General features: G+C 39.7%; 3 protein-coding genes across 8 annotated transcripts in view; 2 read left to right on the forward strand and 1 right to left on the reverse strand.

The window, feature by feature from the left end:
* Positions 1-15,076: 15,076 nt before the first annotated feature.
* THNSL1 (threonine synthase like 1) lies at positions 15,077-36,157 on the reverse strand. Of its 3 annotated transcripts, XM_027695578.1 has the most exons (7): positions 35,912-36,157; positions 34,590-34,682; positions 20,785-34,148; positions 18,606-18,671; positions 17,200-17,366; positions 16,908-17,039; positions 15,077-16,283 (listed from the first exon to the last, which is right to left on the reverse strand). In XM_027695578.1, the coding sequence occupies exons 1-3, from the start codon at positions 36,128-36,130 to the stop codon at positions 31,869-31,871; spliced, it is 2,592 nt and encodes an 863-aa protein (XP_027551379.1). In that variant the 5' UTR covers positions 36,131-36,157; the 3' UTR covers positions 15,077-16,283; positions 16,908-17,039; positions 17,200-17,366; positions 18,606-18,671; positions 20,785-31,868. The 3 variants fall into 3 exon arrangements, with proteins under 3 accessions (XP_027551379.1, XP_027551378.1, XP_027551380.1); XM_027695577.1 differs by lacking the exon at positions 17,200-17,366 and having other exon boundaries at positions 16,891-17,039; XM_027695579.1 differs by lacking the exons at positions 16,908-17,039; positions 17,200-17,366.
* A 257-nt stretch (positions 36,158-36,414) lies between these two features.
* ENKUR (enkurin, TRPC channel interacting protein) lies at positions 36,415-48,152 on the forward strand. Its single transcript, XM_027695580.1, is given in 6 exon segments — positions 36,415-36,487; positions 36,490-36,532; positions 40,797-40,942; positions 42,091-42,311; positions 44,103-44,249; positions 47,762-48,152. Coding segments are annotated over 6 exon segments (789 nt in total). The 5' UTR covers positions 36,415-36,429; the 3' UTR covers positions 47,936-48,152.
* A 9,272-nt stretch (positions 48,153-57,424) lies between these two features.
* PRTFDC1 (phosphoribosyl transferase domain containing 1) overlaps positions 57,425-72,089 on the forward strand; it is a 45,625-nt gene continuing 30,960 nt past the window's right edge. For all 4 annotated transcript variants that reach the window (XM_027695652.1, XM_027695653.1, XM_027695654.1 and 1 more), the window contains exons 1-3: positions 57,425-57,481; positions 61,150-61,256; positions 64,709-64,892. In XM_027695652.1, the coding sequence (XP_027551453.1) occupies positions 57,437-57,481; positions 61,150-61,256; positions 64,709-64,892 (336 nt within the window). In that variant the 5' untranslated portion in view covers positions 57,425-57,436. The remainder of the gene's footprint in view (positions 57,482-61,149; positions 61,257-64,708; positions 64,893-72,089) is intronic.

Raw genomic sequence — 72,089 nt, forward strand, 5'->3', positions numbered from 1 at the left:
CCGTCTCTCTGAAGCACTGTCCACAGGTTCACTGAATTTTGAACAGTTGGACAAACTCAGACAGGCATGGTGCTTGCAGCTGTCGTCCTTGTTGTTGCAGGGGAAAAACTTAAGCATATGAATCGGGTGAATCCACAAACAAAAAGGAATACAAATATATTTCATAGAAAATCTTGTGATCTTAAGTCAATCTGTCCCCTGGAGATCAAGGCCAGTGGTATAAATACAGCTAAATGAAGTCTACGCAGTGTTTACCCACTTTTCACTGCATGACCTAAAAATTTAAGAAGATTTTCCCCACCTGTTAGCAATGGTGCCACTGCTTTGTCCACAGTCACTGCTCATGGCAACATCCTCCAGGGATTTTACCTTTTTTCTTTTGTTGTCTTTTGCAATCTCACCTCTCTTGCTCATCAGGCCTGTCACACTGGCATGAACCATCTTACCATCTTGCTTGATTACAAACCATTTTGGTTGGGTTATATGAAGAGTATCATACAATGTAGAGCCTCAAAAAACAGGCTTTCCTTCTCCCAGAGTCTGCCTATATACAACGCCAAGCATCCATCTTCCAGGCCCAATGTGCAGCTGGGTGTCCCATCAGCTGCTGATAGTCACATTTCCTTCAGTTGAAGTGGGGCTAGTTCCTGGCAAAGTTGGAGCTGATTAATTGAGACAACAGAAACATTGATCAGCAGGAACCAGCACATAATGAATATTCAGGAGGCCCTAAAGTAAAATTTCTTTAATAAATAACACCCTCTCTTTCATGATGTCTGGAAGTGTCTCATTCATGACTACTGAGCCAGCAGCTTCCCCTCCAGCCTCCTTGCACAGGAGAATCTGTTCACTATCAAGCTTAGGAAATACGCTGAAAACATTCAGAACAAGTGACAGAGATTTGCCATAAACACTAGAGAAAGCAATAACCTAACCTTACTAGAATAAAGATATTTTTTACAGTGGAATAACCTTCCTAAGGATATGGTAGAGTCCTCATCTCTGGAGGTTTTCAAGGTGAGCTAGTCTCAGGGTGCTAGATAGCAGGCTCCTTTTCCCACAAAAGGCTGGACCAGATGATCTTTCAAGGCTGCTTCCAACCAGGGCTCTCCTATGATTCTGTCATAAAAGTGAGTGTGAGCTCCTGAAAATATAAAGCAGGTTCTCAGGCTCTGCAGGTCTCTGTTTCTCTGTTGGCCTTGGCCAACTGTACCTCTGAACCCACTGCTGCCCTGTGAAGTGAGCAAGGGCAGTTCAGTCCCCTCAGCTGCAGTGCGTCTCCTTTCCAGGCAGCTGCAGCAGCTGCCAGGACTGGTCAGGAGCTGAGAGTTTTGCAGTGTACCAGCACCCCAGTTCTTTGCAGAGCAGCTCCAGTAGCAGAGACAGGCGTGATCTCTTCAATGCTGAAGTCCTCTTCTCTCCCCTTATCGTGATATTAGATACAGGTAGTCTGGCATATTTCTGTATACAGAGAAATCTAATTGGATTCATTATAGCAGTATTTGCATACATTAGCATCACTGACACAGAGTGGAGTTATTATTATATAACTGTCCCAGTTTGGAAGGAGCTGTCCATCAGCCACCTACGGCGCTGGCAGGAGGCATTTTGTTGGCGAAGAGACTACTGCAACCTGCTCTCCTTGCCATTTGTTTGACAAACAGTATTGTATCAGCCAGGGGACTTAGCTAGCTGCCACCATGATGACACATATCTGGTCTATCATTAAAAGGGAAATCTCTTTAAATTTATATGTGTATAAATTAAAAAGGTATTTTTAAAGCAACTTCTTAACCTAACTAAATTCTGAGAAAAGAAAATCTAAATTTTCCATTAGATATTTTGTCCTGTTTTACAAACCATAACAGAAGCCGTGAGCCCTTTCACATATTACTGTAACCAGAAGTAAATGCTGAAGCAAAATTTCTTACATTATCAGTTATTCACAACCTTTTGTAATGTATAGAAAATTAAAACCTCTATAGAAAAATCAATAAGTAGGTGGTGTATTCTGAATTAGAAGACTTTCCACAGAATCACAGAATCATTTAGGTTGGAGAAGACCTTTAAGTTCATCAAGTCCAACCATTAACCCAGCACTGCCAAACTCACGACTAAACCATGTCTCTAAGTGCCATATCTACACGTCATTTAAACATGTCCTGAGAAGGTGACTCCACAGCCTTCCTGGGCAGCCTGTTCCAATGCTTGACAACCCTTTTAGTGAAGAAATTTTTCCTAATATTCAATCTAAACCTCACGTGAAACAACTTGAGGCTGTTTCCTCTTGTATCGCTCATTAGTTGGGAGAAGAGACTGACCCCCAGCTTGCTACAACCTCCTTTCAGGCAGTTGTAGAGAGCAATAAGGTCCCCTCTGAGCCTCTTTTTCTACAGTATAAACAATTCCAGCTTCCTCAGCTGCTCCTCATCACACTTGGGCTCCAGTCTCTTCACCAGCTTTGTTGCTGTACTCTGGACACGCTCCAGCACCTCAATGTCTTTCTTGTAATGAGGGGCTTGATGGGATTGGATTAGATACTCTGATTTCTAAAATGTTTTAATGCTTTTTTTCTGGTTTTCTTCCAGTGGAAAATGAACATACAGGTTAACAGCCTTACGAACCTTGTGTTAATCTCAGCCCCTGACAACTACGTCATCCCCTCTGTGTGCCCAGATGAGGTCAATTCTGCTGATGGAAAAAGAAAAAAAAAATTTCTGAAATAGAAATCATGAATCCCTTTGATTCAGTTTGCTTGGAATGTTTTAAAAACAAGACAGATACTAAATTTAAAATTATTTTTATTTTTGCAAGTAAAACTATGTATTCGGTATGCAAATACATGTCTCATGAAAAACAAACCATGCCAGCAACCTGGGAGGTGCACTCTTTTATCACACAAGTGCCCTAACAAACAGGACTGAAGGTTACAGATAAGGAGCAAAACCTGAGCCATTAATGCCTGTGTGGATAGCACAGCTAATGAAAACAACAGATCAGCTCTTCAACCTGCAGAAGCCAGAGACACATCTTCCTGCTGCACCAGAGGAATTTGCTGATTAGAGTCCCAGGGTCTAATCGGTAAACTGGGTGCTGATGGGTCCTTCCAAGAAGCTGGGGACAATATATTTGTGACAATCTCTGTGATAAGAGCAAAGCAGTCTCTGTTCTCAGCCTCATTACAGACAAAACTTGTAATGGGAAAATAATGGGAAAGGTGGTGAGGTGCTGTCAAACCCCTGTCAAGGCAAAAGCCAAATGTCGTTTCCTAGACAATGCTGCTGTATTATACAGGCACTGTATCTGAGTGCATTATGCAAAGGAGGAGCAGGATAGACAGTTTGGCAGCAATTCAGTTACTCAGGACAGGCAGATCACTACCAGTTTTTCTGGAGAACAAGTATTTTGCTAATTGACAGGAAATGCCAATGAATGAACTTCTGAACCACAGACAAACCCCAAAACTTTGATTGAAGACACCTACCAGTTACGCTGAACGGCTGTGGTGGGCAGTGTTCTCTGGGGGTTCCTTGGGGCTGCTGTGGGAGGGAGAGAACAAGGGGGCATAAGCTAAGACAGCTTTGAAGCAAGGCTGTTTTCTTATTACTCAAGACATATGAGGATTAAAAAGAGAAGACACAGTGATGTTTTCATGTTTTCGTATTTCCATTTAGGACAAGACCGGTTTGGTACTGCCCTAGCCATTTCCCAACAATGGACTGTGTAACATATAACATGTTCAATACGCTCTCTGGAGACTTCCTCATAACCACATAAAAGGAGCCACAACACAGTCAAGTTTGGAAAGTATGTGAGAAACCATATTAAAACCTGAGAAGAAGGATGTCAGAGGGCATACCAAAGTGAATTCAACCATGGCATTCTTCAAAATGTCATGGGCTCTGTTGTGCCCGCAAACAGAGAGGATCACACTTTTGCAGAGCGAGAATATCCCCAGCCAGACATTTGGAGTCTGTTACAAAGCTCTCTCAGACACAGAGCTGGGTCATCCATCAGGGGAAACACTGAGCTTCATCTATTTCCAAAAAAACTCCAAAAAACCATCTGTGTCAGACATCAGCAGAAAAAATACAGGGGGGGTTATCAGGTACAACCTGTTAAAAATAAACATCCTTAAAAACAAAGCCATGATTTGCAGAGTGCAGAGGTAGCCCTTTAGAAACAAATTGTTCTGCCCTCTGCTCTCCTTGAAGGAAGGTGGCTGGCCACTCCCCACACCTGACATCCCTGCAGACCCCTCTCCAGAGAACACGGTGCTGCAGAGATAAGCTGTTACAGCAGCCATCACTTCCCTCCTAGATAAGGGTGACTAATAATTCACTCAGCAGGCCCCTCTTTTTTGGAAGTGCCATTTTCAAAGTCATACAATTAGTCGTCTGATTGAGGAAAATATCATTTCCCTGGGAGTGGTGCCCAGCTGAGAAAGCTGGTGGTCCTAGGTGAATCAATCAATCCTCATCAGCCAGTCCCCAGAGCAGTAGATTGGCAGAGGTCAACAGGCTCTGCATGAAAGCCCACTTCTACAAGAGAGTGAACCACCACGCACTGGTACCCCTGGCACTTTCAGAGAATGGATCCTCATCCATCCACCGGTGTAAAACCCTGGCATGACTAACCTGCCTGCTAGAGACCACCCAGCCTGCTGAGTCCTAATGTGAGATTGTTTTAATGAGTGCCTTGGTCACATTTTTGCTAAAAGTTAAACCTACCATCCGGTTGGATGGGCAGGGCTTGACTGGAGGAATGTCGGCTGTCAGCAGCTGGAGCCAGCATGCTTTTGGCAAAAGGGAAGGCAAAAGCATCCTCACTCCAGGTCCTGCTGCCTGCAGCCTGATAATGAAGAGAGACAGGATCTGAGCTGCTGTCTCTGATGTTTCCCCAAAGGTGTGCTCCATACAGCAACACAGCCGCACATTTTAACCCCTCGGTGCCTTCAGCTGCTGTTCCCCAGCTCTGCTGCTGATGCACATAATAGAGGAGATTTGAGCATCTGGAGAAATCCCAGCAGCAAAGGCCGAGGCTGGGGATGCCTGTCAGGAGGAAAGCAGTGCTTTTCCTGTCGCTGCAGAGAGCTTTCTGCAAGCAAATCCCTCAGGGAAGCGATGCCAAAATCTAAAGGCACAAAAGCAAAGAGGGTTTGTGTAACAAGCATCGAGTGAAGGAAGCAGGATGGTACAGCTGCAGACGTGCTACCGAGGGGCCTCGGCTCTCCCACTGCACTGATCCGGGAACAGTCACTGCCGAACAAGGAGAGACAGGAGCAAGCACACAGTTCCCGGCGTGTCAGCAAAGGGAAACAACAGCCGGATTAAACCCTGCAGACTTCAGTCAGTGCCCGCTGCTTACGCCAAGAATTTCAGGCAGCAGATAGCGGTCACGCAGATGTTTACATGCAGCATTTTAAATCAGTTCCTGTGACTCATCATAATACAAATATTTTCCTAACTGAATGTAGGCATATAAAGATTACCTGCAGAATGGCAGCCACATTTAAGTACTGCCGTGTTGTAAATATCAATAATTAAATAGTAACCATTCTGAAGATCACAGGAGAAGACAGCAGACTAAACTTGTGATGCTGTGAGAAAAGGGTATTTTTCTCTAATAGCTCTGAGAATGTCTTAGAAACACATCTTGAGAGAGTGTGTTTTCCATAATCTATGTAGCAACTCTTCAGCTTTTGAGAGAAAGCAATATAAAGGATTAAACCAACTGTGATTTTAAACATTCTATTAAGATAAAAATCCTCATGGAATGGCACTTTCATTCTGCACTCTCATGCTCTCTCCTGCTTTACCCAGCTACATTTCCTATCCAAAAAATTTGATCTGCCAACCCCACAAAGGCAGTAGCAAAAGAGGAGAGCAGCAGAGTCTGTCTGCCCTTTGCATCGTCTGGAAAACTGAATGCTGCCTTTTACCTTTCATCTACTTATGTGCACACACAGTAGAAAGCCAGCCTGGCTTTCGAGAATATAGGTTATATTTAAAAGGATTGTGATGAAAAAATGTCAGTTGTAAGCTGAGCAAATATTCCATGGTGTTTATTAAAAAGATAACAAGATACCCCACAACTGGTAGCTTCAGTTACAGCTCTAATACTGCTTGTTAAACAGGACAGAAGGAGGATTGGGGAATGGTACTGAAACACAAAACTGGGCAGGCCACCATTTCAAGGCAGATTAGGTAGCTAGGTTATGATCTGTATGAAATAAGCTGCTAACATTACCCTGCTTTTGGAGGCAGTAGATACTCAAATTAGAAAAATCTGCATCAAAGCTATCGTCTTTCTTACCGGAGGCAATCCAGTCCCAAGCCTCCATCTGTTCTCAGAAATGGTGCTTCTGTACAGCCCATGGACAGACAGGAATGTGGATGCCCAGTCTACTCTTCTCAGGTGCTGCACCCATGCCACTCCACAGGCAGGCACAGGAACTTGCCTTCCTGGACTCTCAGGAGCAGCAGTTCTAATCATGCAGCAGCTCTTTTTGGTGGAAGAGCTGCACCAGCATGTGCTGATCTGGCACTGCAAACCATTACAGCCGTGGTGGTAATACTCCTCTAGACATGGTCTTATTCCAGGATCAAGGTATTTTTTCTTAATTTTATCACTGTGGACTAAAAATCAAAAATATCCTGTTATTCCAGAAGTGGGGTTTCCCCCTGGGGATTTATACTTGTGCATCCATATTGGTTTATTGTACCAGAATAAAAATATTGATGACTAGTAAACATCCCTAAGCTGGTTAGAAGTATAATAGAAACAAAAAAAAATCCTTGGTAAAGGGCTGGAGGGAGAAGGAAAGGAGGCAAAGGGCTGGTCTGTTTAACTGCTCTCCAAACTAAGAAATCTTGGAGCTACGTCTTTAAGGTTCTCAGGCGATGCAGTCTTCCCTTTCACATGTGCTTTATCAATTCCAGGAAAACTGATGACACTCTCCGTCTGAGAAAGCAGGTGGCTCTGCTCCATCCAGCTCTTTGAAATCACCTAATGAGATCATTTCATCCAGGAGACAACTGAAGAGCCCACATTGCACAGCAGCCGCTGCACAGCAGAGCAGTCAGAGTGAAGGGCGTTCAAGGTTTCAAAACCACATCCTCCCTCATCTCAACATGATCAAATCAGTGATGAGATGGTGTCTGCAACAGCCCTTGTCAGCTATGAAGACAGAGCGACCAGCCTATTGGTTGGTGACCAGTGGGGGAAATAGAGAGCACCATGGTCCTGGAGAGAAAGTAATGAACCTTCATTTCCACTGCCATCTGCTCTGTGACAGATAAAAACTAGACTTCACTGCCGAGTTTGTCAGGTGATAAATTCAGGTTAGTTTAAGGCAGGAAATCTGGGAAATGCTTATGAATGCTGTCAGCTGTGAGTGCAGAGTGGGGACCCTGGCAATGCCCCTCCTGTCCAACAGGAACAACCTGAGCAAGCATACAATCATGGAATAATTTAGGTTGGAAAAGACCTTTAAGATCATTAAGTCCAACCATTAAACCCTAACACTGCCAAACCCACCACTAAACCATGTCCCTAAGTGCCACATCTACACGTTTTTTAAATACCTCACTGTGCTGTAGAAGTGTAAAAGCCAAGCAGAGACCTCACACTTAATTACCTTAAAATTCATGTAATGTCATACAGCAAATGTCATCCTTATAGTGTCAGGAGATCTGTTCTTTCAGACACTGATCTTTTTATGCACTTAAAGTAACAGCCTGCCTGTTTCCTCAGTCTTGCAGGATTTCCCAGACGTCTCTGCATCAAAAGCAGCATGGCCAGAAGTTGAGGAACCCCCCCTGCCGTGCTGCATCCAGCTCTGGGGTCCCCAGCACAGGAGGACATTGACTTGTTGGAGCAACTCCGGAGGAGGCCACAAAGATGATTAGAGGGATAGAGCATCTCTCCTACGAGGAAAGGCTGAGAGATTTGGGTTTGTTCAGCCTGGAGAAGAGAAGGCTTTGGGGTGACCTAATTGTGGCCCTCCAGTACCCGAAGGAAGTCTACAAGAAAGATGGAGACAGACTTTTTTCAAGGGCATGTAGTGACAGGACAAGGGACAATAGTTTCAAACTGAAAGATAATAGGTTTAGATTAGATATTAGGAAGAAATTCTTGACTGTAATGTTTGTGAGGCACTAGAACAGGTTGCCCAGAGAAGTTGTGGGTGTCCTATCCTTGGAAGTGTTCAAAGCCAGGTTGAATGAAGCTCTGAGGAACCTGGTCTAGTGGAAGGTGTCCCTGCCCACAGCAGGGGGGTTGGAACTAGATGATCCATAGGATCCCTTCCAAGACAAGCCATGCTATGATTCTATGATCTCCCTGGCTCATGGGAAGCCAGTTGGAGTTCAAATTCTTTTTCTAGTTCATCACATCCTGCTCAGAGAGGAAAGAGTGCCATTGCCGGTAAATCAAACTCAAAATTCAGGTGCTGGATTTACAGTCTTTCCGTGGCATCCGGCTTTGGCCAGGCAGGAGATGGGAGAAAGATTTTCTGTTGTTATTCTTTAGTAGATGAGTTATGGCATAAGTAGAGCTCCTGACATAGTCCTCTGTTATCTCCTCGGCTTTACAGCAAGACTTCAGGGGTTTGAAAGCTGATTTCTACCGTCAGCTACTGCTTTTCCTGGCTGTCCACCAGTGATTATCCAGGACACAGAGGAGTTTGAGGTGGGAAGTGCACCCCTGAGGCACTGCTGAACATCTTTAAAGCATGGATTCAATAGAAGTGGCTTAGTACAGTAGCTGTTTCCCCCTGAGCCACAAAACACCAGGATAACACGAATACCAACTGTCTAAGTCAGAGGTTGGTTTGCTGTGCTGAAGTGAAAACCTAATTTACTTGGTTTTGATGAGGATAATGCTTTTACTTGCAATACAGACAGTGTGGGATTTACACCTCACTTGAGGATAAGCAAGTTTAGAAATGCTGATTTACTGGGGGAGCAGAGAGAGAAGTTCTTGAAGGCAGAGAAGAACAGAGACCTAGAGCAGCTAGGTTACTAAGTCCCATCCCCTGCTGAACCATAACCCAGACTGTGTCATCCCCTCCAGCCACAGATGCCAGCCACTTTTCTTTGGCAAAAAAACAAAGCATTTGCTCTGTGAATAGCTTGGAGAGCTTAATGCTAAACCTCAGTGTCTAGGGGGTAGAACCTTTCTGAGATGTACTCTATGCATGTCCTGTCTGAATGCCAGTTTGTAGGCTGGTACTGCCCTTTCAATAGATGCATTTCCTCTTTCTCAATGTTTCCCTGGTGTATCAGCAGGCAGGGAAAGTGGTTTGTTGGACTTGTCCTCCAGCCCTGCAGGACACTGACAACCCCCAGGCAGGCTTGACACTTCCCTGAGATTTGCTAACAGAGCTCTGCAAGGAGTCCATGCAGCCAGCTCTCAAATGGCAAAGTATCCTTGCTCTCCTGTCCATGATGATAGGACAAAATCTTCTGAGTCTCCCTGATGAAATTGCCTTGATGGGGGAAGAGAGCAGGCGCCAGAAGAGGGTCAGGATGAGGCATATGAATGAGCCTGCACTGTGGCTGAGGCAGCCTTCCTTCTGCTCATTGCTCAAGTTCATGGTGAGAAAATAAGTTTTCTATTATGATTTCTTCTTGTTGTCATCTACAAAATATGCTGTGTTTAAAAGAGATTCATAAAATATTTCATTAACATGCTTTAAACACAACTGCATATTGTCCCAGGATGAAGAAATAATGTCAGGGCTCTGTTTAGATAAGGCTTTTTTTTCTCTTGTGGGAACACCTTCTATTGTTCATTTGAGTCCTACATAGAATCCACCCCACCTAAAACCTCCCTTCCCCTTCAAGAGCAGCACCTGAGCTATCTTTAAAGGGATATAGTGACTCCATTCCTGAACTTTGTCCCCATGTCATTGTGGGGAGGATCCCACTGTGGCAGCAGGTAGCGTGGCTGGAGAGGCACTAAGGGTTGGTACAAGTTTTTGTTGTTCCTGTTCTGCTAAGCTTCAAGGACATTCTTCAAATTCCTTTCTCCCAGCTCATTTTTTTGATAACCCATAAATAGCTTCTTTTCAAACACAATGCTGAAAGTCCCAAGTAATGAGCCAAGAGTGAAAATGTTTCAGTATTTAAGCATTTCATTGAACTTGTGGAGGCCAAAAGCTTCAGTCCTCTATTCAGACTTAAAATAAAAAACAAAACCAAAAACATATTCAAGAAATGCTATTTCCTTCCCTCGATTCCCATAAAACAGGGCTGTTTTCCTTCAGTCATCGTAAATATACCTATGGAGCACAAAAGATCACGAAAATAGCAAGAATGAGCTGAGCTGCAGCAGCTCTGTGTTCTTTCATGAAGTCAGCTTGGAGATCATGGCCAGGGTTCTCACATTCAGATACCTAAATACGGATAGAGCTGTGCATACTCACCATGGCTGAATTGCCAGGAGCCTTTATGTTCAGAGCTGGAATTGATCAACAATTTCTAAAAAATTCTCTGTGATGTCTAATTTTGGGCACCAAAAGGAAATCTATTTCAGAACACAAGTTCCTTATGGAAATATTGAGATTTAACTTCTTTCATTGGATTGCTTTGTTCCATGACTGTGAAGGCAAAGACCAGGGAGCAGTGACACTGAGCTTTCTGAGTATTAATATTGTATCCTGTTCATTCAGCACATCCTCCTAGCAACATGAAGTCAATTTTTTGGCTTTAAGGCAAAGCCGTGTTTTCAGAGAAAGCAATTTCCAAAAGGAAAGAAAAATGTTTTGCCTTCCTGAAGACTTTCCACCTGTGCCCACATGTGTCATGTTAACTGCCCCACTCAACACAAGTCTTGCTGTAGTCTCTGGGATGCCCTCCTGCTGAACCCTGTGCCACTGGTTAGCATTATTATCAGCAATTTAATGTCACTAGATGATAATCCATGGATAATAACAGAGTAAAATACCTGTTATCAACTTGGCTGTGGGATCTAGAAATGTCAGCTGGTCTTTTTTATCCTATCAAACTAAGCCCTCTGTACCGTAACTAACATTTTTGCATTAAATGGCCCTGAGTATCAGGAATATTTATTCACCCCCTAACCTAGCCTTACTCTGAAGCATGTGTTTACCTTTCTACCTGGGAGTATTCCTTTTAAATGATACAACCTGTATGATTAGTTTTAGCTTAGGTTAAATTGCCGCAGTAGATGAGGGTCTCCAGGAGAAACACCCTCTCTTTCCCTGCTCTCTGCACCCCATCCATTCTGGAGGAGACTAAGAGACTGAAGACATATTGCACTCATTTTGGTGATAGCTGCTACAAATGTTAAGTGGCCTGTGAGGCTGGGAATATCCTGCAGAAAGCAGCCATGATAATAAGTCGTGACAAAAGTATTAGAAATGCCTCACAGCTTGTCAGCTAATGTGTCTTTGCTGAGGAAATAAGCACAAGGAGCAGAAAACTCACTTCCAATCTGGTCACTCTCACATAACTTTCTTTCACTGACTAGGAGGTAGTTGAAGTTGCAATTAGATCTTGTGATTGTTTGGCTCCCTGTCTCCGGGCATGGTACTACCCTCTGCAGTCCACCGAAGCGCAGCCTAGGAATTCAGTGGTGGGACATTCCCATCCCTGCTTTGCAGAAAAAATACCATCTGTCACCCCTGCTCAGGATGCTGCCATCACTTCTGCTTCCCAGCCAGGGAGAGGCTTGTCCCTCCCTGAGGTCTCCACTCCCACTTGCCCCAGCAGTGCTGTGATGTCATGGACTGACACCAGGAAGAGCTTGTTTTCCCGGACTGGCTCTGTCTCCTGGTTCTCCTCTAATAAAATGACTTGTTGGTTTAAGATGGTGTCTCTCAAGTTTTCTTCCAACTTTAGGAAATTAGATTTGTTTTTCAACTTGATCTGTATCTCTGAGGGTTTGACCAGTTTCTCAACGAAATGCAAGACCAAACATTATGACATTTTTTCTTCCTTCTGTGGGATGTAGATCAGACCTTTTCCAAACATCTACTACTTTTAGTAGTAGAATTTTAATCATTCACTCACACATCATTAAGGATATAAAAATGGGCAGGAGTTGTGAAAGATGTGACCACTAAATACTTGACGAAGACCTTCAGCTGGTACAAATGGCATTTCTCCAGCTGTACAGAGAGTGCTGCAGCTGTAGAGCAGCTGAGCAACCAACCCTTGTGGTGCCTGGGCCACAGAGACCTGGCACAGTGTGTGTGTCACAGTGGCTGGAGAGTGCCTGTGTGTCACAGCGACAAGCTGGAAAGGGAGGCAGTAGAGGCATCCTCAGCCACACCAGCCTGGAGTCGAGGCAAACACAGGTTCATCCTGTTTGAAGGAATGCCAAGAACTACTCCTAACACAGAAAAATGGGTGCACCTTTATGCACTTTGCAACATCAGGCTGACAAACACGAGAAAACTGCAAGAGGACAGACTAACTCTAAAAAGACTACCAGGTGCTTCCCTGTTGCTGAGCTGTGTTACTTGAGGAGGTGCCCTATGGTTGCAGTGATGGGATCTCTGAAGTAGCTCATCACAGTTTCACATGTTACTGAGCAAGGCAAATGAGAGGGGTTTTGGTTTAGCATGTGTAACTACTTCTGCCTCCTGCTCCCAGATGGTATCTCATGATATCTAAATTTAAGAGCCGAATAAGAATTCAGATTAATTATTAATTAATAGTTGGAGATAAAATATATATTTTTCCTTTCTTTTGAGATAAAAACTAATATAAAACAGTCTCACCTTCAGAAGTAAGACTGGCTCTAGTATAGCACTCAGCAGTAGATTAGGCTTACAGACAGAAAGTCCCAGCTGTAATGAAAGGAGAAAGTGATGCTGGCAACTGTTTGACTATCAGTCAGGAAAAGCAATCCCCTCCAGGCCAACGTGGGTACGATGGTGAAGAGAGTATCTTTGCAGTGATGATATTAATAGCTCATTTGCAAATTTCTACCCAAATCTATTCACTTCAAAAGCTCAGCTTGGGGACCAAGAGAGATATTTTTCAACAAAACATTAGTCTCAACTAACTAAATGTAACCAAGATAAATGAGCTGAAAAATCAGCAGCAGATAAAACTGGTGAGGCCATTAAATCTATAAAGGGAAGATGCTGAAACTTGGAAGGCACCCGAATACAATCCTGCAAGTATTCCAAGGCAGGGTCAGAAAGGGATAACGAGGCCCTGCCAGGCCGGAGATGCTGAGAGGCCAGACGGTATTGACACAGACAGTCAAACAACAGTGCAGCCCACAGCAAACACTGTGCACTAAGGTGGGAAAGAATTTTAATGAGCAATTTCAATCTCATACATGCTATGCAAAAAGGACTTGGCATTGTTCCCAATGACAGTGCCCTCCAGATTAGAAACTAAATCACAGCATCCTCAGGGGAGGATGAAAAGAGATAGCAATAGAGTGTCTTTCTTTTTTCCTTTGATCCTGATATACTAACAGTAACGTGTTTATAAGGGCTACATGGGAGTAAAAAGAGCAAGCTGAAGAATACAAATAAAATAAAATAAAATAAAATAAAGGAATGTAGTAGAATAGAACAGATCAACAAGAAAGTAATTTTAGCTGATTTTAAGGCATTACTCCAAAGTTTTATGAACACTCTTAGGTAAAGCGTAACTTATTTAGTAAATAGGGCCCCTTTAAAAAACTATTATGTGATGTCTTCAGAAGGACCAACACCTCAGTTCTCTCAGAGGAGGCAGATGTACAGATGCAAGTAATAACTTGTGGGATGACAGGTTCTGCCCTCAAAAACACCATGGAGGAACCGGCATGTACATTGGAGGCAAAAGGAACAAAACTCTCTTTAAGGCATCAGGAGGCATCAAAAAGATCAGCTGCCGCCTGCAAAATATGTGCAATATGTTATCAGCCCAGGGCAAATGAGTCAGATGCTTCCCCCAGGAGCCATTACACCCCAGGCGGGCTGGGAGCGGGGCCCGGCAGATGGCTGCTGGGGAAGCCTTTCTGCCCGGAAAACTGGGAATGAAAAGAGCGTGTCCCCGAGCGCAGCCGATCTCTCAATGACTGACTCGCGGCTGCTCCGTCCCCAGGCCCGTGTGCCGGGAGCGCTCCCACCCCGGGCGGTGACAGCACCAGAGCTGTCTTTGCTCTCCCGAGCAGAGCACAGGCTGCCACGGTCTTCCCGGCTTTGACCCGCTTTAGGCTACGAAAGTATGATGTGGGAAGTCGGCAAAACTCCTGAAAAAGCCTACTATCACCATCGAAAGGCTGAATGAGAAATGCGCACGTTATTTCCCCAGCTCTGCACAACGATGTGCCACGTAAGCCCTCCAGGAGAGCAACATTTCTAGTTTTATGAGCGATTGTGCTTCCGCACTATTGTGGGCTCGGCCCCCTCGTGAGAGCAATTCCCCAGCCAAGCTGAGGAGCCAGGGAAGGCCAGTTTGCTTCATCTGTTACTGCCACGGCTTGTTAAAAGGACAGATCCTCTCCCTGCTGCGCCGTTCATTTCCATTTGATCCTGTTCATTATTTCTAACCAGCTTTTTATAAATCAGTGTCCGGCAAGAAACCTCGAAACTGAACGTAATGGAGACCTAGGCATGTACAGTGCTCATATCCAGACAAAGAAATTCCTGTTAAACTGCAGATGCCTCTGTGTGGCACTGAATGTGCAACCTCACTGCTGTTCACGTGGCTTCAAACACAGGTCTTCAGCAACCCTGAGCCAGTGCATGCAGCAAGGATCATCTTGAGTGTCATTTAGCATCGAACAGACACATTCATCCTTTCAAACTTTCCTACTGAAATAATCACCAACTGGAACACTTGAAAGCAACTAAGTCTTTGGAAGAAAAGCTATGCAAGCTCTTTGTTCCCCCACAAACTTGGGATTACTGATATTTTTCTACCTATTTGGAGAGGTTACCATCATTTTTGAAAACATAAGGTAAATCTTTTAGAGAAAGGCTGTCAACTATTTAGAGTTTTTATTTTTCCCCAGGTAGAGCCAAAAACCTTCAGTGTTTTCTACATCAGTGTCTTCCCTTGGGTTTTTCACTTAAAAATCAAAAAGATCAAATTTTGCCTTGGTAGATTATTTCTATTATTTATTTGTGCATTTTCCTGTAAACAAGAGTGACTGCTTAATGGAAAGTTGTCTCCGGTGTTTCTCAAAGTAGAAAGTAGCTGCTGTCCCAGAGGCAGCAATAATTGCTTGAATGGCAATGAATAATTGCTTGGTAACAGCCAGTGCAGGGCTTTGCTTTTCACCAGAAACCCGTTCCTTACACAGAGACTAATTAGCTACTGCCGAAAGGAAAATGAAAATTGCAGAGCTGCTGTCCGCTCTTACTCCCAGTGTTTTGCAAGGTGTTTCCTGACACCTCCCAGTCTCAGACCAGCCATGGCCTGAGTCCAAAGTCCTCCTTAGCGTGTTTGGCCACCTGCTCTATACCGTTTCTCTGTGAAAGGATTTAAAACCACACTGCCGTTTTCCTTTCTCTAGAGCAAAATAAAATCTTCAATCCTCAGCTAGCACAGATGGGCTCTTCCAACTGGGCAAGGGGCTTTTGGTTAATCAGAAAGTGGTGGGGCTGAATTGCTGGGGAAGCACTGGGCCATCACTTTGGTCACTGTACTTCTAGCAAAATGTAAGGGAGAAGTGGATGGGATAGACAGACACATAGCTCCACTTTGTACTTTGTGGGCCAAGCCTCCAGCTCTCCTCACTAAGGGCTGTCATGCCAGGTTGACTTTGCCTCTGAGACTTTAGGAAATCAAGAGTTTAGATCAAATCTCTCTCTGCTGGGTTCTAACACAATGCTCTCTGGGAAAAATAAAGGCCCTGCTCTAAGGGCTACATAGATACACAAATGCTCAGAGAAGTTATTAGGAGGAAATTTCAGGAGTAACTTATCTGTGACGACATAATTAAATACTATATTATAATGTGCATAAATAGGAAAATTGAGCTAAGGAAGCTCAATTCCAAGCTGCCTTGGAAGATATGACTTGGTTATTTCATAGTAACTGAATGTTTGACTTTGGAACTGTAGCACTTCTTTACCCAAGTTTTCACGTGGCACATTAGTAGAGAACATCAGTAGCTTCAGTCACAGGCTTGACAAGTATCTCCAGTGACCATGTCCCTTGTTGTCTTTCAGCTTCATTACACACAGCAAGCGTGAGGGAGATGGAAAAGAGTGAATGAGAATTGTAATTGCTTTGGAAAGCATGATGTTCTGTTCATGTTCACATTTGGACAGAGTCACTTCTTGGGGTAGCTCTTTTACCCTGTGTAAAACAATAATGAAAAGGTTAAGAGGGAATGTAATGGATAATTGTTTTAAAGGTAATAAATATATAATTGATTTCAAGCCTGCATTTTGCAGTAATCCAATCTTGCTCCCACTGGACTCCACAACACTTTTGAAATGAATCAGGTTGCAGTTTCCACAAAGTAAAATCCAACACTTAAATAAACTCTTTATTCTGAAATTCCAGGGTTGTCTTCAAAGATGCATAGTGCTATTACTTCCATTATACAGATGTAGATGCTAATGTTACACAGAGTCAGCCAGATAGTCAGGTGATGAAAAAACCCAGAATAATTCATAGCTTGCTTAAATAAATGAATTTCCATGAACCTACAGATTGTAGGTATAATAATCGAGTATTACTTTATCTATACACACTGTTAGTATACCTGTTATTGCCTTCCCTAAATCTCCAAATTAGCTCAAGGGCTCTTGGCAGTGCAGGTAAACCACTCACTGCAGGGAAGGACAGTGGTTGAGGCAGCTGTGGTACTGCAGCAAGGGGAGAGGGTGAAGGAGGCCAGGATGGGATGGGGCAGCCACAACTGGTAGTTCTGGAAAGCAGGACCCAGCCCTGTGCTCACCCTGGGCATGAACCCACCTGCTCCCCATGGCAGGGCAGCAAAATTCTCCAATTTCTGCACTCGGGAGGATGCATTAGTACTGCTGTAGCAACAATCACACAGGTGATTCTGGACAGGCCTCTCCTGGACCTCAAACTCAGGCTTGGCATCTGCAGATTTGCAAAAATCTTTCATGAGTTGGGACTGAATTTTCCCAGTTTTCTCTAAAAGTGTCTGGCAAACACAGAAAGTGCATTTACAGCTTGCATCTTCCAACACAGCCTCCAAGCTACTGTATGTTTGGTCCGCTTCCCATCAGGGCACCCATACCTGCAGTTTGGTTTTAGGGATCTTCCCAGCCCTCTAACACACTCTCATTCCCCTGAGACAGGTTGTATATGTCAACAGGCATTTGCTTTGCATTATTATTCCGGGTCCTGGTTCACAGCTGAACATTGTTTAAACTTCTTGTGGCATAAAGGCACCTGGACTCCTTCCTAGGGCACGATGAAGATTTCTAGCAGTTACTTTATACTGATGATTTTGTCTCACAGCAATTAATTATTTCTCTTCTGACAATTCAATGTGTTTCAGTTGGAAATTATGTATTAAAAGACTCAGCAAACTGAAAATTAGCAGTGATTTTCTTTCCCTTTTTTTAATAATAAAATGAACCAGCGTTTCCAAAAATACTCTTCCTTTTCATGCGTCAATCACAAGCCAGAAACTGCTCTTGAATTATCGCTGCTTGTAGGAAACTGCCTTAACTTTACAGATACCAGAACAAAGTGCTTATTTTTGTTATCATGAAAGAAAAACTCACACGTCCTTCAGCCTGCCTATATTTCAAAGCCCATCTGAAGCAGAGCAGCAGGTGTAGCAGTTTCTCACATTCAGTTGGAAACAGTGATGATGAATTGCATATATGCCCCCAGATCTTTGCCCCTCCTCCAAAAGCCAATCTCTCCGATTAGGCTGAACACAAACAGGGCTGCACAGGACCACCTGCTCTCCCTTGTGCTACATTATATGTTCTCTAAGTCCAGATGTGCCTGGAAATGTAGTGAATCCAAGTTCAGAGCAGGCAACTAAGGGCAGTGGGGTATAATGGAGTGGGCTGCAGAAAAAGATAATTTATTTTCCAGTTGATAGACTGCTGTGAGTCTCTTTCCAAAATGTATCTTTTGCCTGTTTAGTAAATGCCCAAAAGTAAATGCTACTGCACACTGTGCAACAACATTTCTGCCATCAGCTTACAACAGAGACTGGTTTTCTTAGAGGAGTTTGGGCAGCAGCAGCTGCTACAGAGCAGGAGCTCACGGTGTGACTAGAAAGCCTTTCTTCCTGTGCACCTTCATCTCTTCCTTCTGTATGGAATCGTACTTGTACAGGTTCCTGAGTGATTTAATCAAGGGGTTGGTTAGTTCATGGAATACATTTTTCCACCTTTTGTCTATATCTAGTTCACACTTTGTAGCTTTGGAGACCTCGCACTAACATAATTTCTCACTGTAACTTTCACTATATGCCAAAATGGATACTCTAACAAAATCAGAGATAAATCTCATTCCAAATCTGTTTCTCAGACCTGACATTTCAAGGACAGCTAAACTGCCAACCATTTTATGTTTGCATCTTAATTTATTAAAAAAAAAACAAATAAAACAATCAACAAATAACAAATCCAACCAACCACAAATCCCCCCCCAATTAAAATGGATGGAACCAATGTATACTTGCACTCCAGCTTAAATTGTCCAGGTAGTCCCTTTTGTCCAATGTCCTTCTGCTTTCTTAACTACCTGGTAGCAGAAATGAGATGAGGAGATTGGCAACAAGAAATATGGTGCTGGTAGGAAGGAGACTTATGAAAAACATGAGAGACAAGGAAACACAGCTTCTCCAGTTCGGTCTGAGGAGCTGCAGAGCACATCCCAGATGGCACACTAGACACTCCCAGAACAAGGTGATTTCTTTAATCAGAGGGATCTGAAGGCAGCTGAGAGTCTGCCATATATGAAACATACTGTGCTTATGGAGACAGCCGCTGGCTTTGGCTCTGACAGCAAGGGGGAACCTCTGCCAGGGCCTAGCAGCCCCAGTGCCTGCTGTGATTAGAAACAAAGTTATTTTCACCTGGGTGCCTGTGTAAGCGATAGCACAAAGCCTCTCGGGCCCTTAGTCCCTACCCCAGATACTCACATTGGGGCTGGGAATATTGCCAAGCTGGGCACCTGCATGGCAGTGCAGAGGGCTCGCTGGTCACTGCAGTGCCCCAGGGCCACACAACCATCCCAGTGTGGACACTGGAGACAACAGTACCACATGCCAAGTGTGCCTTGGGGGTTTATATGATTCACGTGATTTCATGGAGTGAAACGACAGCAAAGCAGTAAAAGGTATCAAGAGGCACTTTTGACCAGAGGCTGATCAGAGAAGCGTATTTCAGATGGATCAGAGGGAGCTGACGAGATGAGGGTCAGTGCAGAAAAAATGTGGAAAAGGAAAAGGGGGAAAGAAGAGAGAAGCATATGAGGTGATTGCTTTTACTTTTTATTGGTGTTGCAGACTTTATATTTAATAAGAAAAGCATTTCAGTCATGTCAAAATACCCCAGTACTTCAGTACAAGTCCTCATAGTTGCAGAGATGCCATCTTCTACGTCTCTGATCTCTCCCTCAGGTTTTATAGATTCCACATCAGTGTTTGTCCCCAGTCCCCAAGACAGTCTTCCCAGCTCAGCACATTCAGTTCTGCCTGTTTTTACTTTTCTTATCTTACACGGTTTCAGTTTACAGACTCTCAGAGCTCAGTGACAGCCTTCTCAGTGACAGTGAGCCAAGGTCAGGCAATGGTGCTGCACAAAACCAGCCAAGGGCCAAGGCCAGCTGGGGCCCTGGGCTGTGGACCACGCTGTGTTCCTGACCCTGAGAGCATGATATTCTGTGCACACAATAAACTGAAATACATATACAATCTGTATGCATGTACATTATATATACATGTGCATATACATAAATTCTTTCACGTTTTCTGTCTCTCAAAACACACAATAAACTAAACAAGATGTCCTGGGAACCTTCACAGTCAGGAGGAAGTCATACAGCTTCAGATAAACAGACTGCTAAACTATAAATGCCCATCCCACGTTAAATACAATTTCTGACGTTTAAATAAAATTTTCAATGTTTTCTTATTCCTTTAGATCAGAATTATTGCCAGACAAAAAGTAGAACCACCCCTCTCAGCTCCCCCTAGAAAGCTGTTTCCCTGCTACCTAGCCTCCCTGCAGCAAGAATTTACACAAATCTCTCAAGAAAACCACAGGTCTGCTTTTATAGTAAGATTTTAAGGCTAGAAATAGCCTGCTTTAGTCATGGCTATGTTTAAAGGAACTGTTTAAGGTGTCAGTATTTCAGTCTTGGGCATTAATTCACACACATTTGGCAGAATTGTGTCCAGCTTCTCACTATTCACTGGATCTGACTTTTGCTACCACTTTCCCCCCATTTATTACTTTCTACATATCAAAGTCCGATTTTAAAAATAGCTCTTAATTTTTGTGTCATTCCTTCATGAATCTGGGTAGGAAGAAAACCCCAACATCCCCTAATCAATTTGAAATGTTGCAAAAATCACCACTTTCAAGCTTTCTGGGAAAGATATCAACTTATCAAATATCTGCATGCTCATACATATGCACCTCTTCTCCTCTTAGGTCAAGTTATAATAACAAAATAATGTCTCCTGGTTTTCCGATTCACTGAAAATTGTTGCATACATACACTTTTCCTTTTGTTCAGAACTCATGACAGTTTGTAAAATCCTGCTGTCAGAATTAGTGACAACACAGTGTCACAACACAAAATGACAACACAGTTCACAGAACTTAAGTCTGAACATTTCAGAGGATACCAGAGGCCAAAAGGGAAATAAAACTCTTGATTTGCAGTCCAAGTATCACCCTGGAAGAAACTTAATTAAATTAATTACAAAATGCTTATTACAAGAATATTTTTTCTAAATTTTATGATTCTGGTATTTTGAGTTGTAATATAGAGTTAAATTTATCCTACAAAGACTGATTTTAAATTATTCCATGAAAAGGCTTAGAGAATTAAAAAATAGTTATGCTGAAATGACTTTGACAATGGGTGACGGTGAAGAATTTGAGTGCATTACAGAGACATCTGCTTTGCAAACCAAAAAAAAATTACCAAGGTGGTCTCAATGACACTCCAAATGTTGCTTAATTCTTCCGTCTAACCTCTAAAACCAGATCTACAAACAGCATCATCACTAACAACATCTATTACAGCTATCAAAAAAAATAGTAAGGCAGCGTACAGGAGGGAATTTAGGAACACAGGACTGGATAATTGTTTCTGGGGAATTGGAGACAAATGTATCATATAATTGATTTCATAAGTTGATCAAAATACATCCTAAATTAAAGTGACAGAAAACTCATTGGGGAGATAGAAGGGACACTGGAGGTTAAAGAGACCAATTTTTGTCTTTTTTGTGCTTACCCACACAGCCACAGCAGCCATAAGGCACAATAACTCATCAGTTGCTCAGCTGCACAATTACTTTTAAGCTGTTTCATTTATATGTAATTTGATTTATGAAACAGATCATGCATTAATACAAGGAAAAAAATCTCATCACTGAAGATGATTCTTCTGCTGCCCTGGAACTGACAAAAGAGCCACCACCTTGGGAGGTGGGAGACCCACTCTTCACCCCAAGGCTTAGCACAAGTAGCTAAGTGCTCACAGAAGGCAAATTTTATTTTGGACAGATTTAAAAAGAAAAGTAATTTATATTTCTTCATTTCCCCCATCAGCTGTCAGCTGTGCCTTGCGGAAATGAGTAACAATTTGTGGTATTGGGCACTACACAGATCTTAGTAGTTTGTGAAGTAGTTTTCAACTGGCTTTTATACTGGCTCTATACAGCTCTATACAGCAAAGTTCACTTTGCACTTGGTATCTTCCAGCTCAGCTTTGCCACTGTGCATTTGAACAGAGGTTGACTGGGTATTAGGTTTGATTTGCCTTTAGTAAAGTAATTGTCATGTCAGGCCAAAGTACCACAGTGGATAACTGTGCCTGTTTTGCATTCAGATGCCTCTGAGAAGGAAGGTACCTGTACTTATAACTATTTCTTTTTACAACAATATAAATGCATAAGAAAGTAAGAGCTTTACCATCAATGATCCAGGAGCACAAGGAACAGAGACTCTGGCAATGCAGGTGCTGCACAATTTGAAAATGTAACATCTTTTTGAAAAGGAAATGAGGACTGTTTGAGGATGTATCTTCAGCATCTAATATAAATTCAGAGAATCCAGCATATTCTTTTGATAATAGATGAAGTGAAATCATATAATTTGGAAGTATATGAAATATTTAAGTATCTGATGATTTTCTAAAATCTGTAGTTCTAGATTTCTGAGACCAAGGAAGTGAAAGGGAGAGAGAGAAAGAGATTATGTTACTAACTTGGGGAAGCAAACCCCCATGTTGCATAATGGCCCATTGTATCCCACCAATTAAAAACCCTCACAAAAGTCCTTTAAAAATGTAACTTATTTTCAATGGACAGACCTGGTTGTCTGTTGAAGGTAAACAACTCATTTCCTTTTGAGTACAATTATTCCAGAAAAGTCTTTCATCAAAAAACATAATCCACAGTGATAAATCACTTAGAGCAATAAAATCACTTGCATGAACAAACACAGCTTCTGTCAGTAATTGTGCTTCCTTGCCCTAGGCAAAAGTTTGTTACATATGGGAAGTGATAATACTTGTGGTTACAGTTCCCAGTATCATTTTCCTTTCCCAGTTCACACTTACTCATACCTATGCCTACCCAGCAGCAGTTACATAAGATGCAATTCCCAACATTTATAATCCACCTCTTGCAAACAATAAACCGCATCAAATTAGCCCCTGACGTGCTTTGTACTAATAAAGTAATTTGCAGATCCATCATAAAGTATCAGGACTATTATTTGTCTGCAGTCATTATGGATGTTTTTTTTCTGACAGTGTTACCTGCAAGCTCTTGGTTATATGAACTCTTAGTTGCTGTCATATAACTAAGGCAAAAGGACAAATTCAGTGCAATCTCTTTCCCACATTTCTGGGAGTTGGAGTGCATATCCATCTGATCCTACATCATGAGATGCCCCAGAAGCAACATCAGCAATGCTCAAGACCACTGATTTCTACTGGTGGTGTCCATCGCACCCTACACATTATGGCTTTTTGGGGGACCCTGAACCCTGCCATTACCTTGACTAACCTCTTCACTTGTTTAGCTGTGTATAGTTCTGTTTACAGACTATCCTTCACTACAAGCCCTTTCCACATGGCAGTCATCAAAGCAGAGAATGTTTCTTTCCTCAGTACATTTGTTTTTCCTATTTTTAAACCTCCTCCCTAGGACTGGCTTGTTGCTCTTCTCAGAGGAACCTTGTCCCCATCTACTCACCTAGTGCTATGCCTAACTACTACAAAGAAAATTCAATGTGTAACTTGAAAAGTAACAGCCACAAATTATTTACTTCCTCATCAACATTTCCTAATTATTATGTATAACTTTCTTTGTCCAGCCATTTCCACACCCTTGAAATAGACATTTTCACCACATTTCTTTAAAATTTGCAGTATATGGGACATGTTCAGGCCCTCAAATTTTACTGGTAGTCATCATGAGACAATAATAACTCAGAAGGTTTGTCTCTGCAGTCCTTGAGCCAGATTCATCCAGCAGGTAGGTTCTACCTGCCCGATCATTCTGAAAGTGGGGGTTTTTTTGACTGTTGTTTTCAGTGAACAAGAATTCATATTCTGCTTTGCATAGCCATCTTTGAGAAATGAGAGAGGTACAACAGCATGTTAGGAAAAAGAATATCTGCTTAATGTCAAAGTAGTACCCTGTCACTCAGCAAAGACTGTCATTAGTGTCAGCAGTGGATGTAGCTGCTACTCCATCCTCTCAGCTGTGTTAAATGATAGGAAGCAAAACCAGAGGGCTCTGGCATCAGTGGGGGGCAGCACGTGGAGCAGAAGGATTAACAGGAAATGTACACATGCATTAGAAAAGACACCACAGAATTTTTGCTACCACAAAACAATAAGGCAAACAAACAAATAAACAACTACTCTATCGTATCCCTTTCTGTTGACTTGAAACAGACTTGAAAAAAAAAATCCACAGTTTACACTGGATTCCAGTTTAAGCATAAACTTTAGATTATAGCTTTTTTTCGAAACAAAATGCAACTAGGGCACTAGCTAAAATGGAAACAGAAATGATTACTTAGCTCAGGTCTGATCTTACAGAGTCAGCAAAAGAAGCAAAAGTAAGATCAGGACCTTACCCATGGGGGAGAAAAGCATAATATGCATGTCCCTGTTATATAAAACCTAGTACACTTGGATTGGTTTAGCAGGTTGTATTATACTCCCTTCATGCTTGTATAAAATGAATAACAAGCAATGTATTCTTTTTATACATATATATAGCATGCAAAGATTACAAGAAAGTGAAGAAGATATAAAGCCTGAAAGAAAGCAGGGCTGCCTGTGGGCTCAGTGACCAACCTGGATGGCAGGCATCTGAAAATATGCTTCTTGGTCATTGTAACATTAAGCTATGAAAAATCCTCCCCTGTGAATACTGTCATGTGCTCTTCTTTAACCCAGCATTCACTAAAAGCTGCACCATAACCAAAACCCCAAACACTGGGGTTTTGCATATAAGACCATGATATTATTTGTGCTCTTGATTTAAATAATTGATTTTTTAATTATTTTATATTCTTTTATTAAAGCAAAATTCATTCCAGATTTACCGTTGGAAAGTGTCCATAGTAGCATATAATGCCATGAATTAATATATGCTGTTTTGCTGACCTGGAACCATTACATATTTCTGGGTACTCCACATATCAATCAGTATTAAACTAATTATCATTAATGTTTCTGACTTACTGTTAATTACATTTTATAAAAATTAAAACATATAAATCTCATATAACATTACAAATGCTCATGACTGCCTTTCGCTTAGAGCTCTTCAAAAACTGCAAGAAATTACCATGTCTTGTAAACTCCTGTTAGGAATGCCACCTTGTGGATAAAAGCTGTATGGACCAATGATTCCAGGTAAACTTCACTAAAATTTTTACTTGCAAAAAAATACCCGTTTTGGAGAAATGAGCTATTCACGTGTGACCTTTCAGAACTGTGAAGAATTCTTTTATTAACTATTCTGGTTAAAAATGACTGTGAATATGGCTTTCCTGTCCTCATCTGTATTAAATGCTAATTAATTATGCAGGGAGCACTAGTTTCATTAGAGATGGGATGCATTTATTAGCATTTTAAACAGAATCAGATTGCCACATGTACTGAGTAAAAAAGTCCATTAAATGCTTAATCTATTTAGATATAATTTAGTGAATTATTCTAAAATGTATAGAAAATACATTTTTCTCATAATATGTTGCTAGAGCAGAACCCTATGAGCACACTTTAAATTCTCTAAGCTTTATGGGGCATCTTTGGTTGGTATATACAAGGTCGAGTTTAACTATAAATAAGGAAACACTGGATTTTTTATTTTGTCTTATATAGATCCTGTTATGAGCTGAAAATGAATTGAAAATAGCCACTGTATTGCAACTTGCTTGTGAAAGTACAGAGAAATGCCAGGTAAACGAGAATGGAAAAAAGGGGTCCAAGAGCATCTAATAAACCTTAAAAGATCTCTAACTTTTAAAAGCTTGGAAAAATAAATAAGTTAGCTACATTCAATAAAGCTGACATTTACACAGGCACTTTCCTTCTGTGTCTGTTCACCTCATTTTCATAATGAAAGTATATATAGCCCAAACCATCACAGGACTTATTGTATAATGAAATTTAAAACTAATGAGCCATATCCTAATAGCCATGAGTCAAGTCAGAGTGTGCATTAGTAGACCATTTGCAATTCTCTAGAGACAGAAAGAACAAGGCTAAACGTATCCAGTAGCCTATTTAGCACACAACTTGTTCTGTGTACTGATTACACTACAGCAGAACTGAAATGAGTTCACAATCTCTGGCTCCCAAACCCCTGTGAAATTCTATCAGCAGACAAGTTACTCCTGGGGTAGCCAAATATGACTTGTGATTATTTGCTTTGACCTGTTGTGTAACATGGATCTGACTTGCCTGAATTGGTCCTCTTTCTATCAAATCACATTTTTTCATGAAATCATCTAACATGTCCAGACAGGGAAGTCTTTACCATTCTGTTATGTACCTTTATCCCTTCTTGTAACATGTCCAACTTCTACTTAGAATTGCTGGATCACTCTTTCACTGCTAGATGGAACAGTTCCTTATTATACTTTTTTTTTTGTCCAAAGACGTTTTGTCTAGGCTAATTCTTTCACTAAACTAAGCAAATTCTGTTTGTTGAGACTCTCATGCCAGTGCTTTTTTTTAATCCTCTTATTGCTCTCATGGCTTTTTCTGTCCAACTTCCCAGCACTACTGAAAATTATGACTCCTGGAATTGGGCATAGCATTCTTTCAAAAGGTTACACCAGAGTCAAATACAGTCCGCAATATTACTTCCCTGACAGTATTCCCATTTCTAAACCTCAGGATCTCACCGGCCCTTTTGGCTGCAAGGCATGCTGAAAATTCATGTTCACTTGAGAATTGCACATTGTCTCCACACATTGTTCCAAGTCAGCATTTCCTACCACAAATTGTTCTACTTGCTAAGTATGTTCTCAAACCTCCATGCTAGTACAAACACAGGTCCATTTTAGGCCACAGTGAAATGCAAGTTGCTTACAGCTCCCTACCAAGCAATTCATCTTACTCTCTTTAAGTAGTTCCTTAGTATTTAAGTTTTGTGGCATCTGTAGATTTTTTACTTTTATTTTATTCCCTCCGGTGTTCTTAACAAACTCATGGTCAAGAGCCAAATCCTGTGTGAACTCACATAACAAATCTGCTCAATCTTTCCAGTTTGACTCAATTATTGTCATGATGAATTTTACATTTTTGGGTGATACCCTGCATGTTTCCCAGTTCTGATAAGCATGCTGAGTACATTTATAACTCCTGTGGAAAAACACAGTAACATTTAAATCCTCCTTAAGCTGCTAATACATGTTCAGAATCAACTGGCCATTCACTTTAATTCACTCACATTAACCACTCATCGCTGTTTCAACTATTCAAGTGATTTTTAAGCCCATGATCCTGAAATAATATTCCAAGTGAATGAAGGTTGGTCCACAGTTGTTAAGACAACCAGCTCATGTCTCTACTGAACTAAGTGTGAATAAGAAAGATTAAACAGTCAGAGATTTCCTTTTCCATACTAATTCCTCAAAATACAGTAGGCTTTCCATGCAGTACCAGGTAAGTCTGTGTGCAACATAAACAGTGTTTAGACATTTGCTATTTTGGATGTGGGATTCTTTTCTATACATACTTTCCTTCCAGAACGATGCAAATTATCTCACTAACCATCTCAGTCTCAGCAAAGTGAATTACCAGATTATCGGTTACTATACATCTAGCTTTCAAGGAAACGCAGGATGGAACACATCTTTCAAGAGTTAAGAATATCAAACTCTAAAACCCACTTCTTTTAGTGGATTTTCTTTATATCAGATTGATAAGGATTTACAAACATATTTACAAAGAAAGTGCTACAGCGTGGATCCTGCAGTTTTATTTGGAAAAAAATATGGTGGATACAAATGAGTAATGCATATTTCAGGAATGCCAAACATTATATACTTAATAGCATTGTGTGTTCTTGATGTCCTTGAAGAGCAAAGCTGACAGCATGAAAAACAAGAATCTTCCCTGTAGGGTTCCACCAGCTAAAATATTCCATTGCCTCAAAAACATAAATAGCGATTATTTTTGAATTGTAAGATACTAAGAAAACAGAATTATCTTCTCAAGTTGTCCCTATGTGCTCTATTCACCCTTTACCTCACATCGCTCTTTGTCACCCTGAGAAAGGTTGTAACTAAAGGCAAGTAATGAGCAGCTGGTACATGTATAAGCAAAACAGTATTTTACACATAAACAGTCCTGTAATAAAAAGTGTAAGTATAGACATTACGTTTGTCCTTACATTTGTTACATTCATCCTTAAGGTTTTTCATGTAGTAGCAAGTGTTCAGCAAACATTTATCTATACAGACGAATAACAGCTTAACTAAAGCTATGCTTTTACTCCAGGTCAACAAAGCTAGTGAAAATGTGTATCTAGTGGAAATGTGTATCTATGCACACTCACACTCTGTCAATCTGGCTTTTATTGATTGAGACTGAAACATCCTATCGCTAGACAAACAGGAGCAAACTGTGTATTCAGCAAGCCTAAATGGCTTAAGGAATCCTCCTAACCAGCACCATATAGATTTGCCCTTGTGTATCATTGGCACACCATTTTTACCTTAAGAAGTTAATAGAAAATACTGTACGACAGCATTCAGTGTGCACAATGTCTGCACACTGAACACACAAGGCAAAAAAAGGTCACTTGTGTCCACTCTTTAATGTCTTTTGAATATTTCATAATACTGATAGTGGGGGAGAAAAAAAGACAGTAACAGTAGCACAATGTTTGTTGAATCACAGTATATTGTTAACACTAAAAATATCCAGGCTGGGAAGACAGGAGAGTTGCTTCCCTCTCTATCCTATGTCCCCACAGCCAGCTACACTGAGTACACTGGAAATTTTTTCTCTTCTATTTCCCCAGGCCCAGAAGAACAAAGCAAGCCAGGAGATTGTACATGACAGCTGCCAGAACACGGCATCAGCACCAGGTCACAAATACTGTGCATATCCAGGATCACAACACTACTGCAGCATTTTATAGTGCCCATTATGAGGATCCACAAGTAGATGTAGCGCACAAAAATGGTTCACTGAAATTAATTATTTTTTGAAAATGAGCAAATACTGTAACGTAAAAGCGTTTAGGCATTCTGAGAAATGTATTAATACCTTATGTGCTCTTTAACCACTGCCTTTAAAGATCTTAAGTCCACACTGAAAACCCTTAACTAGGTACAACTGCTCATTTTTTTACTTATTCAATTTTTATCAACTGCTATTATGGCTCATGCAATATGAAAACAGCAACTGGAAGTTTTACTAATACTTTCTACTTCAAGCTTGAGTTACTGCCATAAACTTTGAAATACTGACTGAGTCATGCCAAAATAAATCCCCTGCTAGTTTAGTTCTGACTGGTTTACCTAGCAGTGAGTTATCTCAGGGTAGGATGTTGGCTTCTAGTCTAATCTTAGAACCTCAGCCTTCTCTTTCAGATACTTTCTATGAAAACAAGCTCTTTTCTGAAGACATTTCTTTAAAGTATTGTAACTGTATGACAAATTGACCCATGATGTCAAATGGCATTAAGCCCCATGGAACCAATTACTGCAGGATTTCCACTGAGTTCTGAAGCTGAAACCAATTCCCGTTCCAGTAATTCAGTCCAGGCAACTGGGTTTGTTTGGGTTTGGATTTGTTTGGGTCTTTTAAGATTTAGAATTCTGGTCTTGTACTGAGCACATCCAGAGAAAGCATTACATTTTTTTTCCACTTGGAAGTACTGTAAGAATCAGACTGAAACATACAGAAATACAAGGTGGATGTGCCTTATCACTGACACAAGCAATGCTTCCTTTTTGGCAATATGCTTATGCAATTCTTTCTTACAGAACTTGGATTTTTTTTAAAAATTACATATTTATGGTCTTTCCCATGTTGTGTCTGGAAAATGACAATTCCCCTGCCACATGAGGAAACTGAATGAGTCAGGTCTTTTCACCCTAGAGGAGGTTCGGGGGCACCTCATCAGCTTTCCAGTACTTCAGTGGCGGCTAGAAAGAGGACAGAGGCTCTCTCTTCACAAGGAGACACATGGAGACAAAGGGGAAGTTGCACCAAGAGAAGGTTCATCTTGATATAAGAAAAAAATTTTTCCCAGTGAGGACACTCAATCAGTGGAACAACCTCCAGAGGGATGTGAAGAGCCCCACTGCTGGAGGTTTTTAAGACGTGCCTGGGCAGGGTGCTAGATAATCTCATCTAGGCTCCCTTTCCCACAAAAGGTTGGACTGGGTGACGTTTTGAGGTCCCTTCCAACTTGGGATGCTCACGATTCTGTGAAAACAAAAACTTATTTTTCAAAGTTACTGCAGGAATAGTGAACAAGGATTGAGCAGAGAAAAGAACTACAAAAGTTCTAAAAAGGTATCCAAGAATGGCATTACCTAGAAAGCTATTGTGTTACACCTATGTTATAAGCTACATTTAATTATACTGTATAATGCAGCCACTGTGGCAAAGTGCTTGGGTCTTTTACCTTAGGCCGGAAGAAATTCTTTAAACAACAATTCTTTACAATAGTTTACTAGGCGATGTCTTCTTCACCTCCAATGTGGCAAGAAGGTGCCTCTAATGCGGCAAGCAGGCACACAGAGGAAGCTGTCAGATATGATAACAGTTCAAAGTCCCAAGTGAATCTTGACATCTAGCGAATGTTGCCTATCAAAGAGGCAAAAAATATTAACAATTACCAGATTATTCGAATCTTGGTGGGAAAGTCGACCTCCCATCTGATGATAGGCAGCTCTTTACCTGTAACTGCATGCCACTCAAAACTAGCCAAGACATCATTTCGCCATATATCTTAGTGTGAAATGTAGTTTATTTTATGTCATTGCCAAATATATCCCCAGGTACCAGAATACATTTCTCCATAACCACATGATCTCCTAGGACAACCTACTCTATCTTTTTTCTTCAGAAAAAAACAATAAAGAGCCTGTCATTAGCAAAACCACACAGATCTATTTTAGGTTACATAATGAATACCTCTGATGCTATCACACTGGAATTCATCCTTCGCTTTCCTTGAAGAGATGCCAAGCAATTTGGGAAGCTTCTTTCTTACACTAATTCATGCAAAGTAAGAACCGAATAGAACATCAAGGACGTTAACTTAAGAAAATAGGAAAATAGAAGTAATTAGAACAAGAAAGCTCTATGATGTCAAAGATAAAACTTGTAATGCAAAAAAATAAATGTAAATAAAAGGCAAGGTCTGGTTCTTATTTAAGAAGACCGCTGATACTACTAGCAGATTCCTCTATGGGATTAAAAAAAGAATTCTAAAGTTGAAAGTTCAAACAGAAAACATATAGGAGAGAGACCACAACACATTGGAGGAAGAGTCACATCTCGAATATATTAAAAATATTGAATCAAGTATTCTATTTGACACAGGAAAATATCTGGAAGAAAAAAGTGTGAAAAACAAAAAGACCAGATTTTTTTACATAAACACTGGCCTCATGATACATAAAAAAACATTATACAAAAAGATATCACAAAAGTCAATGGTTCTTCAACAGTTCAGGGATTAACAACACAAGTACACTTCAATCTTTGTAGTGAAATCCATTCTCATTAGTAACATATGAACATTATTATAGTATCTTATTATGTTTCAGTGCCCTAAGTGAAATGAGTTAAAGTTTAATTAATCACCCACAGACCAAAGGACCACATCATTGTTGCAACAAAACCAGAGCTATTAGTTTCAGAAAGGTCAGACTTCATTATCTGCCTCCTTCCATGGAGGACACTTCAGGCTTCTGAAGGAGACAGCACTGCCAAGGAAAGCCGGTAGTGCCGGCATCTCTACTGTGTCTGACCTTCAAAAAGGTATTCCAGTCTTTTACGCTCTCAATTCACAGCCTTTCACCACCACTAGAAATCTCACACACATTACTTACAAATACTGTTGAAAGCTTGACAACTGAGTATAAAACTGTGTGCTGTGGACTGGACACAGCCCAGGTGAATGATGGCTCTAGTAAAACATGCAGCTTGTTAAGAAGGTATTGCAATTGACACTGGGGACATTGGATCAGTTGCTCAAAAAACTTTCATGAAATGATTCTGAATTAAGGTTTCTATATGGTGCATCAGCACACTTATATCAGCAGCACAGACCTGATGATCCCCATTCCCTGTCTTTTTCAGGGTCTCTAATAGGCCCCAGTGGATTGGAGGCAGAGCGCTGTAAGAACTCAGCAAGTGAAGCTGACTTAATGGATTCTGGTTTATTTCTGCAATCCTCAAGGCCCTCAAAATAGCAGGTGCAAACTTAGAATAATGAGCTGTAGATGAAATAATAATTGGGCAAGTTCTATCCTGCAATCGATCTGCAACTACTTTAGCAACAGCTGTGTGCGTATCCAAAATATATCCTGTAGTACTGTACACAGAGTGAATGGCAGCTAGACAGTCCTCCTCAGAGCACCAGCCAGCCACTAAGTCCTGCTGAAGTTTCTCAAGTAGATCCTTCTGTAGCTGGAAGTGGCCCTGATTTTCCAGCTGGTTAAATAATTGTGTTACCAGTTGTCCATCCTCATTAGCAATCAGGTGCAAGTATCGCTCAAGATTGGAGGACTTCAAAATATCTACTGCTGATGAAAAAGTAGAAATTAATTTTCTTCCCCTCAAATCATAAACACCTGTTCTTATGAAGTCAGTCAAAACATTGTTTTCATTGGAAGCACAAATACATTTTCTGATAGGAATTCCCATCATTTTAGCATAGAAAGCCGCTAATATGTTGCCAAAGTTTCCTGTAGGAATGCAAATATCCACAGGGTTTCCAAAAGGAATAATACCTTGATGAACAAGATCAAGGTACGCAGAAGCATGATAAACTATCTGAGGAAGCAGTCGTGCCCAGTTTATGGAGTTTGCTGCAGCTAAAGCAGTTCCATATTCTACTGTAAGAAAGCCAGTAAAATCAGAATTAGTAAAGATTTGCTTTATAGCTGTCTGGCAAAAATCAAAATCAGATTTGACACCCACTGACCATGCATTTTCTTTCTGGCAGCCAATCATCTGTGATTTTTGAATTGGGCTTACTCCATCCTCAGGAAAAAAATTCATCACAGCAATTCTCTGTTTGTCAGTGTCATGGAGACGACTAAAGCCATCTAGGACAGCACTCCCTGTGTCCCCAGAAGTAGCTACCAGAATCAAGTAATTGCAGCTTCTGGGAATGCAGGAGGCAAATAAATGTGGCATCAACTGTAATGCAAAATCTTTAAATGATGCTGTTGGTCCATGAAATAACTCCAGAAGAAACTGATTGCCTGCCAAATGCCTAACTGGGGCAACTTTAGAACAACTAAAGTTTTCACCATAAGCAGTTCCAATAATTTCTGCCAGCTTAGAAGCAGGAATATCAGCAGGATGTATGCATCTTTCTAGTATGACCTCAGCTCTTTCAATGTAAGTTGCTTCTATCAGACCTTGCCATTCTCCAGCAGTGAATTTTGGAAGTCGTCTCTCAGGAACAAAGAGTCCTCCATCAGGGGCTAAGCCCTGAATAACGATGTCACTGAAATACTTATGAGAGTCTTTTTCCATATTCCTTCCAGACCTACTAGACCGAGTTGAAATGAAAGTTTCCAGTTCTGAGTCTTGGTATCTCTTCACAGCATCAAGTACCTTTTCTGCTACAACCTCTGCTGCAACATCCTCTCCACAAAAAACACGGATGTCGTACCACCTTTTGTAAAATGGCTTCCTAAACTGAAGAATGTCCTTGAGAGAATTACCAGCAGACAGGCCCACGATGCGATCCACTGCCATTGATTTCAGCCTGCTCATAATGACTGTTGTGGGCACATCCAGATACACAACTACTCCATTTTTCTTCACGTGCTGCATGCCAGCAGCATGCATTGGATTGGACCCACTAAGGGAAATGACACTTCCAGATGCTGAAAAATTCAACAGGGCTTTTCCTTCCTCCTCTAGAAATTCCTCATAACCAACGTCCTGCAGTTTTTCTGACACACTCATATTCCAGGATGTTTCAAGGACATCGTCGTCTATGTCTATGACAGGGCAATCTAGTTTCTGGCCTACTATTCTCCCAATCGTTGTTTTCCCAGCACCTGGAGGTCCCATCAAGATAATATTTTTGTTTCCAAGAAGAGAATGGCTTGAGAACCATGACTTCCATATCTGTGCAAATGCAACAGGTCTTGAAAGCATCAGTTTTAAACACATGCTAGAAAGACTGTTTTGGGTTATTAGTCTCAAAGGCCGATATTGAAAAATGTGAAACATCTTCTGACGAGTTATCGTGGGGGTTTTTCCAAGGCAACTTGGCAATCCACTTAACTGCTTCAGAAAGAGAAAAAAAAAACAGACAAAAAACCAGTAACCAGTCCTTCAGCAAACATCTAGGAAAAAACCCTAAAGGACATAAAATTCAGAACAAAACTTCAAACATAAATCCAGCTATGACTTCATCAGTGCCAGGGAGGTATTTTTCAGAGAAAGACTCATTCCACTCTCCTGCATAGTTCCAGCTCATTTCCACTGACAAATCCAACTGTTTGCAAATAATATTGTTCACAGAAATTCAAAACCAATTAGTTTTTCCTCTATTAGACTTGCTTTTAACTACACATTTACAAATCACAATTAACTTGATTACCTTCTTGTAATCAAAATGTTAACAAAATACACATTTGTCCCACCTCCCAAGTTAAATTTGATTTTTTTATACTTTCTTTCTGAAAAAACAAATGCAAGACCCACCTAAATACACAGATAACTCACAGTGTTGTGCAACAGCAAGGCTGAATGAGTTGTGTTCAAATCTCTTCTGAAGGGATGGCAAACCGAGCGAGGGATTTGTGAAGAACTCCTATACTGGAATTGTATTGAGTGTAATTTGAGGGGGGAGAGGAAAGGGGGGGGAAAGAGAGAGAACACATCATGAAGACACTCTACCTTCCAAAAAAAGTCACTAAGAAAGATGGATTTCCAAAAAAGATTAAGCAAGAAACTCCTGACATTATGCTTTTTTTGCTTAGAGGAACATCAGTATCAGCACTAATTGCAGCACATGATGTTTAGGGAGGTCAAAGGGGGCAAAACTCTCAAAATCTCCCTAAAACTGAGGTGGGGGTGGGAAGAGCATTTGTTCAATTCTGTGCAAAAGATGAGCTTGCAAACAGTAAGTCTGTGTTTGCATCCAGTGCTGTGACCTGGTAGACATGCTGTAATTACAAGACATAGGGCGAAGATGGGCATATCATACTGTATACTTTTTTTTCCTCAATCCTTAGCGAGTCATCCTGTGTAGATACAAGTTTTTTGTAACAGTCATTAAAAAGGAAAAGCAAACTCCAAAGTGTAATATCCAGTATCAATATAAAGCTGCAGTGCAACAGTAATGCACTCTAGTGCCTTATGTATGCCTATATTCACAATAGGGACAGAAAGAGATTTCTGTATTAAGCTTGCAGATGTAAAAGAGTTATATTCGGGATTAAAAACCCCCAAGAATGTAGAGACAGTATTTTAGTGACTTTATTTCTTGAACTTAAGAATCACTTCAAGCATTATGTGTGAACCAAGGGAGTGCAAACCACACCAAGCACAGTGTCCTGCCTGCCACGTCCAGCTTCACTAAAGATTCACTTGCAGCTGCAGTCACTTGGTTTGCACTACCCAGCTGCTGGGTGTAACATCTGGGCTGCTCTACGAATTTAGGCCATAGGTATTGTTTGAAATCAACTTAGTTAACCTGCTGCAAAATCTTGCAGAGAATTCTTTATCCAGCTGGTCATTTTAGCCTACTGCAGTGTAGCCATTTTGCACCCACCCACATAAAGCACATGTACACAGATGCCCACAGCCACTGAATGCCACCAGTTTCTTTGAGATAATGTTTTGTTCCAGTGACAAAACTTTTCTGCAAAACCAGCTAAAATTAGCCATCCAACTTTAGATATGAACCCTCACGCCAGAAGGGCGTGGTTTTGTTGCAGCAGAGCTCACACCCAAACCTCCAGTGAAGTTTTATGCTTTGGCAATACACCTTTACCCTTCACCTGGACTTGGGCAGCACCTACCCATCATCAGCAATACCCCACCATTCTGTCACCCACTGCCGGCGACAGCCCTAGCGAAAACCCAGCCGTTTTACTGGGATAGACACCAGATGATGCCCCGGACCAAGACCCTTCAGCAACTCCTGTCTCAGTGGCTCGACGCGCCCTGAAGGAGGCGAAGCGTGGATGGGCGGAGGGAGGGAACCGGAGGGCCGCACCCACCCGGGCACCCACCCGGGCACGGCAGCCCTGGGCTCCCATCTCCCCTCGGGAGTGGTGGCGGCACCCCTGTCCTGTCCTGTCCTGTCCCGTCCCGTCCTGTCCTGCCCTGTCCTGTCCTGTCCCGTCCCTCCCTGTCCCGGCCCGGTTCACCCCCCCGCGCCCTGAGCGCAGCGCGCGCACGTACCGGCGGGGGCGGGGACCGCTACCACAGGTGCCGCGCGCGCCCACCGCGCGCCCCAACAGCGCACGCGCAGCCGAACCGCCCGGCCCCCTCTGACTTCACCGCCGCTCAGTGCGCATGCGCCGCCGACAGGTGGTGGCAGCGGCTCCGCCCCGTCATGGCGCCGTTACCCGGCAACGGTTTCTCTGGTAACGGACAACAGGAGCCAGCCCGGCCTGCCCGCAACCTCTCAGAGCCCAGAGCTCCCCAGAGAGACGGGAGCTACGTGTCCCAGTACCTCAGCGAGGCGGGCGCCCCTCGGGGAAGCGGGCGCTTCACCGCGCCCGGGGTCCCGCGGCTGGAGGATGGCGACGCAGAGCGCCCAGGAGGGTGCTTGTGACCCCCCGCCCCGGGCGGAGAAGCCCGTCAAACCCGCCGGGTACGTGGTTGTGACGGAGGCACTTGCCCGCGGGGAGGCTGGTTCTGTCAAGGCGATGCATTTAAAGACCCCAAACAGACTAGTTTTTGAATAGTTATTGCTCCTCCTAAGGCATCACTAGCTAACATCAGGAAGGACGTTGAGGTGCTGGAGTGTGTCCAGAGAAGGTGGCAAAGAGTCTGGAGCACAAGTCCTATGAGGAGCAGCTGAGGAAGCTGGGGGTGTTTAGCCTGGAGAAAAGGAGGCTCAGGGCAGACTTTATCACTCTCCACAACTGCCTGAAAGGAGGGTTTAGCCAGGTGGGGGTCGGCCTCTTCTCCCAAATCATGGGTAACAAGTGACAGGATGAGAGGGCATAGGCTTAAACTGCACCAGGGGAGGTTTAGGTTGAACATTAGGAAGAAATTTTTTGGTGATTAGACATTGGAATGGACTGCCCAGGGAGGTGATGGAGTCACCATCCCTCTATAGGTGTTTAAGGAAAGACTGGACGTGGCACTTAGTGCCATAGCCTAGTTGACATGATGGTGTTCAGTCATAGGTTGGACTCGATGATCTCAGAGGTTTTTTCCAACCCAATTGATTCTGTGGTTCTGTGATCTGAAGGTTTACAGCTTGCTCCATGAGCTGATGATTCCGTTTAGTGTCTTCAGTGTCATCTTGTTCACTGATAATTTACAAAGCACTCTTTATGCGCAGAGGAATCACGCGATGTCTTTGTTATTAGCACTTACAACAATTTCTCGGTAATCAGCTGAAAAGTTGGGCTTTTTAATTTATTTTTCTCAGTGCCCCACTTCCATACTTTCTGTGTGTCAGGTTGACACTGTTCTTCCTCTGACATTGTTTCTTTTGCTTCTCTTTCTCACCTCTTACCTTAAAAATATAGAAAAGGCCTTTTGCCAATAGTTAAGCAAATGTGTTAGGTTTTTTTGAAGTCCCTATTAATGTAAGAGAAAACTGTTACACCGTAGTAACACAGTTATCTGTTGTGCCAGGCACCCACCCAAACCACTCCTATCACTCCGCTCTGCAACTGGAACAGGGGAGTGAAAATATAATGAAGGGTTCGTGAGTTGAGATAAGGACCGGGAGAGATCACTCAGCAAATACTGTCAAGGGCAAAACAGACACAAATTCAGCACAGTAATTGAATTTCTTACTAACAAAATTGGAGCAGGATATTTTTCTTCTTCAGTATGTTATCACAGAGGCGTTACCACCATTCCTGATTGGCCCGGCCTTGGTCAGCGGTGGGTCTGTCCTGGAGCCGGCTGGCATCGGCTCTGCCGGACATGGAAGAAGCTTCTAGTAGGTTCTCACAGAAGCCGCCTCTGTATCCCGCCTGCTATCAAAACCTCACCACGCAAACCCAGTACATACACTGAGCATCTTTAGTAAAAGGTTAATGTAGGTCATAATTCAATAGCTTTGAAATTAGTAGAAGTATCAGTGATACTCATTAGAACAAAGATAGTTATCGCTTTTCAGGTAAAAGGATTTAGACTTTTGAGATTCCTAGTTCTGAATCTTCTCCATGTAGAAATAGATTTGTTTGCTTGTTTGCTTCCATTGTTAATGGACATATTTTTGGAGGTAGATACTTTTTACAGACAGAGGAAGGTGAAAGGACAGTATGGCAAAGCACACACACTAAATCCATTCTTGTCCTAATACCATTCAGGGATTTGAATACTCCATGACCATCAGATTCAGTTTAGGCAAGGGGATCCTTGGGTTGGATATAATCTGACTGAATCCCCTTCTGATCTCATTAACTTTTGTTGTCACCCCACTTCCTGCTTTGGTTTACAATGTGACAAATATCCAGCTGGTAACAACAGTGTAAAACCTTGTTAAGAGCATAATTTGACCAGTTTAAACTAATGCATACAAAATCTAGTCTTTTGTGGGTTTTCTGTTGTTTTCTTTTCACTCTCAGCTGATGAGTTACTGCTCATGAAATCACAGCAAGCATTCTCATTTTCCCCAACTTTGGTGTCCCAAGGTTACACTTAAGGAAAATGTATAGACTTCTTCTGTCTTCTTATAGATGTATTGTCATTTTTCTCCTTGTCAAATGATGAAGGATTAGATTCTGAAGTCTCCCATAACCATGTTTTCTTCCCTGCAACCCTCTCTGACCCTATGATATTGGTATGTGACATATTTAGCTACTTCCTTGGCCTGAAAAGTCACTGAAAAGAAACAACTGCCACATCACTTTGTCCAAAATAATGCCTATAGCTGTCTACAAAAGATATCTTTACCTTATGGCAGTATGTAATAAACTCAGTGTCTTCTCATTCATTTTCTCATTCCAAGTCTCTGTGAACTCCACTAGGTCAAACTCCTCATAAAGTCAGTGCTTTTTTCTCCTGTGTGCCTACAATGCCACTCCTAGCAAATGGTGAGGAATATAATTATTTATCAGCTTGATGGGTTTGTGCCTGTCTGTAGCTCTTAGCTGTGAATTTAACAGAAAAACTAAATAAAACCTCATTCCTTATTTAGAGGTATTTATGGAATTATGTGTACTCTTATGTACATAATCCTCTTTCTGATTTTGGAGACCAAATCTCCAAAACACAGAGCAACTCCACATTTTTAATCAAGTCCTCTAACATGTTATAATGTTATGATCATAAGTACAAATACATGCATTGGGCATTTGCAGCTCACGCACAAGAGCTTTCATCAGTGTTGCTACTATGATACACGTTCACTAGCCCAGTGTTTCATGGTTTCTTTCTTCTTATTTTTGTATTTCCATAAAATAGGTTGCACTATATGTAATATATAGAAATATAACAATATATATAAAATATAATAATATATAATACAATATAACATAATTATATAAAATATATACATATTATATATGTTATATGTAAAATATTTGCACTTGCAGCAAACGTGGGTAGAGCCCTTCCCAAATCTTCGTTCGCGAAGCCTAGCCATGGGATGGATGTAAAATATATGGGAAGGGGGTTCCTTACCTGAAAATGTGGTATAGTTTTTTCATAAACATGTTTTTTTCTGTAAAAGAAGAGCAGATTTTCATCAGCTTTGGTCTACCATAAATTATTATGACATGTTTCCTAAAGATGGACTGATTTTAGAAGGTACAGTGAGGTAGCCTTCGCTTCAGGAGCAAGGAGTTCTGCTCCCTCAGGCAAACATCTGTGCCAGCTCAGTCCTTCAGATAGAGGCAAGATGTTGCTAATCAGCTAATGATCAGCATTTGGCTTCTTTTGCAGATTTTGATTAAAGCAGAAGTAGCAATGCCATATGCACCATTAGACCAAAACAGTCGTGTGTGCATACCAGATGCATACAGCTTTTCACGTCTGATTTTCACATAAGCTGTTCCAGTGCCAAACCCACCACTGATTACAATTGTTCAGGATAGTAGTTTGGATCTGTGCAATATAAGAAATATATAGTGTGCTGTGCTATTTTGGAGCAGTGACCCACCTCATCTAATCTCTCATAATAGTCTGTAACAGATGGTTCAACAGGAACATTGAGACAGTGATACAGTGGACAGTAATAAGAAAAAAATTATGATCCAAGACATTCTGTCCAATTCTTAACTGTATTTGACATCTTTTCTCAAGCATAAACCACAGACTCATAGAATCACAGAAAATGCTGAATTGGAAGGGACCCATCAGGATCATCAAGTCCAGCTCCTGGCCCTGCACAGGACACCCCAAGAATCACACCATGTGCCATAATGAATTCATGCAACCACTACTCAAAGCAGTTTATTTCCAAAATTCAGGTTTTGTTGAGTTTCAAAATCTCTGTGTTCAGTATTTATATTTGGGAGCCATTTCCCAAAGTGTGATAATATTGACCTTAAAGACACAAGAGCAGAAGAAAGAAGCAAGCTAACTTCAGAACCAGAAAACCCATTTGTCAGTGCAGTACTGGGTTTAGCCTTAGCATGGAGGTTGTGTGAATGATGGCCTTTATTTGGGAGAGAGCACAAAAAAACCCAGCTTAGGCTTTTGCCATGAACTACAGAAAAAAATGTATATTCTTTTAAGTATTTTGAATACTTTTTCTGACCCTTAACTTCTTTATTTTTAACCTCTAAGGTTTATAGCCAAATTGAGAACATTTGTGAAACATGAAGCACAGAAAAATAAATCTCAGTGGAAAACTATGGGGCCAGCAAAAGTTGCAGTGCCATCTCCAAATGATTTCCTGCAGAAACATTCAAAGGAACCCAAGCTAGCACCAAGTAAGTGTAGACAGGAAATGCATGCAATGAAATGTATTTTTTTAAAATAGCGAGTTAAGCCTGTGTGTCCTACAGTACGAAGTTATGGCAAGCTATTGGGTTGTAAAAACAAACCTCAAGAAAGTACTGCTTCGTGGGGTCAGTATCAGGAAACCAGCTGTTGTAGGAATGAGCTCTGTCACTTGTGACATTACACTTATTTTCTGTCAAAAATGAACATGAACTCAGACAACTTCAATCAAATCATTATCTCTGACAATGACCATGTATTAGTTATGTCTAGTGGGAAATATGGTGGGAAATATTGTCTTTTATCGCTCACTGAAAGTGAGACTACTCAGGAGACTACTGAATTTCTGTTGGTGCCTTGGAGAAAGGATTACACTAAAATGGAGAAGTTTCTATATTCTCTGGAAAAAGGTTTGTGAGAAGTTGTTTGCAATGGTTGGGGAGCAGCGAGAGCAGGGCTCTTCCCTAAGGAGAGATGAGCCCAACATTGAGGGCAACCACAATGCAGGCTGGGCAAAGACCTCAGCAAGGGGTTGCAGTCCACCATGCCAGAGGCAGGAAGGCAGAGTGGGGTGGTGAAGAAAGTCTGTCCTGACAGTGGCCCCGTGACCATCAGGCAAAATAGGGTAACAGGCCAGGTCCCTCCACTGATTCCACATAACTTTCAGGACTAGGACTAGAGGCAGGCATGGCTGAGACAGTTCAGCCAGGCACTGACAGCACAAGGCTGAGCTGAAATGGGGTTCCTGAGCCCAAGGGTGGATGCCCCAGGTGAGACTGGATGGGGCTGCTATTACCTAAGGGCCCTGACAACGAGCATCTCTACTAAAAGTAGTTATAATTACATTTGAAAAGAGTCCTGTACTGCAGCAGTTGAGAGGAAATGAGTGACATATTATAAAGAAAACCTATCTGAAACAACATAGTATTTCCTAGGTTATAAAACTTCTGTTAGGCCAAACAAGCATACTTATTTTCATCACAGTTCATTGAGAGTCAATTCTTTCATTGTAGATACTGCTGGGTTCTACTTTTATGTAATTCTGTACATAGTTATTTTATTTTGAAAAATGTAATAACATTAAGTTGCAAAGTTCCTCATGGTTATTGCTGAGAATGTTTACATGCTCTATTCACAGGAAAAAAAGAACAGGATGGTAAGAAATTGCCTGCATTATCAGTGCCACGGAGGACATATCGCCCAGTTATTAGGATTAAAAAGAATTTTATAAATAGAAATGCACTTGCTGTTATCAGAGGGGTGCCTAAAAAGCCTCGACATTTTTGTGTTGATTCAAGACAGGGAGATAAATATCTCCTTGAACCTTCAGGACTTGTACCAAAATACATTAAAAAAAAGGTAAGTTTTATTAAGTTATAGTGGAAATACTATTAGCAATGCATATTTTAGGTTCACTATTGCATTCTCCTGTGAAATGTTTATGGTTCTTTTTGAGATGTTTAGATCCACTGCTGTTTGTGGTAGAGCTTTTAAATTCATCAAGAAGAAGTCACTGACACTAGAATTGTGCCTTGCCTTTGCTCTGCATTCATCTGGTTATGGTGTCAGCCAAAAAATTGGCAGAATGATGTTGCTAAAGCAATAGCATGTGTGTTGCATTGGGAACCTGGGGAGTATCTAATGGGGAAACAAGTGGAATTCTGTGATGAATGACTGTTGGCTCTTCAGGAAAGACAGGCAGGGAAGAAGAGGGGAAGGTTGCCCGTTGACTGAAGAAGCTGTTCAAATATATGGAGCTCTTCTATGGAATTGACAATAGGTTGGTTGAGCTCATGGGTCAGGATCAGAGGAAAGGCCAGCGAGTGTTAAAAGCGTATTTGTTATGGAACGCCTAATAAGGTGAGGAACTGGATGAAATCCCTTTGAGCAACTTGAGGAAGTCTTCAGATCACAGTGCAGCTTATGGAAGACTTTATGTTCCTTGATACCTGCTGAAAGGACAACACAGTGGGATGAAAGAAATCTAGAAAGGTTCCTGTAGCATGTCAGCAACAGCTTGCTAACACAGATGGTGGATGAGCCAACCAGTGGTCATGCTCTTCTGGTTCTGCCACTTACATATGAGAAAAATTGGTCAGGGGTATGATAATCAGTTATAGTCTGGGTTGCAAAGGCCATGTAATAGTTCAAGGTCCCTTCCTCCTCAGGGAGGTGGGTAGTGTACAGACCCTGTACTTCAGGAGAGCAAACAGCAGCCTATTCAAGGAACTGGTAAGTTGGACCCCATGTGAGACAGCTCTGGAAAGTAAAGAAGCTTGAAGAGAGCTGACATGCCTTTAAGGACAACCTCCTCCAAGCACAGGAAAAGTCCATTCTGCTACTCAGAAAACAAGATATATCAAGAATCTGGCTTATCTAAACAGGTAACTCATGACAGAGAATTATGCAAAAAGAGATAACATATGACATAGCTCCTGACAAAAAAGATGCAAAAAAGGACCTGAAGTCCTTGCAGTACCTTTGCATGGCTAAATATATATATAAACAATGCTAAAAGATTTGTGAATCCCTTAGCATTTAGTAGTAGTTTCATTTTACAAAGATTAAGGCAAAATAGATGTGTTTCCCCAAGACCATCTGGGATATTCAGAAGGTATTTTTTCCTCACAGAAACAATTCTGTCACATCCAGTATGGGATAGTTTATCCTTCTTAACTAGTCCAATTTTTGTGTATGTGTGAACACTGTTCACTCTCTTCTGTGGCATGCAATATTCAACAAAAATTACAATACAGGAAGAACTTTTCAAAGAAAGTCTCTTAAGGAATGTGTTTCCAATCATGGAATCTGACACCATATAAAAACGTAAAATAGCTCACTGTCATTAATAGATTTCAAAATCCTCACTCAACCATCAGTTCTTATGAACAGACGTTTTAGCTTCTGCATTCTGTTGTCTGCCAAGGTTGTAAAAAGAAATTGAAGGGAATTGTTTATACATTTTACTCAGGCTACAAAGACAATCATGTTTGATACTTTTAAGAACACAGTGATTTAAGATTTTAGTGCTCAGCAGCACAAATTGTCATTTCAAGCTATTTTTGCAAATGTAATATACTATGAATGACAGGTATCTCTTTGTTTCCTTCTTAAAAGCACATATAAGGAACATCTTCCTTACCCTTACAGGATTATGGTGTTACACCAAAATACGTAACAAAGAGAAATGAAGAAATTAAGAGAGAGGAGGAAGAATATGAGGCCAGTGTTGTGGAACAGCTCAAGAAGAGAACCTTGAAACAGCTATCTGATGAAGAAAAGACAAGTCTTCTGCAGGTGCATATTTTGATTTAGTGTAATTAGTAATATGTACAAAAAATTAAATAAGGCAGTGTAAGTCCATAAAAATAATAAAAGTATACTGGAATTTTTTTAAGTGAGACAGATGAGTTAGCTACTTTTTCACTAGATGGAGCTGTAGAACAGTTGTAAAAAACTGAAAGGAGCTGATCCAGCTACAGTTTTAATGCCATTTTCAATTCTGTTTGATTTCTATCCCCCTTAATGACTTGGAATTTCAGTGAAACTTCAAAGTGCAGAAAATAACCTATATGGATTTAGTGAGAGTTAATCATGCAAAAATACATTTCTTTTCCCTGCACAGAATATTGTCCCTTTTATTGGCAGTTTCTATCTTGACATTGTGACCTTACTGCCTAAAACATAAGGTCACACTTTAAAATGTGGCAAAAAAAAAAAAAAGAAAACAGAACTAAATTGCAATATAGTTGTAGAATTATGACAGAAAAATTTGTATTTTGTCAAGCTGTTTTGGATACTGTCTTTCATCCAGTTTTGATTGAACAAGATTTTCTAAAGAGAAAGAATACCATGAAAGAAATAGAGTGTAAAAGAGACATTTTAAAAGTATATCCCACCCTTGAACTGGAATTTTTCCTGGCCACTTTTTAGCCAAATTTCCCATGAAAATGAAGCCTACATTACTGTGATATCTGTTTATCAGTCTGTCCCTTAATAACTTGCTCTTAGCATCCACCTGAAACAAATTAGTAGATGGATGGACAGCTTTGAGATGCTGAATTCCCACAAGAAAAAAAAATCCAGCAGAATATCTAGAGAGAAAACAGTGTCTAACTCCCTTGCAAAGATGAACTGGTTAATTGGCAAGGTCTGAATTGACCAGCACAATGGTGTCTCTTGCTTGTACAGCAAACAGTAGAAGCTGGGAAGGAGTATGGGAGAGGTGAGGGTATTGCATTGAGAGCAATAAAGAACAGAACAGCAAGGGTGAAGATTAAGATATTTTTATGTTGGGAAAGGCATGGGATAAGCTGATAGTCCAACAAGTTAACTATGCAACAAAAATATGTGCAAAAAGGCATGTGAGTTCAGCTGCTCACAGCTCTGCATTTAGTTTGATTAAAATTATGTTCTACATTTTTAAAACACAGTAATGCACTAAAATATTTTTTAATATAAAAGTTTTTAGACTGCTTTTATTAACTCAGTATTTTGTACTTTTTTTTTTTCCAAAACATTTGCTCTTTCATGGGCTTACTTATACTGTTATATTGTCAGCAGGAATTAGTATCCCCAGGGTATGTGGCTTCTACCCAGTGCTCAGCTGTAGACATATGGGAATTCCTGTCTTTTAAAATAATTGACATTGCTAGTGAACACATGTGCACTATCTGATTTGAAAGAATACGTGGCAATAGATGCCTGAGACCAAAGTCAAGCCTCGTGACCTTAAAATAATAAAGGGAAATAATTTGTGCCAACATTTTTTGAACTCTCCATTATGCTTACTTTGGTTGAGATTTTATGAGAATAAAAGAGAATATTGATAAATGCAGTACATATTTCTCACTGATCCAGCACGTATTAGAATTTTATAGAGAGAGAGCTGGATATTCAGTTTGTGATCTAGCCCATAGCAATAGTGGTCAGCATATTACATTGCTGTTGGAGGAGCTGTGAAGATTTTTATAGAGAGAGTCTTGATTTGCTTTTGATCTCTCCACTCTGTAGGGATAGAGCAAATTGTGATGAGTGCATGCTCTAATATTTTAAAATTCACTGTTTTTTTTAATGATTTCCAAACTAGTTTTTACTAATGTACACAAAGAAGAATTATTTAAAAGAAGTCACGAATCACTCTTCTATGAAAGTTTTTTGTAAAAATGATACTTATTTTCATGATAATATATTTGTAAACTGTACCTGATGCCTGGTAGTTTATAAGCTTTATTAAAGTACTTTACAGCCTTGGATTGCAAAGACAAGTATCATTACAGGACAGTAAATAAATATTCTTATTGCTCTATGTTTCCCATGTCATGGTAGGGTTTTTAAATTTATGTAGATATTTTTATATGAAGATTGTTGGAATAACTTTTATAAACACTTAGATGCTTAATATGAATATGCAAAAAGCATGAATTGCCATGCAATAAATACAGTGGTTTGAATCCGTAAACTATTTGTTCATATTAAGAATTATGTTTTTCTTAGTGTTGGCAGAGAGAGTTCATTTTTTTCCGTTAAATCAATTCCTACAGTCGACAAAATCAGACAAGCTTTTAAGCACAAGAGCCCTTGAGTTCTGAAATAGAAACAACAATCTTCAAAGCTAAATCTGTATTAAGAATAAACTCTCTAAATTTAACTTCAGTATCTTCATCAATTAGCCAGTCAGTGAGAAAAACTGCTTAATAATAACAGAGGACATGAGGCTGGAAATCATAATGTGCCATACAATCAGTGTGCTGGCTGAATCCAGTTTCAGTTATGGAAGAGAGTTGAAAACTTTAGTTCCCAAGAGAGTAACTTCAGTTCTTCATTTTTGAAGATACTTTGTGATATCCTCTAAGGTGACAGAACTGAGAACCAAATACATTTTGAAGAAGTGTTTTCTCATTGACAGCTATATTGTGTTATTTTTTGATTGCTGTCTCAGTTGCTTGTTAGGTGTGATTATTAAGTTCACCCATACAGTTTTCCTGAGGACATTTGATGCACTGAATAAACTCTACTAAATCCTCATGTATTCGTGGATAGGATGTGCAGATTTTGATTATACTTTTGAGGAGAGAAAGTAAGAGCAGTTGCTGCAGTAATTGTGAGGATGTAAAGACAAGATTTAAATTTTATTTTTCTACCACAGTCTGGTTCCATTCAGCATATATTGCTGGATAAAAGTTTGTCTCTGGTGTTGAATTAACAGGTTTATGAGTAAATTTTGGATTATAGCACTTTAGTTTATTTTTAGGCAGGGTTTAATCTCAGAGTTTTATATATGGAGGATACAGTTTGCTTTATCTAGTAAGGTAATTCTTGGCACAGCAGCATTCAAAAAAGGTAGCACTGAGTACTTACTGAAATTACTGTTGATAGGGTCAGTGACAGCTGGGGGTTTTAGTCCAAATGATAAATAAATTGCCTATAGATGTTATTGTAAATGTAGATTAGAAACGGAATGCAATTCTTTAGAATTTTTTCAGAGTAGTGTACAGAAGCTAAAATATTGTGGGACCATTTTGGTGTCCATGGTCTGAGAAAAGTCTCAGTTACAGAAAATCAAGCTGGGGGTCAGATGACCTGAAACTGCTGCTGAATTTTGACTGGAGTTCCAAGTATTGAACTTTTAAGGATTTAATTAATTTTGTCCAATTAAGATGATGACACATTATTCATATACTTATCTGTTATTTTTACATTGCAGTGACACCAAATGCAATATTAATGAAAAGGTAAAGTCATTTATGTATATATTGTTCTTACTTTAAGTTTTTCTCATATATTTCCTTTTTGTGTAATGGCACCAGGGGCTGAAAAAGAACTGGGAGGAAACAAATCGTGAATTTCAGTGTCTTCCAGTACTGACAGACACCAGGTACAAGAAGATGCATAAAGCAGAGGTGGAAATGAAGTTGAAACAACTGGAGCATGACATAGAAGCACTCGAGAAGCACAAATGGGTCTACATTGCAAATGAGTAAGGACTGTTGTTCAGATATTGCCTCTTTCCTCCTTGTTTTCTATCCCTACATCTCCAAGAAGTGCCTCCCTAAATTCTCAGAGGAAACTGTTACCATCAACTATTCAGAAGCTAATATTCAACTAATATAAGTATGTAGCTTCTTTAAAAAGTTGTTACATATAGCTGTCATCTGTACAATTCACAAAATGTTTGGAAATAAAATTCGTAACTAAACTTTTGGTGTAAATCATGAATTTGTTATTCTTTGTAATTTTTACTAGCTGCTAAGATTTCTATAAACATAATACAAAAACATATAAAACCCTGTTTCATATGTTTGGAGCACATCTTTCCTTGCATAGCCAAAACAAAGGGAAATAATTGGCTGCTGAAGACAGCTTGGTAAATATAACTTCAGGATGGGATCGCTTCTGGACTACATATTAAAGAGCTGTTGTGCTTTATTTAAAAGCTTGAGTGATTGTATTTCTAAGCAGCTTGGCTTCTGTAAAATATTTTGTGTACTCATTTTTTGTTACCAAAACCAATTTTTAATGTGGAAGCCTATAATAACATAGACTTCACACAATACAGATACCACATGTAGCTTGCTGTGTGTTTTTACAAGTAAAGAATTCTGTAATACTGTAGTAAATCTAAAACCAAATTAGAAAAATGTGTTTTGATTGAAATTATATGTGTACTGTTAGAAGGAAAGCAATATACTAGCATCAGAGTCAAGACTTAGGCAGAAATTATAACAGCACACTATTGCAATTGTTTGCATAGAAGGAAAAAATGTTTTTCTTTCCTACTGCTTAACCTTTTCTTCATAGAACCATAGGTATTGTTTGGGTTAGAAAAGACCTTTTTCAGCCTTTCAGAATACAGCCTTTTCTGTATGGTATCAATCACTACACCAGCAGCTGTTGTGACATCATAGTATCTTACATCAGCAGAGGATGAAGTAAAAAATCTGAAATTAACTATGATAAGCCAGATTTTCATGTACATTAAGTTCCTTTCCTAAATTTGTGAGGGAATGGCTTTGAAGACTTCACAGTGATTCTAGGCTCTATTTCTTATGCATCTTATACTTGTCTATGACGTGTACTAGGAAAGTGTGGGTGAGCAGGAATGTGTATTTTGTTCTCTGTAACTTATTTTGTTCTCTGTAAGTTATTGTTAAGCAATCATGTTCATTTTCAAAGGATATAAGCTGGAAGAAAGCTGCAGATTTGTAAAATATGAATTTAATTTACTTTTTACTCAAAAGAATGACTTGCACTGTATATTTTAAGAAAACCACACCAATTATTAACACTTAATAACATGTCACATTATCTCCTAGTGAAGATGCTGTTCTTAAGAAATGCAATACAATCAAACAAGGCTGTTTCTTCTGGCTTAAAATATAAAACAGGACTTGACTCCAAAACAGCAGGCATTCCCATTGCCTCCTTCTCAGCTTTTAGTCACTCGTAGACTATTTGGCTGAATTAGATTAGGATCTGGATTTGGTTCTTCCATTTATTACCAGTGCTAACTTTATGGCAATGTAAAGTAGATGGTGTCCTATCCTGAAATTTGGGACAAGCATCTAGGCCATTGTTGGAAACATTCATCATTCACCAGTAATAATGACTTCTTTTTGAAATTGTCAGAAGAATATTAATATATTATTGGGAAGTTAGGAAGTGAGTGGGAAGAGAGGCAAAAAGTGTTCCTGCTTAACAGGAAAGGGAGAGACTAAAGCCAGTGTCCTTCTGTAGCTGAGTGGGCTGTTGCCAGTGTCTTTCAACAGTACTGTGGGGGTTTTTTTTCATAAGCCTCATATAGTTCTTTGCAGGGAGCTCTGCTGCACACGAGATGTTCCCCTCTTGAGACATGTGAATAGCTTCTGTCACCCTATGGAGAGGCTATAACTCCTTTTGGTGTGTATTCCATATGACCTTCCAACACTTCTGATTATGGACAAAAATCTATTATAATGAAAACTATTGAAAATACACACAGAAGGACAACATTCTTACCCTCTAGCTCTCTCTGGGAAGTTTGACAAAATAAATTCACAGAATCCAAATAATGTAACTCTGTATTTATATGTTAAGGAAATGCCAATAATTGGAAGTGTAATGTTCATGAATCAGCTAGTATGTACCATTGGTATAACAAAACGAAGAAGGTGAATAAACTCAATTGTTCTGATAGAATTGTTCCTTCATAAAAGCTATTAAATATTAACAGAAACAAGTCTGTCCACAGGCTAAGAAGTAGCATTACCAGTTGGAACATTCTCTAAATTCAGTAGTTAATTACTGATAATCAGTGAAGTAATGAGAAGAAATGCTTCTAGTCCTTCATAATTATCAAATTTGATAATTATTTGATAATCAATTGATTAGATTGGATAATCATCAAAAAACATGCAAAACAGGGCATGAATGCTCTATTGGTCAGTAAGAGTTACGTTTCCACAAACTGAAAATATTTCCTGTTGGAAGTTGTGCATGACAAAACTGTGTATCTAATTTCTAAAAATAGGAACATGAAATTATGATAAATATCTCACTGGCTGTTCTTGAGAATGAAACTATTTATATTCAGGAAGGAAGGGATCAGATATGGCATCATCACAAACAGAGGGAGTTCCTGATTGTGTGGCTTCGATAGAGCTGCCTCAAGCAAGCGTCAGCTCTGGCAGGAGCATATGGGCTCCATGTGGCTGGTCTCGAGGCATGGTGGCTTCTTGGGCTCTGCATGCATTCCTGGGGACTAAGTCTGGGACAGTTCCTCAAAATCTTCCTTTCAGAGGGATAACCTCATTCCCCTCGTAAAACAGAAAGGGCAAAATTCTGTGGGAAAAAACTAATATGAGAGAAATGCCTCACTGAATTAATTTTCCTTAGTCTCTGTAGGTGGGTTTTATTGTAGGAGGGCACGTTCTGGCCCTTTGTACGCTTTGTGGAAAACTGGTACCACAAACTGCTGCTGTGATTTCTCTGCCACAAAGCTAAAAATCTAGGCCTTTCCCTGGCATACATTTTAGGGAAAACATCATATCTAACAATTTCAACCCTAATGAAGGTAGGCATCTTTCAGATAAGAAAATTTCACATATATGCAGATTAGTGATAGTCCTAGATAAATGCTAGCCCTAGTAAACACTTTCATCCTCGGCTTTAGGATGCTTATAATATTAATAATATAATTACAGGAGATACAGGTGGTAAACCCTGTTATTAAGGTTGTCTGACACTTCCCACAGTCGAGGAAGGCAGCTGCTGAGCCCTGCAGCTGACTGACATTGTCCACCCCAGTAACTAGAGGTGTATTGAGCCTGACCAAGGAGGAGCAGCCATTTCTGCCATGAAGGGACACCTGAGGTGGTGATGAATACTTGACCACTGAATGCCTAAATTGTATTTTTTTTCATTCTGTGTCAATCTTCGTCCAGTTCCTTTTTGTCATGCAAAGTTATGTAAATAAAATGTGAGTAAATTCAGGGGTTTTACCCTCCAAGCTAAGCCGTGGCATTATGGTATAAATGCAAGGTGAGTTGTTTCTTGTTTGTGTTTTCTTATTTACTGTTTAAAGGGTGCTGATGTACATGTGACTGGCATTTCACTAAGTTATGAAAGCCAATTTTTTTCTAGACTGTACCTCCAACAAATGGTTGTAGACAAGCAGACATAGCCAAATACCAGGCTATGTGCACGTCAGCTGGACTTTTTGATGCTGCTACGAGAATGAACTTCTCTTCAGTCACAGTACTAGCCTGTGGTGTTAATTCATTATTCCATGCCTGCCTCCACATTGACTCCACAGTGTGGAGAAATTCACACAAGCATGCAAACACTGGAATAATTTCGTCTTCAAATCTTTCCTCAAATGCCCTTTGCAATATTTCCCACCAAAAATTTAACAACAGCTAAACTGCTGGTGAGCTGAGATTAGGGTTCATCTCATTGACCTGTGCAGTTTCCTTGAACTCCCCTGGCACTGTAGCCCTTTCTTTCTTGTCTTAGGCTTAAATTGTAAGTTATCTGTCATGTGGATCATCTCTTTCTCTCTTTGCTTAGTGTCTGACACAATAATATTTTTGTCTGTAAGTAGAGCTCCTGTGTGCTTATAATAATAGTAGTAATAAATATGATCATCTGGGGATGAATTAAGACCATGAAACAAAGGGAACAGATTCAAGTTGTTTACTAAAAGGATCTGTTTTCCAAGAACTCTCATCTCATTTGTTTCAGCAACTGGAAAGTAGGAGCTGAAGGAAGAGAAATGAGATTTAAAGCACTTAACTTAGTCCCTGGAGCAATATGATTTATTCATGTCTTTGTCATAGAATGTTTTTGAAATGCAATGGTAAATGACATACCAGGCATTTTCACTGGTAACCATTAATACTGCATTTCTCATTTTTGGGGTTCCTGACTTCTGCAATTTGAGCCCATCTGTTTTAAATACAGGATATATGTGACTAAAATTAGAAGTATGCTTTAGGCCAAGACAGCACTATGTAGGAGTTTGAATGCTGTTGGTTACTCAAAATTATTGAAATTAAGGTTTAATTTACTCTTGCTAGGTGAAAGCCCCCATATGGAAAATTCAGGTGACTCAATCCTCTAATTCCCAGAGCTGCTGTAAAGATGGACAAGTACCTCTAGAACTGTTTCCATATTGCTTTGAGGTCCATATTAAAGCTGAGGAAGCAATGTAGTTATTCTCTCTTTGAAGGAAGAAACTCCAGTAGTGTTCAACATGTGGCCCCAAGCACTGCACAAGGGAGAAATCACCACATTTGCTGTTTGCTCAGGAGGAATGATTTTTTACACAAACAATAAAATTAGCAAATGCTCTAAATCCAGCATTCCAGCACCCTCAGGGAGCAGGCCATTCTGTGCACCAAGAGAGCTGCTGCCTGGCCAGCCATGAACATTCACTGTCCTACACTGCAGGAGAACTTGTGGGACCAGACTGTTTTTGTGACTGCACTGTTTACTCAAGGCAAGCTGTGAAGGATACAAAATTACATCAAAGATGACTGAGCTATTCTGGGAAAAAAGCCCTTAAACTGCTACTTGTTTAGTTGTTTAAGACACTCAGAATTCTTTTGTTTGGCAGACTTTCCCAAATTTGTTTTAATTAATAAAAACAGAAAAAAGAGAGATGAAGCCAAGTGAGCAACCTCCTTTAATAAGAAAACAATCTCTAACAGTTAAATTCGTTACACTGGGTGTGACTATTTAGTTAAAATTCCCTGACTAGCCTTCATGATCATGCATGATGAATTTGTCATAGGATATGACGTGAGCAGCATTCCTTGAAAATAATGCTTTATCATTCAAATGTCAATATCTGTAAATAGCTAGCTAGGGGAGATATTTCCATAATATTATGAGGAATATAAAGTTTATTCTAGTATTAAAGGACAGGAGGAAATTTCTGTTTGCATTTCTTTCAGCTATAAAGAACTCTATATTAATAATATGAACCTGAAAAGCAGGAAGAGTATCTTCAGGAGACAGGAAATTGCAAAGTGAAGCACTCGCTGCTCTAGTTTGGCACAGTGAGATTAATAACAAACAAAAATGTAGTTTTGTATTAAAGATGTTTATCATAGACCAAATCAGTCAAAGCTCAGAGTTCTGTCAAGCAGTGCCTAACAGTGATTTAAAGAGTATAAAAATTTAAAAAACAGACTAACATCTTGAATGGCAGCTTTTAGCCATTTTCTTGGTATTGAAGTTACCATAGTTTATTCTCAAAGCCTAAGTCAGTCTCACAGACTCAGTGCAGGTTAACTCTGACAGCTAAATGATCCAAGCTTCCCTTGTGGATCTTAGATGCTGCAACTGTTTCAGAGCTGAACTTTCCAGTTCCTCTGAAATGGAGGCAATTCTGTTGAAATTGAAAGTGGACAGGAGCCAGATTCCAGCTTGCAGTGCCACTCTGTCACCTGCTGTAGTACAGTAGTCACACAGAGCAAGTATAGCATCTATACTGCTGCACATCATAGGATGCTACCTAGCCCTGCTAATGGGACAGCTTTTCCTACAGCCTCCCTATGTTTCTGAATGTAGGAAAATGTTTTGAAATACTGCTTCATGTTCTCCCAGATGTCTGTAACGCTGTCTATCAAATATGTTCTGCTGAATTCAGGGTCTCCAGCAGCCACTCTATGGACTGGGTAACTACCTCAGGTAATGCATAAGAACTCAAAATTCTGGAATATATTAAAAATGGATATAAAAACAATTAAGAATTGCTTTCAACATGCCTTAAAAGTACTGTATATGTTAGACTTTTGTTTTTGATAATCTCTTCAGCGACGATTTTATCAAAAAATGTCTTTCTCTGCCACAACTGGGGGGAGGGGTTGTTGTCACTTAACTTGTAACCACTAAGAAATGCAGGTTTATGCTTGATAAGATTGTTTACAGTTCTGCTGTTCACATAACAGCTGCAGCAACAGGCAGAACCAGAATCAGAGCTCTTCCTTCATCCCCTAATTGGCAAGCTTCTACCTCTTGAAGCCAATTGGTAAGCCATACCTCTTGAAATATTATGGATTTTCATGCTTTTCTTGTCTAGTTTTGGTGTTTACATATTAAACTGAGTTGTCAAATGTTTGTTATAGTTCTTTGTGAGGAGAATACATAATGAAGTTGCAAAGGTTGCTTACAGGTAACTCCATGATAATGGTTTTCTTGATATTGCTTTCTTGATATATTCCTGCCCCTGACCTTCTATTTTCAGTATTTCTTTACATTAGAGTGGTGAAAGGGTGGACATGTCCTAATTTTATCAGTAACAAGCTAAGAGAGGAACAGATGTGTAATTGAAATTATAAAGTTTTTTCTGTAAAAGCCTAAGATATAAATACATTCACAAGGGATTTGCATATAAGGCTTAAATCTGCTCTGCTTCTCTGTGTGCACTTCTTCCATGTGTCCAGACCTACCCAGACCTACTTGTTAGTACTGTCTACCCTTATTTTCTTTGTTCTTTTACCCTTTGATAATTTCCCATGGTTGTATGTCTAGAAATGTTTATTCTTTTCCTCCTATTTTTAGTTTATAAACAAACAGCTAAACAAAGATAATAAGAGCATTCTTCAGAATGTTTACAGGCTTTTTCACAGTTAAGGCCCTAATAACATGTTTTCAATAATCATATTTTGGCCATAATTAAAAAAAAGTTTTGAAAATCTACTGCAAATTCATTCATTCTACAACAGTTCATACTGTAAAAAACTCAATGTAAACATTCAGTAAGTACACATAACTCCATAGCAAAATCCTTAGCAGCTTCATCTCTGTCACGCACAAAGAAACTCATTAATTCTAGTTCCTATTAATTCTGTGAGTTCACAGATCCATGAATTTGTCTCATTTGCAGAAAAGGTAAAAAAAATATTACATTTTATGCCAATGAAAAAATCTTACATGGTGAAGAGTAGCTTTGTGGATTGGGCGGGTGGCTGCTGATAGCAGCACTACCCTTCAGACGGTACTCCAGCTAAATGTATCTATTTACTTACTATTATTTACTGTTATTAGCAAGACACAACACTTCATTACACTTCTTAAGCAAGCCCTGTAGAATTGCTGGAAGAGAAGAATACCAAAATGAAGACTTAACAAAATGCAGTCATTCAACCTTGATGGGAAGAACAAACATTTCCTGCTTAAGTTTTTCAGTACAATGCCAGAGGAATTTTTTTTTTTTACTGTCTTGTTCATGTTGACGTTTTTCAAAGCATTTAGCTTCTGTCTGTAGTGTAGTTAGAACAATCTCTTGTATTGCAGTGGTCTGATAAAGAATATTTAAAAAATACAGAAAACTCTGTAATAGTAACCCAAATAGTCCAAAAAGTAGAAGAAACCAGTACTCAAACAGCGGTGGCAGAATTGATCTATGTTTCTAGCTGTAATCCAAATAGCTTCAGATCGACAGAGCCCAGCTCTGTTTTGTTAATGCAAAAGAGTTTTATCAGTAATATGGTGGTAAGTGAATCAGACTGCATTACCTTTGGGCAAATGCAGGCTTCAGGAGGGGTTCTTGCCCACCTCCAAGCAAGAAGAATCTTCAAATCTTGAAAAGTGATTGTGGGTACAAATTGGGAGCATCTAATTCCAAAGTTCAAATGAAACACTGAACTTTCTCAATAATTGTATGAAACGTTGATGTGTAACTGAAAAGCAAATCTATTTGGGGATTTTGTCCATTATGAAAATTTCCTATGTATTTTACAAAAATATTTTTATTTACTTTATGTACATTTATATAAGTCTGTATATGCTGTTCAAATTCACTGCTTTTTATTAAGTTTATTTTAAAGCACTGTGAACAGGAACTATTTTTTCCAGCACACCTCCATCTTCATACACAGGCACCACTTCTGAGGCAGGTGTATTCTGGAGGGGGTCCCTGTCACTTTGTAAACCTGGTCTTCTGTTCTTTCAGGCATGTTGTCTACTGTAGCAATAGTTCTTCCAAGAATAGTTCCTTAATCCATCAAAAAGTAAACAGACTTGGCTTCATATAAGAAAGGACTGATCACAAGATAACCTTCAATTGCTTTAGTACTTAGCCAGATATTAATCAGTGATTAATTTATAGAAGACTTCTTAACACCAGATTCCTAAAGTTATTAATTGCCCTATCAGTTCTAATGCAAGTGCACTGAAAGGATTCACTTTAAAACCAGTCCATCTTGGACACCAAAATCCAAGGGTAGATATGCCTATGGATTCATCTGAGTCCTACAAGTGTCAATGATCACACTGTAGAAAAGTAATGTACCAAATGAAAATGTCTTCCTAAGTAGGTAAGAGTCCCTCAGGTACCCCTAGGCATGTTTCATTATGCCCAAGTCTCCCCTAAAAGCAACTTTTACTTCCTTTAATAATTTCTAGTACAGGAATGGCAGAATTCTTGCTGTATATTTAACAGAAGAAGAAGAAGAAAGAAGCAAGAAGCAAGAGACAAGCTCCTTCTCATCTGTGAGGCTGTGAATGCAAAATATTTATAATAACTTTAGCAGCATTGGAAGGGGGGTGGCAGAAAGCTGTGTTGTTCCTAGTTCCTGCTGTGTTTTCCTCCTACTCCACAGACAGCACAGGCACCGCGGGGGTGGGCTGGAGGCACTGGGAAGACACAGCCTGCTCCGGCACGCACAGAGTGGTGGGGAAGGAGCAGCAGCTCAGAACACAGCGAGGATGGAAAGCATGATTATCGAACTGTCGGAAATTTGCTTTGCGGCATCCCATTTTCCCTCCCCTAGAGTATAATCAAAATCCTGTTAAAACGGCCGTTTAAACCGCACCAGCTTAATCTCACCCACTTATCCAGCCCAGGCCTCTTATGCAGCCATGCCCAAACCGCTCCACCTTACAGCCCGCTCCTACACCTGTACCTGCTCCCGTCCCCGATCCCGACCCCGCTCCCGCTCCAGCCGCGCTCCCGCGGCCCCGCCCCGCAGCCCCTCGGGCGGGCGGCGCGCACGAACATGGCGGGGCCGGGCGGGAGCGGCGCTGGAGGCCGCGGCGTTGTGGTAAATGCGGAGCGGGGCCCGGCCCGGCGCTCGCCCCCGCCCTGCGCGGTCCCCCCGGCGCTTTGTGCTGACTCCCCGCGCCCTTCCCTTCCTTTCCCTTCCCTTCCCCCGCTTGTGCCGCGTCCCCTCACCCAGCTCCATTCCTGCCGTCCCCGGCCCCGCTGCGGCTGCCGGAGGGGCACGGCCGTGTTCGGCTCCCCGGGCTGCGCCGCGCCCGTGGCTTCTTCCCCCGTGGAAATGCGGTCCTGGATCACCGCGAGCGGCTCCTGTGGCCGTGGCTGTGCTTCACCGGGTTCCTCGAGTAACGCAGATGAGGATCCTCGGGGATCCCGAGGTGCCTGGCTCCCAGCGGAACGCTCAGGCGCCTCTGGGGATTTGTGGGCTCCCTGAAGGCAGGCTGGGATAGGAAATAGCCCAAACTTTGGCAGTGTGTTTGGAGGGCCTGTGGGGATGGATCGGTGATGCAAAAAATGAATGAATGTGCTCCTTATTCTGGGGGACAAACCAGATTCTCCCGTGAAGCAAATACCATCACTGCCACCACCTTAGGTATGTTCTTATTTTATTGTGGCATTGGGATTTTAGCAGGAAATTAACAGGACAGCTGCCCAGATCATGGTCCAGAGCCCTCTATGTAGGAAGTGGTCACACTGTGTCCATGCCACCGTCCCGTCCATCCTGAGAGACAGTCCTAAGGACCTGCCTCTCCATGTTTGAGCTCTGTCTGAAACTGCCACACACCAACCACCTCTCCGGACACCTGTAATAAATTCTTAAAGCAGGTGATTGTGTTTATCACCAAAGCAACATGAGGATATTGCAAAGGAGGATATGGATGTGCATAACCATATTCTGCTGTACTGATTTAATTTCTTCTGCTCAACCCCTCAGTCAACAGTAAGGCCAGTCCTGTATCATTTAAGTTACAACATCTGGACTTTGCTTGATGCTCACTTTGAAGTGACGACTGTGCTCAAACCTCACCTGTACTCGCTTTACCAGGCAACAAATTAGTGGTGTTCTTCCAAATGTGTTGCAATTGAATATCTCCAGCTTATCTCTTACACCTCAAGGGAACACTTTCGTATATTGCCATGTAGTTGTATTCCTTCTATCCATTCACATCCACTTTAAAAAGACCTCCTGAATAATATCTGCTACGCTATTTGAACATACCAAGCCTGAACTTTAAAAGTAGGTCTTTCTTTCACTATATGACTTTTTTTACATGCAAGTACTCTGATGTATTTAGTATATATATTTACTTATCCAGTTGAATACGGTCTTTTTTATGAAACAATCAGAATTGTTTCCTTCATGTTTTCAAGGGCTAAAGCCAGAACTAAATAGATGTTGAGTTCAATCTATATTTTTTATATGTTTTCATGTTTAGCTATTAAATTCAGCTATTAAATTGCACTTTTTTTTTAATTCACAGACAGAATAGTCATAAGAATTTACAGTTACTTGAAACTTGTCCTGTACCATAGCACAGGGAATAGCTTTAGGGTAAATGAGAATTTCTAAGCCTTGTTGTTGATAAATGCCCATTTAAAAGAAAGAAGAATATAAAATAGGCTTATTATGTCGGAAAAATAATTAATTTGAAAGTACATGTGAATTTCATCTTATTTGTCAAATACCAGCAAGGACTTGTGAGAACTCCTATAGTATTGAAAAGTGATGCAGTTTATTTTCTTCTATGCAAGAGAACCAGAAGGATAAATGGGAGAATCAAAATTTCATTCTGAACCTGTTTATTAAAGAATTTATTGTGACCTAAGTAAAAGCTATTGGTTTGTATGAATTCTGAAGCAATTTCCATCCATTTATTTTGATGTTCTGCATCACACTAAAAACATGCAATTTGACAAGAATGCAGAAGTAAGCAACACTGACAGGGGTTTGTAGTGGGTGTTTATAATACTTAGGCAATTTTAGGTTATCTGGAATTGTTTCAGTTTACATTAGAATGCTTATGAACAAGACCATTCCAGGCATTTCATTCCAACAAAATGCTTGAAAAGTTTCAGCCATCTCTATGTACTGAAAAAGTAGATGGGAAAATGGGCTTCCCAGCATTTCTGCAGCAGTGTTTTTGGAGCAAGATTTGCCTCTATTTAAAAACCTCGCCAAGGAGGATATTTATAATCTCCTGTTTCTATGGAAATGGAGAACACAACTAAGTAACTTTTTTTCTTTTGTATAGTTTCAAGGCTTGTATAAGTCAGGGGAAAAGCTTTCATCGATTCCAGTGATCTCCCAGTCATGCCCTTTTGTGGGCAAGCGTTCAGCAGTAGCTGCCAATGAATAACTTTTTTTGATACAGAAATTGTTGGGTAGAGTTAAGAAAACACGATAGTCGAGGTGTCTGTAGCTGTCAATGAATATGCAAAAAAAGTCCCCAAGGAAACCAAACTCCCTGAGACAGAACACTTTCCGTATAGCATAAGGCTGGGCTGTGTCTGAGTCCAAGAATAGCTCAACATCAAATATGCTGTGTGAGCCAAATATTTGTGAGAAACAGCTTATTGCTCTACTATATAAAATTGTAAGCAGAGGTTAGTTTCAGTGAGGCTATATGTAGCAAAAATACCATTAAGACATGCACTTTGCAAAAGGCAAGTTTGTCACCATTTTTCCTTTTACTCAAGATTCACGCGGCCAAGCTGTAGAAAGACAATATGTGACTTAAGGAATATGATTGTAAAGAAAACCTAGTAGGTGTCACTTTTTATCCTGAACCATACTGAAGCAAAGCTTTGTAATGACTTCAGGATAATCTTGTGAACCTGCAGGTCTTGTCATTTACAAGGAATTGGGAAAATGGTTGGTTTGGAGTTTGTTTAGTTTTTGTGCTGGTGACTTTGCATTTTCACCGCTTTCTGAAGCCTTCATCTGTTGGCTGAGTTTTGCCTTTCCTAATCTCTACTGGCGTTGTATGCTGTGAGATCTCCTAGTTGTTCTATTCTAACACCAATGAAACCAACGTATATTAAATCTGTAAAATATTCTTTTCTGTAAATGTATGGATTTAAAGACTAGCTGATAGTGAGGTGAGATGCAAACATTTTGTAATCACTTATCTTTGATAACGTATAAATTAAGGACCTCACCTCTGGCAAGAAGTACAGTCTTCCACTGATTTGTACAGATATCATCCGCGAACCACGTAATTTATTCTCCCTATGTGTAATTTCATCTGTATAATGCTTATTTCTTTATTCATATATGACTTTTAAATAACTCTAAACTAGAAATGTACAATTAAAATGTAGGATTTTGTGACTTTTGATCTCACTATCTGAATCTCCCATTGGAGAATCCCTTCTTACTGTCAATCTTAAATTTGCATTCTGTGTTTGAAGTAGTAAGAAAGTCATTCTTGCCACTAATTTAGTATCAAATGTTTCCTTTTTCTATGTAGTTGTTTGTAATTTCAGGTGAAATTTCCCACATTCTGTGGGCAAAAAACTGTAGCATTTGATTTCTGAGATATACCGAGAAACAAAATAATTAATAGGAAAAGCAAAATAGTAAATTATAACTGGAAGAAAATATGGCATATGATTAATTCAACCAATAGAGTGTACTAGAATGCTGATTTTATATCAGTTACATAATGTCAGAACCATGAAGTGTTCTTAACAGTACTATTTGATATTCAGATTTCAGACAATTGGCCCGGATACAGTCTGGATTTGTTCACTTATCCTCAGCACTACTATGGAGATCTGGAATATGTGCTCATACCTCACGGCATTATTGTTGACAGGTATGTGTAGTTTGAATGTTACTAAATAAATTCTTTGATCAGTAGTATTATTCTTTTTTTTATAAGGGCTGTCATCCACAGACAGTGCATGTGTAACATTTGTCCTAAAATACTATATTGGCATTTATAAAACTATTTAATTTGGAAAGTAAAAAAATGTTTGAAGGTTGTAGTTGCCTTTGCAACTCCCCGTCTAATTTCTTTCACCTAACTTCTGATTTGGGCATTGAATGAGACAGGGGGTCCCACAGAGAAAGAGAGTCTTATCATATAGAGAAATGGACTTTGGAATGTAGGTGAAAAGACAACTGAACTGAAGGTGAAAGGGCAAGTAAAATCTTTGCTATACATATATCTGAATGTCCCACTTGCACTCTAACCATCCTGTGTTTTTAATTAAAAAAAACAGAAAAGGGAGAAAAACCTACATTCCATTATGTACAACTTTGGCAACTCCCTGGCACGAATCATTAATGCAAATTAACCTGATGGTTCCTGACTGCACATTGACTTCTGCCATTCACCATAACTAAAAAGTGGTGTGGACTGTTCGGGTCCAGATGTTAAGTTTGGAGAGTGTCAGTGGGAAAGTTTGATCATCCCTCGTTCTTTACTTTGTGGCAGTTTCCATGTGCACTCAGTGTAGGCATTTTGATGTGCTTTGATATTTGTGGTGGGTCAGCTCAGTGTTCATGCTCACTTACTGTTTTGGTGTGCTGTTAAAAAACTTATGAAAAGGTTACAAAATGGAAATGGTAATTTTCAGCAGTGTATTTATTGGGAATATCTGAATGGAATTTCATGGGACATTTTTAGCCTGCAGCTTTCTACCTACCACATTTCAGCAGCTGGTTGCAAATACAAGGAGTTGGAATTCCTTGAAAGAAGATTGTAAACATCCATCATAAGGAATAGCTATTACTCCTGTATTTGTTTTTGAACACAAGCTTTCTTTAATTGCCTGTTCAGTTACCATTGTGTTGAATTTCTAATCTTTTTTGGTTTGAGTCAACTAAATTTTAATTCCTCTTTTTTTAAAATAAATATATGTCAACTTTAGCTCTCACAGAATTAAATGTAAATTTCTTTGAAGTAAGCATTGAACTCCAGTGTTGTTTTTGTACTCCAGGAGAATTAGCTCCACTTCTTACTCCAGCAAAAAAAGGCTGATTCTGTTCTAATGGAAAAGGACACAGAACTGAATAAGCTGTGATCAGGCAAGATTTTTATGTAGGAAGAAGGTTCAGCACTTGAAAAAATTCTCTTGTCAGTTGGTAGCAATTAAATATAAGTTTAAAATGTCTATATTTTTATTTAGAAATTGAAAATAATACATTTTTTTCTGTGCTGGAGTTCATACACTTTTAAAATACAAAGTGAACTTTGGAATACTTGGAAATTTCATCTCCTCAAACAATCTGAGGAACAATATAAAAAATGAAAATCATCAGAGAAATGTTTCTTCTTAATGAGAGGTTTTCCCCATGATTCTCAGACCTGATAAAAGATGATAAAAGACTATTAATCTTAAGTAAAGTAAGTGAAAGTCTTTTACTAATTCTCATTCTTACAACAGTAAAAGTAATTATATATTTGAGATCAAACAAGATGATGTAATGATATCTTCTATTTCTCAAAAACTTACTAATTACTGCTATATGGAATTTACTAGAGCATTACAAATACAAAGATGTGAAAATGAAGTAACAGCTTTGCTCATAACTAGTATATTATCTTCAATTTAGAGCTTATTCTATTCCAGTACATGCACAGATTTCACTAAAGTTCAATCAATGCATTTATGTAGTGGCAAATTGATTTCCATGTTAGAGTCAGTGGAGAAAGAAAAAACCAACAGAACCTTAAAAATGTAATACTGAAAGACATGGGATAAATTTTAGGATTATTTAATACATTTCTTCCTGTCAAGAAGTCCACTCTTATTGAAACTGCTCATCTAATTCAGAGAGCTATCAAAGAATTTTCCAGCATAAGTGTTTATGGAATATAATACATTAAGCTGTTTTTCCTCAAAACTTCAAATGACATTAAGTTTTCTATTGATACCTGCTTTACATCTAGAAATTACCTGGTAATTTTACGTCTAGAAATGCCATCTTTGATGTTCTTTAGAAAGCAAAGCTACTTAAGGTGAATATTTATTATTTATACTTATTAGTAAGATCCATATTTATTATTTTTATCTTGAAAATATATGTAGCATTTTATGGCAGAAATGAGCATCTTTTGCTTCCAATCATCTGCCATATTGTGTTTGCAATGCAGAATTTTCAGAGAAGACAGGTTTGGGAACCCTGCAGTTTGGAGTTCATTGGAGTGTAAGCTCAGTTATTTGCACGTGTGTGACCTTGAACAAGTCACTTAAGCTCTTTGCTTAAACTCTTCATTTTTGTTGGATAAAATAGTGATCGTATGAAATAGTGATAATGTACACTCTTTATAAGCTTTTGACTGATGCTCTATTGCTTTCTAGTGTTTGTGTATATTTTTATTAGAATTGTGGAGGTAGCATCTTCCAAAGCCAATCAGTGTAAAATATTTCCAATAATTTTCTTCCCTGTCTTTCACTTAATTTGTTGTTCTTGTGCAGCAACTAATGTAACAAGTTAGGGAATTGTTCAGGAATATTTTATACTGATGTTTCCTGTGAGGTAAAATGGAAGGCTAACTCACATTCTTTTCTCCAAAGTCTCTGAAATGCTTATAATGCTTATGAGTCTGACATATGCTCCCTTTTGTTTAGCTGGGGAATTTGTGCATTTAAGGTTAATCAGTTTGATTCACATGCTTTGCATCATGCATCCATCACTCTGTAACTGCCTTCTGTGAGCTGGATCCAAACCCAGTCAAGTGTTGGAATGGACTGCCCGGGAAGATGGTGGAGTCACCATCCCTGGAGGTGTTCACAAAACAACTGGATGTGGCACTTAGTGCCATGGTCTAGTTGACAAGGTGGTGATCTGTCAGGGTTGACAACAGGTCTGTCGGAAGGAAGATAGAGCTAAACAAGTCACCCTAAGTCTGTAAATGCTGAATCATCATGGTGTGATGCAGGGCAGCCAATTGTGATGTATGTTTATGAAAAAACACCAATGGTAGTTTAACATGTATGTTATGTCAAGGGCTATAAGAGTCAGTGTTCTGTTACAATAAAGGTTCTTTCCTCTCCTGTCTTGTTGCTTGGATCTAGACTGTCTATGTATTTTCTTTTATTGACCGTGCTATGACAGTGATCAAAGGTTGAATTTGATAATTTTGGAAGTCTTTTCCAACCTAAATGATTCTGTGATTCTGTGAAGTTAAGACACTTAAACAGAGTGTCAGTCAAGCTTTATACTCACTGTAGTGTTTGTAAACACATGGAAAGCCTACCATGAACTTTGAGCATCTGCATCTATTGTTATTTTATCCTTAATTTTTTTTTGGCCCAGGACAGAACGACTGGCCAAAGATATTGTGCAAGACATTGGAGACAATGATATTGTGGTTCTCTGTGTCCTCAAAGGTGGCTACAAGTTCTGTGCTGATCTTGTGGAGCACATTAAAAATCTTAGCAGAAATTCAGAAAGGTTCATCTCCATGAAAGTCGATTTTGTTCGCCTGAAAAGTTACCACGTAAGTCAACACCTTTTTTATGTAGATTATGGTAAAATGTTATAATAAATAGTGGACTTTTGTATCTGAGATCCCCCCTTCAGTTATAAGAAAAACGATGTGAAAAATGTTTTTGTTTGAAAAACTTGTGAGGTTTTCTTTAAAAATATTTGTTCATATCCCATATGCTTTATGGATAGTATGAATGAGGATATGAACATCTTCGGGCTGGATTGTTTTGTTTAGTCTGTCTTTACTTCTGGACAGAAAATTATTCAAATTTCCTTCATGTTAAATGTCAGCATGTTGTTTGTTCTTGAAGTCCTCAGCTGTTCTGTCAAGTTAATTTCATGTTACTTCATTTTCCACCCCCACATAGTTTGGCATAACTGCAAGATGATAAATCTATGTCTTCTTCTAAATGTTTAATGCTAAGTAAATGAAATGCTTTCATCTTCATAACATGCAGTTTACATAGTAGCAAAATATACCACCAGATGATGATAGTGTTCTATAAGAAGATGAAACAAGCCATTGAATCAAATCCAGTGTTGAAGTAAGCATCAAGACCTCCTGTTATCTTCAGAGGAAATTATGCAATAATTCATTTGTGTCAGTGAGGATATGATAGTGAGATGACCAGCCTTTTTTTTAGAACCTATAATTACACATTTCATATTGTTATAAGCTATAAATTTATATTCTACCTTGTAGTGCACATTCCATAGTGAGGGAGCATATCTAGAAGCAAGTTGTCCTAGAAATGTCTGAGGAAGTACACTAAATAAGTGGAGTGATAATACAGTGTCTTGCAGAAATCCAAGTTGCTGAGTCCAGCAATTCCCACAATAACTCTACATCCTTTCCACAGGCAGAGGTTCGTTGGTTGGCATTTTGCTCTGACACTGGTGACCATAAACTTTTCCTAACTTTCACATATGCAGTCTGAATTTTTTCCCTTATGGAAGAACAGTGAATGAGAGCCTTTTCTAGCCATTTGGTTAGGCTTTGGTCCCGGGACTCCTCTTTCAAGAATTAGTTAGGTCTATGGAGGGCACGTGTAATACTAATATTATATATTTGCTAGGTATTCAGCAGTATTACAGAACTAATTAATAAAGTAAATTATAATGTTTGTCTCACATAATGGGACATGGAAATTATAATCAATTTTTTTTGTAATTATGATAGCACTTCAGGAATACTCCTTGTCAAATTATGTGGAAGTACTTAAATGGGGTTTTATTTTGCATCTGGCATATAGATAATGCACATGCTTTTCCTATAGGGTTGTCTCTTATGCAGTATGAAGATACCCAGGTTTTAAAATTTCTTTCCTTGGTGACAAATCAAATCTTATTAGCCATACTAACTCATAACCAATGAGTGGCACGAGATGTATACTGCAGAAGTGTGGAAATCTTCACATCTTTAGCTTAAGAAATAAAACTATGTTATATCAAGCTTAAACTGCATACAAATTTTGTTATGCAAGGGTGATATAATCAATACTGAGTCCTAGATGATCCTAGCACTTAGTGGCTGTGCATGTTTCAGATCTTAGTCTCATGCTTTAGGTAGTGCCTTCCCCAGAACTAGTGCTTGCATCTAGTGTTTAGAAAATAAATCCTTTTTTCTTATACGTGCTTCCAAGCAGGTGTCATGTATTTAGAGTCTGAAGTGTCCCTAATTTAGTGCTTGGAACAGTGCTTGATGTGTGTCTGATCTTGAGATTTATACTGCAGTATAAATCTGAAATGACAATAGGATTGGTAGATTCGTTCCATGAGATATGCAGAAGTGTAATGCTGAGTAAAGTACCGGTACCGCCTGCCATCCTGTGCCATCTTGAGTTATTGTTGTGTCCTGTGCAATTGCAGGTTTTAGAGAATGTTCCCTTGTCAACGTAGCTGGGGTCAGAACACTTGAGACCTGTAACTAGTCTGAGTGACTCTTTATCCCAGCTTTATATGAAACTCCCAAATCTCCTGTGTTAGTTTGTTCTGTAATAACATATCTCTCACAGTGTTTTACACTTTAATCAGAGGCAATAATTACAATTTTGGAGGTAAGACTCTACTTGAAGACTTGGAGCATCACCAGTTCCACTCCTTTTCTTCCTTTTGCCTTTTCTGTTCCACTTTCTAGTAAGACTTATTACTGCTCTCTCTTTTTATCCCTTTTTCATTTTATAAACACTGTTCTTCTCACATTATTTATCCTGCTTCCTTTTACTAACTGTTCTCTGTTTCTTTCCTAAAGGGAGTCCTGCTGCTCTCAATATACTTCCTTCAGATATGTCTTCCTTCCCCCCTCCAGCTGTTTAAATCCAACAACTAATTTCAGCTCAAACTCATGGGATTTTTAAATTGTCTCATTCCAACTTCAATACTGAAAGGTTAGTTGATTTTTAGGGGTTGTAATTTAAAGTGGGATTTCTTGGTTTAATCATATAGCAAAAATAGGCTGTAATTGTGACCCAAAGTCAGATCTTGGCATCAGTGAAAGTACATCTTAATTACAAAGTGTCAGTGAAAAATATTGTACTTTGATGTTTTGCATACAGACATGATTACAGGAAAAGGAGATTGTAAATATGACCAGCTTTATATGGCTCTTTTTTTTTAAACTTGTCAAAATATTCCAGAATTCAGACTTTAGCATTTATACTTAATTAGTATGTTAGGATCTGCTTTCTTATTAAGCAGCTGAAACCTGGGCATGTATCTTCTTTGTTAGACTTCTTCATGCAAATGAATTGATTAAAAAAAACAAAAAACAAAGACAGCAAAGTACCTTTAGATTCTCTGGATATTAATGAGATGAGTGACTTCTTGTACTTCCATAACCAGGATGGTTTTGTCTGGTTTGCAAAGTATTGTCATATGTGCCTGAACGTTTTTGTGAGAAACTTTCCTATATTTTACAAGGGGCAGATTAAAAGAAAGCACAAAGTGAGAGTTAGAAAATATGACTTCAGAAGTAAACAGATAAGATACATCATGTAGACTTAAGGGTAAGAGTCAGGAAGTAGATTTAGAGGAAAATAAAATCCAGTGGTGGGAAATTGAATGAGAAACAGCAGTTCTGAGTTTTAAGAGGCAGAGAAACCATACCATTCATTTGAATGAACTCAAGAATAGTGAGGGAAGAAGTATAGTGGGTAGACAAAAAAGCACTAAAATACTCCTCATGTGAAATATGGTGAATGTACGGAGAGATGCATGCCAAGTTTTAGGGGAAACTGTTGTGTTCCGGAAACACTGACGTAAGAACTGATAGAATTTGGCAGCTTTTTAGATATTAAGGAACAGTGGAATGGACTGTAGTGATTTTTGAGTTTAAAACTGGATAAAAAATAAAATTTACTATATTCAATTTTCACCATACTGAATTTTTTTCTGAGTAATTGTTCCTCCATGGGGAATCAGAGTTCTGGAGTTAAAAAGGGGTGAGGGTTTCAGATTGGTAGAAGTAGTAAAAACTATTTTCAGAAGCATGGTAGGTTGCAATCAAGGATGAAAAGTAATGGAGGAAGAAGTTGAGTTTGGGAATGTCATGTAAGGAGAATATAACACCAGCAGGAGAGGTAAGAAACACGGATCCAGAAATTCTGTAATACATTTGTGATACTATGAGAACTGTAGCAGAAGAGTTCTCATAAACTCTGTTCATAAACAATAATTAGAGCTTCTCTTTGCTCAATTTAGGACAGGTTGGTAAAGGTAAAGGTTGAATTACAGTTTGAGATAGAGGAGGATATTCTGTCTTATCAAGTCTAATCCCCTACTGAGAGATGCAACAATATCACCTAATCCTATTCCTTGGCTATGCCAAATGTGATCTTTAAGTCAAACCTCAATTTTGAGATGGAATTGAAAAAATCGGGTGAAGGAGTAGAGGAAGTACACAGAGTCTGTAGACTTTTTGAGAAGTTCTCAGCAACCTCTCAATAGAAGAGAAAGTAAATGCACGTGAATTAAAACTTCTTTAGTGGACAGATGGTGGAAGCTAAAAATTGAAAGAATCATGGTAAGAGTTGTTGAAACTGGTGGTGGGGACTGGTGGAAGAGAGGACGAACAGTCAGACCATGCATTGCTACCTGTTCTTGTGAAATGTTTAGTATTCCCATATTGTTATCCATAGATGTCTATCGAATTCTCTTAATTACTGTATTTTACAAAGTAAGTATGACAGTAAAGCTCACATCTTGGGGAAGGGCAAGTGAATCTTTGTAACATAACCTTTTTTCACTGAAAACCATGGAGAGGTAAAGTGGGAATGAGACTGATACTTTTCCTGAAGTCTTTTGTGATTTCTTTGGTTATACACGTGGACTAAAGTGGCAGACCAGCCATCTCTGTTATTTTGAAATAACATTGTTATAACAAACTCTGTTCTTTTGAATAACTTTGGGACCCCATCTGGAGTACTGCGTCGCACTCTGGAGTCCTCAGTACAGGAAAGACATGGATCTGTTGGAGGAAATCCAGAGGAGGGCTATGAAGATGATCACAGGTCTCTTCTCCTCTGGAGAAGAGACAGCTCTGGGGAGACCTTGGAGCAGTCTTCCAGTACCTAAGGGCCCCACAAGAAAGGTGGAGAGGGACATTTACGTGGGCATAGAATGATAGGACAAGGGAGAATGGCTTTAAACTGAAAGAGGGTAGGTTTAAACTAGATATAAAGAATAATTTTTTTATGATGAAGTTGGTAAGGCACTGGAACAGGTTGCCCAGAGAGGTAGTAGATGCCCCAAATATGTATGAACTTAAAAGAATGTTGCTTGCTGGTCACTTGGAGGAAAATTCTAGAGGATTATGTGGATTTGGTCAATTCGTGTAATTCTTTAAAATAAGTACATTATTTATGGTTTCCAGAACATAATTAATAAATTTAAAAAAGTAAATATATGACCTCTGAATTGTAATCCATGCACAATGGTTGCATTGAATTCTGCTCACAAACAAATCCATTGATATGATCTGTTTCCTCTTCAGCCTCCAGTTGTTCGAAACATATTTACAACTGTTGGTTATTAGTCTTGGCATAAACAGGACCATTAGTGCTGCAAAAATCTGAAAACAAGCAACAAAACAAGCATTGTTTAGTAGAAATCTGAATGTTTTTGCTATATGAAACCATGTCAGTAAATAGTTTTGCTAAATGTCTCTACTGTAGGAGTAAGGAAACAGGGATTTTATAATGAGTAAGTTGAAAGCTTGGTAAATTTATTTTTCTGCCATATAGGTTTCCTTCTCATACACCGTTACTAAATACTTAATTCCTAAAAGGCACAACAGCATGAGGCATCAGTCTATAATCAGAGCGTGGTGTAAAATGTGCATTCCTACATTGCATAATAACCTATTCTTATTCAGCATAATTTTACTGTATGAAACTTGATTTTTTTAAGACCAGTATGAACTTTCTATCTGAAAACAATATGTTGAAATCCTGACCCTAAAAAAGTAACCTCAAAATGGTTTTATTAATTTTACAACACAAAAGAAATAGCTAAGTGTCCTTGCATTTAGTGATTCATGTCTACACCCAGACTCCACATCAGTATTACAATGATTGTTTATCCCCATTCCTGTGTCATGAAAACACAGCTTATCATCTCCTGAGAAAAATGTACATCCTGAGATGAAAGAGAATCCACATTAGTTTTTTACTTACAGGTTTTCTCTTGGGCAAGTTGTGAGTTCCCTTTATTTTGCGTCATGTGCACAGTTTAGCTGATGACCAGATCATCATCTTGGTGCTGAGTAGCCATGGAAGACTTACAAATTGGAGCCTATCAGGTTGAATTAATTCCTGTCAACTTTAAAACCAAATTCTGCAATAATTTCATGGGACTGAACTCCAAATTATGTGTGAATTATCAATTTGACATGCAGATAAATAACTTCAGTGTAGGCAAAATGTGGTTTAATTTGGAAATGAGTAAGTTATTATTTATTTAATTTGGAAAGGGGTTGTACATGTACTAGACATTTAAAACCTAAAATATACTTTAAACCCTTTTCAGATGCATGTCTTGCAGTCAGCACTGTAGACAGTGAACAACTGTACAGAGAATTTTGCAACACAATATACTTTTAGATGCTAGTGGGCAGCAAAAATATGACATTAACTTAGTCCACAGAAGCTACCAGTGTAAAGGATCTAGACCTTGAAGTTGCTGTTCTGAGATTGTCAGTGGTGCTGCCAGAGAAATGTCTTATGGGCAAGCTAAAGATAAGATTTGGGACTAGAAATCTATTCCTAGAATTGCCAAAGGGATTTTATCTTTGTGTACTTTCCGTGTTTATGAATGGATAAAATGGAATTTTCATCCTAAAGTAGTAGTATATTTTTGAAGGGAAGCTCTGGGAAATACTCAAACCTGCTAAAATGAGTGAGTAAAAGGTCCTTTACAGCTTCAAGCCAAAGATACTCCAGAGTCTTAAGCAGGTATTGATGTATCTCTGTATGTCTGATGCTTCAGTTATTTTCTGAAACTTAGTAAGACCTGGGATGGTTAAGAAGGTGAGGAACAGTGGAAACAAACCATATTTTTTGTGAATTGAATGTTTGGAGATGCTACAGTTGACAGTTCTCCAAACTGTGTCCAAATGTTCATTTTCCAAGTGGTAAGACTTGTTTAAAAATAGAATGTTTTTCATGAAAGAAACAAAAAAACCCACTTCTACATGCAGCAGTGTAACAAAAAAAATCACTTCTACATGCAGCAGTGTCTTACTGCAAAATATCAGCCTCAGAGACACTAAAGCTTTTCAGAGAAATAGCCGAAAACGTGTTAGTGGTGGAAGTTGTCCCAAAAGCTTATTCTTGTAGCAAGCTGATGAACTCTTTAAAGAAATTTACAAAAATATAATGAGGAGAATGGCAGTCTCATGGGTTGAATTGTGCATGGTGTTATTAGAGTAGCAGCATAGTTTAGGCACTTTGAGAGTAAACTCTCGTAAACTCTCCTGCCAGATTCATCTGCATCAGGTACAGATGGTTCATGGCTTGGTGTGAAAACTGAGACACTGGAGATGGGTCTCTTCTCTGATTGCATCAGCTGGAACAATTACCATTTCCAGTTCATTCCTCAGCAGCTGCAGTGCCCTCCCAACAGTCACACTTGCCAGCTCAGCTGGTGTTCTGAGCACTTCCTAACCTGTTTCAACCTGGATGAGACCAGTTATGAGAGACTTTCTATCTGA

The sequence above is a fragment of the Neopelma chrysocephalum genome, unplaced genomic scaffold (assembly GCF_003984885.1).
Source record: "Neopelma chrysocephalum unplaced genomic scaffold, ASM398488v2 Primary Assembly neopelma1_102, whole genome shotgun sequence".
NCBI lineage: Eukaryota > Metazoa > Chordata > Aves > Passeriformes > Pipridae > Neopelma > Neopelma chrysocephalum.

Coding starts and splice junctions, on each gene's coding strand:
- THNSL1 (XM_027695579.1), bottom strand. CDS start 36,130: ATGGGAGCCCAGGGCTGCCGTGCCCGGGTGGGTGCCCGGGTGGGTGCG. Junction 34,683..35,911: donor CGGCAGTGGGTGACAGAATG/GTGGGGTATTGC, acceptor ATACAATTCCAG/TATAGGAGTTCTTCACAAAT. Junction 34,149..34,589: donor CCTTGCTGTTGCACAACACT/GTGAGTTATCTG, acceptor CTCTTTCTGAAG/CAGTTAAGTGGATTGCCAAG.